The sequence below is a fragment of the Anabrus simplex genome, chromosome 9 (genome assembly GCF_040414725.1).
Source record: "Anabrus simplex isolate iqAnaSimp1 chromosome 9, ASM4041472v1, whole genome shotgun sequence".
Lineage (NCBI taxonomy): Eukaryota > Metazoa > Arthropoda > Insecta > Orthoptera > Tettigoniidae > Anabrus > Anabrus simplex.
In genome coordinates, this window is record NC_090273.1 from 28,741,713 (window position 1) to 28,813,801 (window position 72,089).

A 72,089-nucleotide genomic window follows, 5' to 3' on the forward strand; every position below is an offset into this window, starting at 1 on the left:
CGAGTCTCTCCGATCCCATTATTATTATTATTATTATTATTATTATTATTATTATTATTATTATTATTATTATTATTATTATGGAAACTACCGCACCATTAGTTTAGTGTCTCACACTTGCAAACATTTTAACACGTACTATGTAGCGAAGAATGGAAAAACAAGTTATGGCTTCAAAAGAACTGTGAGGACATGTGAAGCAATCCTGGCTTAATGTCTGATCTTAGAGGATCGAGTTGAGAAGGACACGTCCAAGTACATGGCATTCGTAGATCAAGAAAAGGTATTCGGTAATGTTGATTGAATCAAGGTGTTTAAGAGTGTGATGGTGAACAGCATCAGGTACTGAGAAAGAAGAATTATCTACAATCTGTACAAAAATGAGTCTGCAGTTATAAGAATCGAGGTACATGAAAACTAATCAACAATACAGGTAGGAGCCAGGGAAAGCTGCAATTTCTTCCTTTCTTTTTCAGTGCTTACATAGAACAGGTGGTAAAGAAAGACAAAGAGGAATTGTACAAGGTAATCGAAATCCAAGGAAAGAAAATCATGCCTCTGCCGATGATATTGTAATTTCATATGAGTCTGCAGAACTATAGAAATGACTGAATGTTATGGGCACAGCGGAGGAGGAGTACGAGATGAAAATAAATAAATCCAAAACAAAACTAACGGTTGTGCAGACGCACGAAGTCGGATAATACATGAAATATCAGATGGAAATGAAGTTTTAAAGGAAGTAGATCAATATTGTTACTTGGGAGCTAGAATAATTAATGATGGCACAAGTGAGGAGGACATTAGATGCAGACTAGCACAAGCACGGAAGACCTCTCTTAAGAAAATAAATTTGCTTACTCCGAACATTGATATCGGAATTAGAGAGATGTTTTCCGAGACTTTCATCTGGAACATGGCATTGCAGGGATATGAAACACAGACTATATACAGAATGTTAGGGGTATACGTGCATATATTAAGCTAGTCGGCAAAGAAAAATACATCTCACAATATATGCTATGTACTTCGTACCTTGTAGTATTAGTTTGACCATAACTGAGCCAAATATTTCAGGACCTAATGTGTTTTGAACGGCTGTAGCAGGATATGCCAGCTACGTCATCTGTCCACGCGTAGTGGAAGTACAGTAGCAGAGTATAGGGATTGTTGAACCTCTTTCTTATCGCAGGCCAACACATGTTGTTGTGCACTTCCCCTAAAAGCTTGGCAAGTAGGAGAGGATGACTCACGTGCCAGGCCACTTGCTGTACTCGAAAACCGGTCTAGGGTACTCTGTGTGAAATGTGCACAGAATTCTTACAGTAACCTCGAAGATACATACCAGCACATGCATGCGAATCAAGTATTGTGCAGTTGGGTGTTATTTATGAGACGTCAATGGCATTACTCAGTGATCCACGCTGGCAAAATGAAAGGAAATAGTTAATAAATGAGAAATGAGCGCAACATTTCTGTGCTGTTATTGCGACAGTCTACGATGAATTTCTGACAATAGACAATGCGAGTTGTCTATGCTTATTCATAAACTTTTCAGGTCAATGAAAGGACGGTGGACACTGAAAGAATAGGCTGTAAGTATTCAGTCATATTGTTATTAATGAGACAGATTTCAAAAACCGTAGCTGCAACCATGCGTGAACATTGCTCGAAGGAAAAATAGCTACTGTGGATTTTTTGCTAGTTGCTTTACGTCGCACCGAAACAGATAGGTCTTATGGCGCCGATGGGACAGTAAAGGGCTAGGAGTGGGAAGGAAGCGGCCGTGGCCTTAATTAAGGTACAGCCCCAGCATCTGCCTGGTGTGAAAATGGGAAACCACGGAAAACCAACTTCAGGGCCACTGACAGTGGGGTTCGAACCTGCTATCTCCCGAATACTGGATACTGGCAGCACTTAAGCGACTGCAGCTATCGAGCTCGGTCTACTGTGGAATTGCCGCCAGGCATTTCTAATAGAAGGCTCGTTCTTATTTTTCCTAATCTGTTTACCCTGCAGGGTTGGTTTTCCATCGGACTCAGCGAGGGATCCCACCTCTACCGCCTCAAGGGCAGTGTCCTGGAGCGTGAGACATTGGGTCGGGGGATATTACTGGGGAGAATGACCAGTACCTCGCCCAGGCGGCCTCACCTTCTATGCTGAACAGGGGCCTTGCGGGGGAATGGGGAGATTGGAAGGGATAGACAAGGAAGAGGGAAGGAAGCGGCCGTGGCCTTAAGTTAGGTACCATCCCGGCATTTGCCTGGAGAAGTGGGAAACTACGGGAAACCACTTTCAGGATGGCTGAGGTGGGAATTGAACCACTTCTACTTATTTGACCTCCCGAGGCTTAGTGGACCCCGTTCCAGCCCTTGTACCACTTTTCAAATTTCGTGGTGGAGCTGGGAATGGAACACGGGCCCCCCGGGGGTGGCAGCTAGTCACACTAACCACTATACCACTGAGGTGGACAGAAGGCTAATTACTGGACAGTAAGTGCCGATACGTAATGTAACGCACCCGTTTAATTAAAACTCCCGTAATAATAATCTTGCTACTACTACTACTACTACTACTACTACTAATATCTTTACGTTCCACTAACTAATTTTCACGGTTTTCGGAGACGCTGAAGTGCCAGAATTTTGTACCGCAGTACTTTTTTAAAATGCAAGTAAATCTACAGACAAGACTGGCGTATTTCAGCACCTTCAAATACCACCGAACTGTGCCGCCATCGAACCTGCCGAAGTGGGATCAGAAGACCAGCGCTCTATCGTCCGAGCTACGCAGACCGGCATTGGGGCTTATTGTAAGTTGATCGTGCGGTTAGGGGCGCGCAGCTGTGAGCTTGTATTCTGGTGATAGTGGGTTCGAACTCCACTGTCGGCAGCCGGGAAGATGGTTTTCCGTTGTTTCCCATTTTCACATCAGGGAAATGCTGGCACTGTACCTTTATTAGATTTCGAACGTTTCCATCCCACTTGTATCCCTTTTCTCTCCCATCGTCGCCGTAAGACCTATTTGTGTCGGTGCGATGTAAAACAATTTGTAAGTACATGTTTCGGTAATTTCGGAGACATGTCTGCAATTATAATATTAATAATAATTCGGACCTGTTAAAAGTTCACTATTTTCTTTAGTGTTTTCTGACAGATTACGAGCTACGAAGTTTGAGTGGGGCGATAAACTTTTATTTTCATAATAGTTAGTAATAGTAGACTAACACAGTTTTGAGAATAATATTGTTAGTGGCTTTTCGACGGATGCAAGCTGACAGCTGTGCGCTCCTAATCGCACGGCCAACTCGCCCAATAGTAATAATAATAATAATAATAATAATAATAGTAATAATAATAATAATAAATCTTTACGTGCCAATGGAGACGCGTGGTGTCGGGATTTTGCCCACAGGTATTCTTTACGTGCCTGTAAATCTACCGATCAGAAGCGGTTGTATTTGAGCACCTTCAAATACCAGCGGACTGAGCCAGGATCGAGCCTGCTGAGTTCATGAAACCAGTGCTCGAACCGTCTGAGATACTCAGCCTGGCAACGTTTATTTTGATAGGCACTGAAAAATGAGCAGTAAGCTAGAAGGCTTTCATTTACATTTAAACATGTTCTCTTTGATTGGAACCACGAAAAGAAGGTGCGTTTTATTAATTTATGTTTATAACATGTCCCTTACTGGTATGAAGTAAAACGTTCGATGTGTTTTGATATTTCAATTCCGATACTACTCACTTGGAAATCCTATCCCATGTATTCCTTCGTTGACGTAATCAATTTTATTTACGTACCCGCCAACACGGGATGTTTCTGCATGCGGCGATGTGGACTCCCAAAAGACCATGATATTGAAATCGCACTGTGGGAGAATATTCCACGTAAGCAGTTCGTCAAAAGCACTAGACCTGTCACGTGCCGGTTCGGTCTTCTGCTGTTCCTAGCGACGGGGATGTGGCTGGACGGGTTCCCCACCCCTACATGAAACCGGTCTGTCTGACCTTTTACCTGAATAACAGCTGTCAGTGATGCGAATCATTGTCCGTACTATTACGCGAGTTACTTCGTAGTAGTAGCATCAGTAGTAGTATTTGAATAATGCCAGTGTATGAATACCACGAATACCATGATATGCTACTAGTGTATCGTGTGACAGAGCAGACCAAGGGTCACCTTTCATGAATATATCGGGAAAGGCTTCGAGCAATTTATATTTTGTTTCTTATTCACTACAAGTTAAAACAGAGGACAATTTGCGTTCATATGGGCCGATGACTTTAAGACAGCAATCATCATCATCATCATCATCATCATCATCATCATCATCACGTATAAATATTCAATAAAATATTTGTTTTATATTCATCATTACTGAAATAGGAACTATAAGTTAACATTTAATTAAGTAGGTTTCCTAGAGTGTTTTGTTAATTTACAAAAGAAAGTTTAAAATTTCTTTTAGTGCAAGGCAATCTGTATGTTTTTGTTTTCGAAACTGTTGTACTGTAATGTTTAACATAGGTAGATGTTTTGTTCACAGGCGTTTTCGTGTACGTTCGTAAATCCGTACTGTTCTATTCGAGATAGTCTTGTTACCGTCCACCTGGAATTACGGAGCCGGTACTGTATGTTAGTTCATTATTTTTCTACAACAGAGTGTTACTAATGCGACTGTAGTTCCTACGACCACGCCACTCTTATGTCTGTGTCACTAATGTGCGCTTTGTTCGGCTGTCCTGATTGACTATGTGGCTCTCGTTACCTTCTTCTTCCTCTTCTTCTACTGCAGCCTTATGTCTTAACAGGTATACTGTATTCTACCGACATCATCTTAACACGCAGTAGCTTAATCTGCTGCGATTTACCGAGCTCGATAGTTGCAGTTGCTTAAGTCCGTCTCCATGGCTAAATGGTTAGCGTGCTGACCTTTGGTCACAGGGGTCCCGGGTTCGATTCCCGGCAGGGTCGGGAATTTAACCTTAATTGGTTAATTTTGCTGGCACGGGAACTGGGTGTATGTGCCATCTTCATCATCATTTCATCCTCATCACGACGCGCAGGTCGCCTACGAGAGTCAAATCAAAAGAGCTGCATCTGGCGAGCCGAACTTGTACTCGGACACTCCCGGCACTAAAAGCCATACGACATTTCATTTCAGTGTGGCCAGTATCCATTATTTGGGAGATAGTGGGTTCGAACCCCACTCTCGGCAGCCCAGAAGATGGTTTTCCGTGGTTTCCCGTTTTCACAGCAGGCAAATGCTGGGGCTGTACCTAGATTAAGGCCACGGCCGCTTCCTTCCCTGTCCTAGCCCTTTCCAGTCCCATCGTCGCCATAAGGCCTATCTGTGTCGGTGCGACGTAAAGCCAATAGCCGCTGCGATTTGTTATTACCCATTAGCACCATCATAGTAAAATTTAATATAGTTGTGGCGGATACGTTCGACATTTGTGGATTGTGTATAATTTGATAACTCATCTGTACTCATGAAAGCGACCGTCGGCCTGGCGTTCAGGTTAATAGCTACATGTCGTCGCCGTAAGACCTATCCGTGTCGGTGCGACGTAAAACAACTAGCAAAAAAATAGCTACATGTCTCTAACGTGTAACCTTGTTTGTGTTTCTTAGATTTGTTGATGTGTATGTTTGATGTTTATACACAATACGAGATTACAGCTGACTCATCCCCACGAGCTTGACCTGGTTCTCGTCTTACGCATAGTAATCTGTAGGTAACTACTGCGACCGATGCCAACTCACGTGACATACATTTCATCTTGTTTCCTCTTAAAACACGCATATTTTACTTTTTTCCACGTATTTCAGCTTTTAGTGACCTAATAATAATAATAATAATAATAACGTTAAGTGCTTAACGTCCCACTAACTACTTCTATGGTTTTCTGAGACGCTGAGGTGCCCGAATTTAGTCCCGCACGAGTTCTTTCTATGTACCAGCAAATCTGCCGACACGAGGCTGACGTACAATATTTGAGCACCTTCAAATACCACCGGACTGGGCCAGGTTCGAACCTGTGAAGTTGGAGTCAAAAGGCCTGCACCTCAACTGTCTGAGCCACTCAGCCCGGAAGGGGGCACGAAATTTAGGTACGTTTAATTTATTTAGTTGTATAACATGTCCATTATTTCTTTGAAACTAAACGTTCGATGTGTTTCGATTATTCAATTACGATGCTACTCATTTGGGCATCACAGGACTGCTTTCGTTGGCGTAAGGAATTGCCATCTTTCTTCTACCTTTACGCATTGCACAACGGGGATCGTACTGTATTTCACGTCCCGGCGCGCCTATGCCAACCAATAATTATATCACAGGCTCGTACAGGTCCCGCACCGATACAGGTCTTCAGGTCATTTCCATACTCACTAGACCACGGGGCTGATGACCACAGGTATCCCAATCCCCTGAAGGACGTAACAGGGAATGAACCAGTATTAACGCTGAGAATTCGGTACATCTCCAGGGTCCGAAACCGATGACTAGGGTTGTCTGAAGCCCCCTAAGACGGAAACTAAATACTGACAACAACGAAACCAGTCTGGCGAAAATGTAACGTAACATGGCATACACTACTGCAGTAGCCACCTTCAGCTGTTATCGTAGCTCAGTTATCTTAAACATAAAACCAGTTTGACAAGTATGTTACGTAACATCTCGTGCATTGCATAGGTAGCGTTCAGCTGTTACGGTAGTATATTTGCACGTAAACATAAACAGAAACCAGTTTGGCACATATGGCCCCTGACTCGCCTGTTCTCAAAGGGAAGCTATTCATTCACAAGAACAAGGCATACTACCTATTCTAAAAACACCGTATCTCTTTGCTCTCGAAAATAACTTCCGAGGATTACTAAAAGTTTGATATATAGTGGTTCGTCACATCGTTCTCTATTGCTAGAAGAAATATCTGCAGGTATACACGTAACACTCTGTATAGCTAGTTCAGAAAAAAAGGTAAGAGTGTAAGAGTATTCGAAATTACAGAAGAATGCTGAAGTTGATATGGGTGGATCAAATCATAAAAAAGCAGATACTGAATCGAATGGGTGAGAGGGGAAAAATTTGACTAAATTTGATAAGAAGAAGAGATGAAATGAAATGGTGTAGTACCGGGATGTGTCCGAGGACTTCGGATCGCCAGATGCAAGTCTTTTGATTTGACGCCCGTAAGCCACCTGCGCGTCATGATGAGAATGAAATGATGATGATGACGACACACACACCAGTCCCCGCGCCGGGGAAATTAACCAATAATGGTTAAAATTCCCCACCTTACCGGGAATCGAAACCAGGACCCCTGTGAACAGAGGCCAGCAAGAAAAGATACAACGATACGGGACATCGTAAGACACCCAGGACTTGTTCAGTTAGTTTTTAAGGCAGTGTAGGTGGTAAGAACGGTAGGGGTAGAGTTACGATAGAATACTACAAAAATATTGAAGTAGATGTAGTAGTAACTAGAAAAGAATAGGTTAGTACAGGATAAGGTGGCGTGGACAGCTGCACCAAACCATTCTCTGATGAATTGTTATGATTATTATTACTATTATTATAAGTTATTTATATTACGAAGTAGGTTTAACAGTATATTGTTATATAAATGACCGGGCGAGTTGGCCGTGCGGTTAGGGCCACGCAGCTGTGAGCTCGACTCCGGGAGATAGTGTGTTCGAGCCGCACTGTCGGCAGCCCTGAAAATGGTTTTCCGTGGTTTCCCACTTTCACACCAGGCAAATGCTGGGACTGTACCTTAATTAAGGTCGCGGCCGCTTCCTTCCCACTCGTAGGCCTTTCCTATCCCATCGTCGCCATGAAACCTATCTGTGTCGGTGCGACGAAAAACAATAGCGATTGGACGTCATTGGTAATGTTATTGTAACTGTTACCATTTGTAACTTTACTGATTCTACTTGACTTGAAATAAATACCATAATAATAATAATAATAATAATAATAATAATAATAATTTGAAATGTACAAAATGTAGGTGCCGGAGTTCACGAAAATTCATGTATGCCTTAACCATTTCCTCTTCTCTCCCAGGACGCGTACATGAAGCTGTGAATTGATCCACCTGCTATAGGCCGTACTTAACTCTCTGAAAATGATTCTACGGGTGGGAATTAGATCAAGATTGTGCAATCCAAATAAAACCTCGGCAATAACTTCGAATAAACTAGCTATATTTTAATTTACCATGACATATTCTACGGAGATTCACTTCATCAGACTCTAGAAACAATAAGGCACGTCCAGAATTTCATGACACGTTCCCCACGCTTAGAAGAAGAAAACACGACGTGTGTCCGAAAACGTTTTATTTCCATGTTATAACTAATTTTATACAACTCTATATACAATATTGATATTGGGATGAAATGTTCAAAATGCCCTTGTACTGGTACCAAATATATTGATTGAGTAGATCAATAATAATAATAATAATAATAATAATAATAATAATAATAATAATAAAGACCATGGATTAGGGAAGCAACATCTTGGAGATATTTTGTGGGATTATTACCCCCTCCGTTAACGCTGGCAAATGCATCAACCCACCGTCGCATTCAATGACTTGAGATGTGTCGTAATCCTCTGGCCGTACCTGTAAACAGGTACAGAAATCACACCAAGGGTGAAAAGAAATAATGATTTAATAGGGTAAATAACGATATGTATTTCTGAACCAACAAATATATATAATTAGGAAAGGGAACCAAATGTTTTAAAAATTACATTATAAGGACAACAACGTTAAAATCAACTGCAAGTGATGTAACGTTAATTTGATTCAGCCATATACAGTCATAATGAGAGAACAATCTGGACACTTAATTTAATTGCCCTTACAATAGTCTAGCTACCAAGGGCTAACGGGCAGTAAACAATTTAAGGGAGAACAGAACCCTAATAATTAAAAGGGAAGGGGACACAAGCCCTGTGCGAGATCGGAGGGAAGTGACTTGCAAAGTAAACTCTCAATTATGGAGCGAATAACCACAAAGTACCGGAATTATCATATACGTTTAGATGAAGAAAGTGATTCTCGAATTTTTCAAGCACATGTCATCGCCAGCCTCCAGTATTATAGTTCATGATCATAAAAGAAAAGATATCCCACTCGTAGTGTGTCCATTACTGCTCGATGACTTAAAGAGTTCGAAACCTGGCAAGGTTTCAGCAGACATCATATAGAGGAGATCTAACGACACATCTCTCACATGGACACATCTCTACGTCTCCAAAACTTCTCTTCTTTTTTCGGCCGGGTGACGACACATCTTTAGTCCGCACTCCACCGGCCGTAAAAAGAAAAACATATCGGCTGGCACCAAGTAGGAAGTCGGCCTCCCCAGACCGATCTTCACACGCTCGGCGTTCATAGTACCGCACGACTCTACGACGGACCCTCTCACCATCACCCGATGTACTTTTTTTATATCGCCTCTGTAGATGCCTACTCCAACATCAAGGATAATGGTGCGCTCATCCAACATCGCCTTCATCATGTGGAATCTACTCCTCCCAACGTCTTAGCGCAGCTCATGGACAACGCACCTGCTACAGCCGCTTCGCCCATCGCCACCCCTCCACCTCCATCCCCGTCACCACCCCCACCTTCGTCCTCTAGTTACACCACCCCTGTTACTACAATTACAACAACGACCACCACCACTATCACCTCTGCGCACAACTCCTCTAACACTCCTATTACCGCCACAATGATGTCCCATCTTTTCCCCCTTGTGATGTCTTCTCTCCCCATGCCTCTTAGCCCTGATAAACCACGTCCTCAGAGCACATCTCATCAGCCACCTGCCGAGGGAACTGCTACTCCTGATACTCCTAGAAGCATGTTTTGTCCACTATCGGCGCCACCGCCTTCTGACCGTAATATCCTGTATAGCTGCGTCGTTCGCAGTGTGGAAGTATACCACCTGACGTCATCGCCCAGGAACTCCGCCAGGCAGGACTGCCCGTGCGACGAGCGTTTCGCATCCACAACGTCGACGATCCGACCTTCTTAGTCAGACTCCATCTTCCCAACGCCTCCCCAAACCTCGCCCCGACATACCACACCTCGTCGCCGTCCCCGAGCTGCCCCTCCTCCTCAACCACCTAGTCCACATATCCTACCTTATCCACACCCACCCCGTTACTTTTCGCCACCGTCGCCAACCTCTCACCTCCTCAGCCTCATACTCACTTCTCTTGTTAACTTGCACTGCATCTTATCCCTTCCAACTTTGCTTAACCTTTCCCTTCTTTGCATCTCTACTATACATGTATTTGTAAATCTGTCCATAACGCACTAGATAACCTACACATCCTTCATTCTCATCTCCTTACCTCATTCATACCGCCTTTTACCCATCTCCCTCTTCTCTCAATTCTTCCCAACCCCGTCTAATCTCCTGGCCAGATAGAGTGCGTTACCCTTTAGGTTGTCCGCCCCACCCCTTCAGGGTGGGGAATGAAAACATAAAAAATAACATTAAAAAGGCAAGGTTATAAGGCCTAAAGGCAGAGGGGTTTAAGTCCCGACACAAAATCACAAGCGTAAATGCCCTTGCTCATCCATTTGACTCGACGTGCAGACCAGGCGGAGAAGATGGAAATAAACTAGTATTATGTATTGCAATATTTTCTTTCTGTGGAATTGCTTGTTGTACTCTTGTTTGTATGTTTGTTTGTTGTTTTTTGGTAATTATGTTAACTTTATCATTATACTAATGTAAGTGACCATCGCCAATGGGATATTTCCCGTTTGTGATTTATTCGATAATAATAATAATAATAATAATAATAATAATAATAATAATAATAATAATAATAATAATAATAATAATATAGTAAATGGCCTGTAAACATACGCAAGGTGCCCTCCACACCACATGGCAGTCGAAACTGGATTAATTTGCGGATGGAGTGGCCTGAGTTTATATAGTGCGAGCATGAAATACTCTAGAAGAATGTAAACACTATTTCAAGAATGTGACGTAGTGAGCAGAAGTACAGAGAGTTAAGGCGTTTAGTTGAACGATGGCAGGCGATGATTGCGGTGGTGCGACGAGTAATTGAGCAGAATCTTGTAGATATTTTGGGGAAATATTTCCCCCTCCGTTAACACTGATCATACATCAACTCGCCGTCACATTGAATGCCATGGGATGTGTCGTAATACTTTGGCCGTACCTTATTTTTATCCACTACAGCCCTTCAAATAAAATTAAGGAAACCTGGCAAGTTTTCTCCTAATAAATTAATATAAAAACTCAAATCTAAAGCTGAAATAAGTTAATAGTAAATCGGTCACTACGATTAGCTACCATTTATAGTAATCGTACAAGCAGCTTTGACCACTGATAGCGCCAACTCACTGTAATATCTTCTGCAGGGTTTCTTCCACCGGCACATGATTCAGATCACCTTTGGCATACATACACTCACTGATTTTAACAAAAGTGTTATCGTACTGTTCACTTATCAAACATACACGCGTATCCTTCATGAGACTCATCTATGCTATGAAACCAGGCCGTTGACTCTAGCAGTTGAATAATCCATACAAGCCAACATACGGTAGCCTATAGATACTGGACCGTAGACAGCCCATGAACACCGGACATCAGACAACAAATATAGATAACGGACGATTCACTAACTGACCCTTGATTAATAACACTGAGCGGCGCCAAGCACAAGCCTTCTATACATCTGAAGCCAATTGACATAGAGCACATCTCAATTTCCCAGTGTTGTCACTGTTGATTCATCCCGAGTATAGACTTTCCGTGAAATGCTCTAGCCAGCAAGTTCAACAGACCTGTTCTGCTATAAACATGTCAGGTACTTGATTGGATGACGAACAGAACTCCATTCTGCAGGATGATGTTCACCATCGTGACGGTTTCACGTGTTAGAGCGAAGCAGCCTTGACAGCACCTATTACAGAATTCGTGGAGTACTAAAGCAGTCTTCCGGTACGGTTTGTAGGCTCTATACACACGAACGTGCCACAGTTCTCATTAGCATGTAAGGTTTACCTTCTGTATAAAATGTTACGGGGATACCCGTGGAATACAGACGTGAAAGAAGGTGCGGGCTGGAATGGGTCTAACTACCAAGCTGAGATATTGATTAAAATTGCATTAAAGGTTATACTTTCGAAAATATTAAAACTTAACAATTTTCACATAAAACTTCAGAATTTAACAAATAACAACAAGTCAGATCAGGTGCAAGACCAGGAAAGCCAAGATTTAGAGACAATTTAACAAGCTGGGCCACAAGCCCTAATTTTTACAATTTCAGAGCTCTCAGCTCACAAACACCTATTACCAAAGGGCAGAAATCCCCTAATTACGTGGAGCACTTGCTCCCACCTAGCAATGTCAAGCCTCCTAGAGGCACATTTACCACAAATAAAAGAGCTGACCCGCTCTTGATATTCTGAGCCTACCAAACGCTACAAAGGACTTTACCATTAACAGCCCTCAAGGCACGCTTACAAAGAAACAGGGCTATCTTGTACCCAACCTAATGGGCCTTAGTAGAAAAATAATAGGTTAAGTCAATGGCCCAAAATGTAAAATTGAATGGAGGCGTGAATCTACACTCCTACATGAAATTTCTTAAAACCTAACAGGCACCAGGCCGATGAAACAGGGGCTATTCCCAAACTATGGAGGTGACTCGTATACAGAATAAATTTAACACATTAAGGAAGAGTAGAAAAACGGTTACGAAAACGTAGTCACCTCAAATGAGTATGAAGGGGAGTTCGAGAGGGTAAAGCACTCTCTATCCCCGAATTACAGTTAAAGATATTTGAAGTTTTACAAAAACGATGGGAGATTACATGTTTATTACATAGCAAATGTTTCGGACCTTTCCCGCGGATTATACTGCTGCGCTAGCAAGAAATAAAGATGTTAAGTGGCCATTACCTTGTTGAAGAGCTGCTGTCGGATGAAAGAGGCGCTTCCCGCCTCCTGCTACACTTCCATACACTATGCTAGATGTTGTTCGAGTCGCCGAGAGACAGGAAAATCAGCAGTTTACATACCCTCGGGGAACATTCGAGACCGTTCATGAATAATTACGACACACCCACAGGCGTTTATTGGGTAGCTTACAGTTACACATCAAAATCGAAGAAGAAAGACACGATTGACCAAAAATTAATTACAGAAATTCTGGATTGGCTAAGTTCAAAACTGGCGGAAAGAAAAGTTTAATATTGCCAACCCACAAATGAAAGAACGAAATTTAGTAAAGTACAAACTTATGAATACAAAATTTCTTCAAATAAAGTTCTTCCACTTCGCACCAGGGTGCATGGTCATAGATTTTTAGTAGAGACATCTATAAGAGAATGTCCACACTTCTTGATCAATGGAAAACAAAACAAGTTGAAATTCACACAGTACTGACAACTTCGTAATCACAAAATTTACGGTAGTGACATCTTCTGAGAAACTTATGAGTTGATCCAGTTTTTAAAGTTCAGAGTTTCTCCTGCAGAGGAGTACTTTAAGGCGGAAAATTCAAATGTGCGGCTTAGAGGTGTACCAGCCGGTGCATAAAAAATCCCTTTGGACCGACAGCTTTATGGTTTCCTGTTATCATATTTTATTTCGTACTCATTTACGTTGTTTGAAACGCGTAAATCTAATATATTGTTAGAGACGAAATTTATAAACCTCTTTGAAAATGAAAACCTCCTTTCTTATTTGCAAAGCAGTAAAATAATTCAGTAAAATAAGTCAGTAGTTTGACGAACTGTCAGAACTGTCTATACTGGGGATAGAATCGATGAACTCCTGCCATTTTGCTAATAAGTACATGTCAAATTAAAATAATCTACTCCCTTAATAATTCTTCTTTCATTTTCTAATGTAATCCCTGATCAGCATGAGAACGCCGTGACTTAATATTAAAATGCTTGAATAAATGCACCTGTAATCTACTGACTTCAGTTTGCCTTATCTTTCCTAAAAATTCATCCTTCAACCTGCTAGCAATTCTAATGGACCGGATTACATTCCCTTGGGCAATCAAGTGTGTGCACAGTGACAAGTAGAATATTTCCCACATCCAAACACCTAGAAATGTACCTCAGTCTATTTTCTCTTCTTTCTATATACCGTATTACAAAACTTAATTTTTCATCTAGGTGGTAATCATAACATTACTGAAGTATTTATTTTATTTTCAGCTCTCATTGTGTTTCAAATTCTTTGCGTTCACCAAGTAATACCAAGGAAGACATGGAGAGTAGCAAGCGATGGAGTAATTTAATTTGAGCGCCTCACAGGCTTGTTGGCGGCGATGTCAACCGTCACTTGAAGTCCACAAACCACGAGCGTACACGGCGACGAGACGTGTAATAAGCACATGGGCTTTATAAAAGGCTCTTTGACAGGAAAAAACTGTAACAGAAAACCTTCAAAGATAATGAAAGAAAGAAAGAAAGTGACAATCAGTCTTCAGCATGTTTATGACGATGTAAATATTTGTTTGTATTCAACTGTCCCCTCAGTGCCCTTGTGAATGTGCTTTTTATTTAAGATTAGATTGAAAAAAGAAATAATACTAATTATTTAGTGAATACTGTTATATTAGATAACCATCTCCAGTGTATCATCATAATACACAATGTTGCAGCAATAATTCATTTTCTTATGTTGAAAACACTTCTTAGCAAACAAAGTCGGGGTCCCCTTACTATGAAAAACGTAAAATTAAGCAATTTCCTCAATTGAATGGCTAAGGGGCCCGGAAAGGTTTCCAATTGTGAGTCTTGCATATCTCTGCCAAACTAAATAACAATTTTTGAAAATCACGTCCGGCCTAAATATCGTTCCAGAATAACAGCTTGTTACTTTACTCGCTTTATTTAACTCAAACCCTAGCCAAATCAACTTATTTTCATACTTATTTCTGCAATGTGTTCCTTGGTTCAATACCCTCAGGCGGTTTTTTTTTGGAAAAATGTCCACACCGCATGCAGTTATAAGGGCTTAAGTGAAACTATGCAGTGTCTCACAATAGCGCTCGTAGTGGTGCTTGAGTGAAATAATGCATTGACTCACATTAGCGCTCGCAGTGGTGCTTGAGTTAAACAATGCATTGACTCACATTAGCGCTCATAGTGGTGCTTGAGTTAAACAATGCATTGACTCACATTAGCGCTCATAGTGGTGCTTGAGTGAAACAATGCATTGACTCACATTGGCGCTCGCAGTGGTGCTTGAGTGAAACAATGCATTGACTCACATTAGCGCTCATAGTGGTGCTTGAGTGAAACAATGCATTGACTCACATTAGCGCTTGTAGTGCTTTTTCATACGAGCCGGAAATTCAATAAAACATCTCTTTTAAATTCGTTGAAATCGGAAAAATGGACAAAGTTTGTCCGCACTGCACAGCATTTATATTTAAATTATAAGGCCCAGGAATGTGCAGAAAAGTGCACCTACCTGAACTTCAGCAACCACAAGAACCACTAGAACCACCGCAAAAGTTTGTTAAAAGAAACAATGAAATGGCGAATGGCTTTCAGTGCCGGGAGTGTCCGAGGAAATGTTCGGCTCGCCAGATGCAGGTCTTTTGATTTGACTCCCATCGGCGACCTGCGCGTCGTTATGAGAATGAAATGATGATGAAGACGACACATACACCCAGCCCCGTGCCAGCTAAATTAACCAATTATGGTTAAAATTCCTGACCCCGCCGGGAATCGAACCCGGGACTCCTGTGGCCAAAGGCCATCACGCTTACTATTTAGCAATGGAGCTGGACTGTTAAATATATTACTGATGATTCAAAACTACTCTTGAAAAAAATCTCATGGTGACGATTGTATAGGAAAGCGCTGGGAGTGAAAAGGAAGAGGGCGTGGTCTTAACAAGGCATTTGCCTGGTGTGAAAATGGGAATCCACGGGAAAACATCTTCAGGGCTGCCGACAGTGGGATTTGAACCCACTATCTACCGGTTGCAAGCTAAATGCTGCGTGCCCCTAACCGCACGCCCAACCGGAGGTCTTACTAGTAGCTAACATTGTTAATACATCATCATATACAAATTCACGCACAACTTAAATATTTTCAATGTCTTAACACTTCAATGAGTAAACTGAGCTTAACACTGAAACAGGATACCCTCACATTGAAATTTACACAAAATTTAGAAAAATACTGGAGTCTATTCTTTAAATATCTTACATTTTTTTAGAAAACTCTCTAAGAGTACGTTCTAATAATAAATTCCCCTATTTTCAAACTCATATTTACCATAGTTTCCTGTGACCTGCTATTCCCACGACCTGAGTAATGCTCCTGCTCGTGTAACGCGGCTTTTGTAGTCATCATCATCATCATCATCATCATCTGTTTACCCTCCAGGTTCGGTTTTTCCCTCGGACTTAGCGAGGGATCCCACCTCTACCGCCTCAAGGGCAGTGTCCTGGAACTTCAGACTCTTGGTCGGGGGATACAACTGGGGAGTATGACCAGTACCTCGCCCAGGCGGCCTCACCTGCTATGCTGAACAGGAGCCTTGTGGAGGGATGGGAAGATTGGAAGGGATAGGCAAGGAAGAGGGAAGGAAGCGGCCGTGGCCTTAAGTTAGGTACCATCCCGGCATTCGCCTGGAGGAGATGTGGGAACAATAGAGGAAGTTGACCTCTACTCAGTTGACCTCCCGAGGCTGAGTGGACCCCGTTCCAGCCCTCGTACCACTTTTCAAATTTCGTGGCAGAGCCTGGAATCGAACCCGGGCCTCTGGGGGTGGCAGCTAATCACGCTAACCACTACACCACAGAGGCGGGCGGCTTTTGTAGTCGACTGTTCTAATCTCCCCAACCTGGCTTAGTCATATAGGCATTGTACATGTCACATAATCGTACCTTTTCTCTTCCAGCCTCCAGAGTGTCCCATCGAAGTGTTTCTACCATACTTCTCACACTACTTCTGAGACTGACATTTTTACCGTTGTTCTTAAATATGATTTCGATTTTCCATACCACTAACTACTTCGTCCGCCTCCGTAGCGTAACGGTTAGTGTTATTAGCTGCCGTCCTCGGGGGCCCGGGTTCGATTCCCGGTACTGCCAGAAATTTAAGAATGGCAGGAGGGCTGGTATGTGGTTGAAATAGTACATGCAGCTCACCTCCAATGGGGGTGTGCCTGAAAAGAGCTGCACTACCTCGGGATGAGGACACGAGTTTACTTTACTAACTACTTCCATCGATTTTTCTAACAACGAGATGAATCAATTTGATCCTGTAATTCCTTCATGTGCTAGTAACTCTGTCAAATAGATGCTGGCGTATTTGGACACTTTCAAAGACACTTAAACTTAACCTGTTCGAAAACGTCAACTTCCCCTTAGAAAGCCAGCACTCTACCGCTTGAATCACTCAGACCAACTTATTATTATTCGAAATAATTTTATGGTGTTCCTGAAATCATATTCTCTCATTTTGGAATTTTTTTCACGCATTGCAACCAGATGTTCTTCCTAATCTACTATGGTGGTCTGACAAGAGGTCGCGAGCTTGCAGGGTAAGGGTAAGCGTGGTTCCTGCGCATGTGCCAATCTCAAGTCTGAAGACCTGACATTAAACATCGGTTCCGTCCGCGGTGATTCTTGTGAACTAAGGTGCTGCTGCGCATGCGCCAATCTCGTCTTAAGACCTGACAACAAACATCGGTTCCGTCCGCGGTGATTCTTGTGAAGTAACGTGTTGCTGTGAAGTTTCAAATTGGCAGTAAAATTGCGGTTTAGTTGCACATTTACTGTAAGTTCTGCATAATGAAGTGTTTAATGACGAACAGGCATCTCGTTCAGAGAGTTCGCACTGTTTATCACGACTGATGTTTGTAGCTAAGAGTGTAGTATCTGTTACTTGTGCCGTCCCTACAAGCAGCCGGCCGACTTGTCGGAAGACGCTGACAGTAACATTAATTTGCAGGTAAAAATTTCATTTTAGAGTAAACCTATATTCGAATATCGCCTGCGGGGGTGAAATTTCTTCAGTAAAGCACACATGCTAACCGTGCCTTCCATGCATAACGTTTGCGTAATATTTGCTGAGTAATACATGGTATAACCACGATTATGCGAACAATTATATCACCGAGTTTATACACTGCCTATTTGAAACAAGAGGGTGGAGGATTTTGTAGTGAAAACGTGTTACTTATGAAGACAGGGATCCTCTTTGAAATCTTTTAGTGGCTAGGTATGATTACACTTGCAATTTCATTTAGATGATTGCACGAGTAATTCTCAGAGTGAGTTTATTTCTTTGAGCTCTTTATGAATTCCTTGGCTGTGTCCTAATTACGATCACAAGAGCCAGTTGCAGATGACGATCATTTGGATAGTGTGACCCACCGGAATGGTTATTACATCTCAGCCTTTGGCCCTACGCTTGAAATGGCACAGCAATCTTCCTGGTTAATTAGAAGTCGGCTCTGCGTGCGTGAGTGAGAAGAAACATATCGCTCTAGACACTTGTCTGGCCAACCTCCAAGCCGGTATTAGCAACGCCGTGTGCATATAGAACTCATGACTGGTTTATCTCCTCAGAGACACAAGCTTGACTCTACGACCCTCTTCTGGATGAAATGACTCAAACTAGAACGAAATGATGTTTCTAATAGTGGAATATAATTTCTTTGCGTAACTTTGTTTATAAATACATTTCTTTCATTCTGAAAGCAAAATTTGATATACGTGAGTATAATACTTCAAATTCACTGAAGAATCACAATCTTAAAAACATTCCGTTGTACTTTTCTACTAAATAATAATAAAGAAAATTGAATTTATAATGTTTCCATTACGGGTTCCAAACTCCTTGAAATTCACACCGTCAAGCATGAGTCGATTTCCGGAACCATACGTATGAAGACCAGCTGGAAGCAAATAAATAACATACGCTAATTGTATGAACCGTGGTACTTGCTGAAAAATTATAAGAAATTTAATTCCGTCCGAAATCCAGAAACGAGGGGGAAAATAGCATCTAAAGCCCTCATCGATAACTAAGACTTTCCATTAGGAATTGGTAGTTGGGCAATAATTTCATCTTGGAGATTTATCTCGCATATGCAGTTTATCAGACTGTGCCTCTACTAATGGGCTTCCGATAATTTGAGCTGCATATAGCCCATCGCCAGTGAGTAGGGCTTGACACATACCACTCTGATCAGTATGCTGTCAGGCCTAACACGAAATTCTGGTTTATAAAGCAAACGCATGAAAAGCCTGGCATCTAAGTAATGAAGTAAACAAACCCTTTGGGGCCCAGTTCATTTCCCGGCTGCATTTTGCACATGTTCCGTTTAACATTAGGCAAGTATGGGAAGGAAATTCTCCCAAAAGTAAAATGTTAATTTTTTGCACTATCATTACGAACTGCACATCTCTTTATAATTCATCCTGATAATAAAAGTTATCAGCAATATTTTGAGAAAGTATAGTTCTTCTGGAGGCATTTGGAGGCCCTGGACAGGAATCACAATAAAATATCTCATTTCTGCCTCTTTTCAGTTTCACTTACCAAGGGATGAACAGTGAAATTAAGACCGAGAAATATTATTATTATTATTATTATTATTATTATTATTATTATTATTATTATTATTATTATTATTATTATTATTATTGTACCGGGTGGTATACCTCTACGCCACACCTGCGAATTTTCCGCCTTAAAGTACTCCTCTACAGGAGAAACAGTGAACTTAAAACTGGATCTACTTAAACCTTTCCTCTGAAGATGTCACTGTGTGAATTTCGACGTGTTTTGTTTACTATTTATTAAGAAGTTTGGACATTCTGTCATAGATGTCACTGCCTAAAAACTGTGATCATGCACCCTGGTGCGAAGTGAAGGAACTTTCTTGAAGGAATTTTGTACTCATAAGTTTTTGTCCTTACTAAATTTCGTTCTTTCATTTGTGGGTTGGCAATATTAATATTTCTTTCCGCCAGTTTTGAACTTAGCCAATCCAGAATTTCTGTAATTAATTTTTGACCAATCGTGTCTTTCCTCTCCGATTTTGATGTGTAACTTTAAGCTACCCAATAAAAGCTTGTGGGTGTGTCTTAATTATTCATGAAGGGTCTCGAACCTTCCCCGGGGGTATAAAAACTGCTGATTTTCTTGTCTCTCGGCCACTTCATCAACATCTAACCTAGAGTATGGACGTGTAGCAGGAGGCGGGAAAAGCCTCTTCCATAAGGCAACAGTTCTTCAGTAAGGTAATGGCCGCTTAACATCTTTATTTCTTGCTAGCGCAGCAGTTTAACCCGCGGGAAAGGTCCGAAACCTTTGCCATGAAACCCATCTTTACAAATATGTAAATTTATACCAGTTTATGCAAAAACTTAAGTAAATTTGTGACTGTAATTCGGGGATAGGGAGTGATTTACCCTCTCGAGCTCCCCTTCTTATTGGTCTGAGGTGACTACGTTTTGGTAACTGATTTCTTTTCCTTAATGTTCCAAATTTTTTCCTTATACGAGTCACATCCATAGTTTGGGAATAGCCCTGTTTCATCGGTCTTAGTGCCTTTTAGGTTTTAAAATGTGTATTTAGGAGTGCAAGTATACGCCTCCATTCTTTTTGGTATTCCGGGCCATTTACTTAACCTGTTCTTTTCCTGCTAAGGCCCAGTAGATTGGGTACAAGATACCCCCGTGTCATTGTTGTAAGTCGTGCCTTGATGGCAATCAATGGTAAAGTTTGATATTGCCTTGAATAGGCGTGAAAAACTGAGAGCGTGTTAGCTCTTTTCCAGTGTGTAAAGGTGCCTGTGGGAGGCTTGAGGTTAAAAGTTGAAAGCAAGTGCTCCAGGTATTAGGGGTTTTCTGCCCTTTGGTAAATATGCGTTTGTGAGCGAGCTCAGAAAATGTAAAGGGAGGGCTTGAAGCCCAAGTTCTGTTTATACCACCAATCTTATCATTCCTAGAGTTAATTTTTGCTACCTGTACCTATTGCATTTTTTTTTGTTGTTAAAAAGGAAGAAGAAATATATAACCTTGTTACAGTTTTAAATTAACTTTGATTTTGGTAGTTAGACCCATTCACTCCGGCACCTTCTTTGACCTCTGCTGATCCACCAAACCACGGTAACAAATTATTATTATTATTATTATTATTATTATTATTATTATTATTATTATTATTATTATTATTATTATTATTATTAACTGCACACAAAACTGTCACTCCATGTTTGACAAGGTACCTTCCCACGTCATCTGATATCCAACTATCCAACACTATATATGGGGAAGTAATTCGTGACGCTGTAAATCTCATAAGTCTAATGTTTTCTCAGCTTTTATTTTAAAGGTGGACTGTTAAATTTGAAGATAAATTAATAGTGAAGTATAACTAATAAGAGAATGTTTGCTGTCAATGAAAAAAATTCATAAGAGGTATCATTGACAGGCGTTGAATCAGAGAAAGGTATGAACATCATTTCATCATCCGTGTAGTAATCTCTAATATAACCTCCAAAAGTTTCGTATGTGTGAGAAATGTTTCTCTTTCCTGAAATTATGTCAATTCCGTGATAATTTCAAGGGTGGAACATAAATTAATAAAATGTATGTGGCATATCGGGGAACTGATGAAGAAGTCGGGCGGGCCAAGTAACACGGTCAATAGAGTGCTGATTTTCTGAGCTTAACCTGATGGATTGTATCCTAGATCACTTTGGTGGTATTTGAAGATATATGGAAACACCGTGTCGGAATAATTATTGGCAAGGTAATTAATTCCTACACCTCACAGGGTTTCCTAAATTCGAGTATGTTTTCCTATTAGGAGATGTCACTTATTTGATATACCAACTTCTGACCACTGTTCATAAAAAATCGACCCAAGAAGAAGAAAGCAAATTCAAATTAGAAAATATTTTCCCAGTCAAACTGGCATTCAGTATGTGACAAAGTGAAATACATCAATCACTCATCATCCAGTTACTGTAAATAAGTGATGAAACGATCGATAGATTGTTTAATTGATATTAACACCTACTTTTGTAATGTATTAATGATTGTTGTTCAGTATATTGAAGTCTCCAGATATCGACCAGTAGTCAAGTTCTTTGTGGAAGATATTGGAATGAGATACTTCTACAGTTCGGATTCAGTTTCAGATATCCGCTTGCATTAATATTTAGCATGCTACAGTTCGTATGGCTGTCTGCCGCATTCCACTGGTCGATGGAATCCAACCACACCTGTCAGGAGCACTCTAATTGTCGGGATCTGGTTTAATCACGTCGCACTGAGGATGTGACGTTAGAACCAGATCGATATTATCTGGCTGTCGCTACAAGCAGCATCCCACAAATCCTCGTCTAACTTTCTATTTCATTTGTGCCTCTCGTGATATTGTGGTCAGTCGAGGCAGGACTGGACAGTGATTGTCACCACTCTTCGGAAGGGTGAGCATTTTTAAACTGGCCAAGCAACCCTTGTGATATTCGTGCTCAATTCTAACTCATCGTGGGATATTTTACTGAAGGTCATTCAATTACGTTACTCGTTGTCTAAGAGACAAACAGTGAAATTAATGAATATTGAGCTAAATAATAGTAACAATAATAATAGGGCCTAATAATAATAATAATAATAATAATAATAATAATAATAATAATAATAATAATAATAATAATAATAAAAAACCAACCAAAGGATGAAGGTTCGATTCACCGACAGAGAATATATCGTCGCTGTTCGGGCAAAAGATAATATCTCTCAATTCTCTTCCTATCCATTATTTTACTTAAGACTGGTCACGCCTCCAAGCCGAATATGAATATTTAGTCCTTCAGAACAATATTAGTTCTGTTCATTTTCCTGTGCTTTCGTGTAAAGGAAAATGAACCTTGGCGTGCCGCACTCTATGAATGTATGTATGTTTGCACGACTTACTTACGAACTCTTACAGTGTAATGTACTGCCCCAGGGGCTCTGAACTTTGGAGAGTGGGGTGGCGACCACGGGGACCGTAGCTGAGTCGTGACATTTCTTACACTTACTTGTGCCCGGCTGCTCACTTTCATCTATCCTATCCGACATCTGTTGGTCAACTCTTGTTCCTTTCCGACCCCGACGCTCTTAGGTTTGCGAGGGATAGGGATTCTATTATTATCACGCCCTTCGTGGACCTTGTCTTCCTTTGGCCGATATCTTCATTTTACGAAGTGTCGGATCCCTTCCAGTTGTTCCCCTTGGATTAGTGTTAGGCCCTATATAGAGAATGGTTTCCTAGTTGTACTTAATCTTAAAACAATAATCACCACCATCAGTGTAATGTACTTAATGTTCATGTTGCTTTATGCGTCAGGGTACGAAAATGAACACAACGAGAATTGTTCTGATGGACTGCATATCCATATCTGGCTGGGAGGCGTGACCAGTCTTAAGGAAAATAATGGATAGGAAGAACATTGTGAGATATGACATTTGCCCGAATAGCGACGATACGTTCCAACTTTTACTTCAAATGTAGCATCGTTAGATTTAGTACTATTAACAAATGCATCATTACCTTCACTTCCATACAGCTCTGGTTCATTCAATATCATATGACACCTCACATGAATTTAGATTAACCCTGGGCGTGCATTCATACCAGAAAGTACATCCTCATTACTGAAGCGTGTGTATCTTAATTGGCTTCGAATCTGTTGTTCCAGTGAGTTACGCTCATCTTCTGCTCTTTTGCATGCAGTCCCTTTGACAACTATTATTTTTCAACGAACGAGATTCTATTGTACCCGTATGAACAAAATGTTCCTTTATCAGTCGCTTGATGCAACAGTTCATGCACATTCACCTCTTTCGCTTCTAGCGAGGGAATAATTTAGACATTACTTCCACATAGAAGGGAGTTTAAGAAATAAAGTTTACTGCCATTGCCTGTGTACTGTTCTATACTGAGACTCAGGTCGGTAGCGAATTATTTCAGTAAATGTATTTCATGGATGAAGGCGAAACAGATTTATGGGCAAGTTTATACTATTACTTTCTGTAGTGTCAGCAGCGATCAATTTGCAATTAATGGGAACAAATAAAAGCATAATAGTTAATGTACGTTATAAGGCTCACGGGAAATATTCTCGAACTAAATTGTGGGATTCAGTATAGAACATGCTTTGCTCTCACAACTGGAGTTTACATAATCACCCGTGAATGTCTAAATTAGCACATAAGTTTTTCACAGAAAGCCCTCTGAAACTAATTTCTGTTAAAGAACGAGAACTTTGTTAAAAAATTAATGCACAAATTTGGAGTCTAAATTACTACCAGAGTACATGCATGAAGTTCAGTAATGAGTTAGAAATTGAGCGTATGAATGTATTTTCCAAGAAGGGTGTTATGTTGTCAGTAATTTCTTACCACTGTACGGTCCCTTTATTTAACTTTTTCTTCACGTCGCACCCACACAGATAAGTCTTACGGTGACCATGGGACAGGAAAGGGCTATGAGTGGGAAGGAAATGACCGCGGCTTTAATTCAGGTACAGCCCCAGCATTTGTCTGGTGAGGAAATGGGAAACCACGAAAACCATCTTCAGGGCTGCCGACAGTGGGGTTTGAACCCACTATTTCCCCAATGCAAGCTCACAGCTGTATTTGTGATTGTTGTATCTTCGCCTAAAAGGTTCATTCTATCACCAACACGTTTGCTATCAACTGTGATAGATAATCTAGGCGTTACGAAGGAGGAGCATAACTGAAATGATTGCTGAAATTTACGGTTGCTTTCTTCATCGAGCTAAATAATGTAATATTTCCTTTTCAGTCTGCCAAACATACTCGGTGACGTCCCTCGCGAATGAAACTAGGCTAACATGATGCTACCAAAGCCGCACATTAAAATGATGCTGAAAGACACTTTATTATTACTGTTGTATTAACATCTCGGAGCTTGAAAAGAGGTGGAACGAGTATGATACGATTATTACTTGGGCTACTCTACAGTAGTCGGGCATAATCGTAAGCGATTTCAGTGTCAACAGTGAATTACAAAACGGGAGAAGTTGGATAATTTCGTGTACTTAGGATGTATATTCTCCCACGATGGTCGTGCAGTAAAACTAATCCTAGAGCTCGTAGTTGTGATCGACGGTATTCTGCAGGAAACAAGGGAGCTCCTGAAATAAATTATCTTTAGATCGTTCTTTTCTAGGACTAACTGTGGTCAGGTTAGTTCAATACTCTGGTCAGGTATTGTGTCGATAGCGCACTAAGTCTTATTTTATGGGCTTGGAAATGTTTCATTTTGTAGAAACAGGCATGTATGTAGCTTGAAGTGTTACTGGTACGAATAGGTGAAGACAATCGCATAAATAAATAAGTAAGATTATTTATTTCTCTCTCTTTGCGTTTAGGCCATCTGTGGACCACGGTGCTTGTGTTCTAGCTGTGTTTTTGTCTTCATCTGCCCCTTTTAGCATACTGGATTGTGTTCTTAGTGGCCTCTTGAGCCTTCCTGTTGGCCCAGTATTCCTTCATTTTCTCGCTGAATTCTTTCCTGCGCTCCTCTGACCAATTCCCGGCTCCTTTGTGGCTAGCTGATGTAAGGGATGTTAGGAAAGGTTTAGTTTTGACCATTAAACGGTATGCATTTCTGTCAGTAATGGCGGCTTGATTAATATTAAGCTCTGCAAGATCTTTGTCCACTTGTTTGGTCCAGAGGAATCCTGTAGCTTTGCCTTTGTTAGCAACCTTGAAGATCTTATGGGATAATCTATTAGGATCCATTCTGTATAGGTGTCCATAGAAAGTCAGACGTTTTCTCCTGATGGCATCTATGAGGTTTTCTTGATGCTGGTAGAGCTCATTGTTGGGTTTGTACCATCGCCTTCCATCTGGTAGGATCCTTGGCCCTATTATTCTTCTCAGGAATTTCCGTTCTTGCACTTCCAGGGCTCTCAGTGGGTTTTTTAAGTTAGGGATAGGCATTCTGCTGCATAGAGGACTGATGGTCTGACTACTGCATTATAGTGTCTCAGTTTTACATTCTTTGATAAATGCTTTGAGGCATACAGTTTTCTGCAGGCATGGTAGGCCTTGTCTAATTTGATTCTTCTTTGTCCAAGAGCCATCGTTTCACTTAGGTCCTCCGATACCCACTCTCCGAGGTACTTCACATTTTTAGCTCTCTTGATGTGTTTTGTATCACTGGCTCCCATTGTTGTAGGGGCATCTTTGATGTTGGTCATAAACTCGGTCTTTCCAATGTTGATCATGAGGCCCGCTTTAGCTGCAATAGAGTGCAGTGTTTGAAGCTGCATAGTGGCCTCATGCATGTCGTTTGCTAATAAAGTAAGGTCATCAGCAAAGGCCAGGCATGGAATCCTCAGGTTGTCTGATTTAAACCCCATTCTTAATCCTGTGTTCTCAGGTAATGACCTGGTCCATTCTCTTATGATTTTTCCAGGACACAGTTAAATAATATGCATGAGATACCATCTCCTTGCCTCACCCCTGTTTTGATTGTGAAGCTCTCTGATAATTGACCTCTAAACTTATCTTTGGAAGTGGTGTTGTGCAGGGTGGCTTGCACCAACCTATTAATTTTTTCGTTTAGTCCCAGTTCTCTTAAGGTGTTGAAGAGTGTAATCCTATCCACGGAGTCGTATGCCTTCTGGAAGTCGACAAAGATAGCTACCCACTGTCGGCATCTTTTCTTGCTATATTGAAGGATGGTCTTCAGATTTTGTATCTGTTCAGCACAAGACCTTGCAGTTCTGAACCCTGCTTGATATTCTCCTAATTCTTTATCCATTATTATTTATTTATTTATTTATTTATTTATTTATTTATTTATCTTATGGCTATTACACATACGTATACAAATACAAAACAGTAATAACGATGTGTCTGAAAATAGAAGGAGAAAACAAATACATTATATAATGTATACTCATGGAGAGTTCATAAACTTAAATCTGAATTGTCCAACCACTGAATAGTCTCATTTGTAGCTCATATAAAATCTTCCTGCCTCAAGTTTGATCCCTTGGGGACTCAATGGTGTATGCCGAATGGTCTGCTTTTCCCCACCGCAGTCGGACACAAGTGAGGGTCACGTACCCCATTTATGCAGTTACCAGCCACACCATTCATGACTGGTGTGAACTCTCTTGAGAGCAACCCAGGTTTTTCTTGCGAGGTTATAGCCATCTGGTGGATACTGAACACTGCCACTTAATTGGAACTGTGTTGTTCCACTCCAGTTTACACCCAAGAAATCCATATAGGACCTATTAATGGACCCTCAGGCAGTTTGAACGGAAGGAAATATTCATGGATGGGTTGGGGGGGGGGGCTGGATTCGTTAATATTTTCCTAAACTCACAGACCAGATTATTTAGTCTTCTTACTCTTGGAGGTGGTAAGTCCAAAACTTTGGCTGAATCGTAAAAGGGTCTTGCGTTCGATTCGCTGCCGGGTCGAATATTTTAATCGCATCTGATTAATTCTTCTGGCTCGGTTCTGAATGTTTGTCAAAACAAATTTTCCCCTTCTTATTCAGATAACACAGTACACTACCACGGACCACAGAAACAAGCAATAACGACTACATTCTTCCATATAGGGTTTGCGTCAGGAATGGCATCCACATGTTCAACGCAGTTCGCATCCACGATCCAACATGTGTGAGGATAAAGGGGTAGAAGAAAAATATTCTTCGACGAAGTATGTAACACTGGCAACCAAAAAATGTGGATTAGATTTGACTGCACCGCTGACAGTGGGCATTGTCTGGTTCAGCACAGCGTCAATCTTCTTAACATGGGGCCATTCAGCCACACAGAAGGGCAATATTAAGCCAATTGCTTACGATCGAAGATTTCATTCCAAGGCTCCCAATGAAGGACCCTCAAGTTTCTTCCCATGTCTTGAGTTTAGCGGCGCTATTCAGTAAATGTTTCTTGAATGATAGTGTCGGAACATGAGTTACTCGAAGATAATTGAGATTGGAATTATGCGGTAGAGGAGAATTATTATGTGGTACTTTCAAGTTAATGTTTGCTTTATATGTTATTTGGAAGGAAGGAATATGTTTCTGTTTTACTGGTGCTTGAAATTAGACACCACATATTAAAATACTCACGCAAAATGCCAGTCTCTATCATTCATTCTTTCTATCTACAGTGTCCGACTCATTGGCTGAACGGTCAGCGTACTGGCCTTCGGTTCAGAGGGTCCCGGGTTCAATTCCCGGCCGAGTCGGGGATTTTAACCTTAATTGGTTAATTCCAATGGCACGGGAGCCGGGTGTATGTGTTGTCTTCGTCATCATTTCATCCTCATCACGACGCGCAGGTCACCTACGGGTGTCAAATAGAAAGACCTGCACCTGGCGAGCCGAACCCGTCCTGGGATATCCCGGCACTAAAAGCCGTACGACATTTCATTTCTATCTACAGTGAGGTTAGGATATAGTGGGCTGGAATCCCACTGTCGGCGGCCCTGAATATGGTTTTCTGTGGTTTCCCATTTTCACACCAGGCAAATACTGGGGCTGTACCTTAATTAAGGCCACGGCCGCTTCCTTCTCACTCCCAGCCCTTTCTTCTCCCATCGTCGCCATAAGACCTAGGTGTGTCGTCGCGATGTAAAGCAAATTATAAAATGATATCACCTACAGTGGATTTGGACCATAATTATATTGGCGTGATTTAGTGTAAGGTATACGTGTGATATACAAGATAAACAACAATGGGTGGAGTACAGATCCTTGACGGATCATAGACCTTACAGCCGCTTATGATACGGGTGTAGACATGGGGGTCTGTGTGTAATTTGTTCAAACTTGTGGGATGCAAGGTAATGTCGCAACTCATAAACAATATGTTATCAAAAGATTGATCCAGGTAGTTACGTACAATGAGCAAAGCAAAGTTTAAAATTCAGTAATATAAACTTACTTCGGTTGTGAACTTCTGTGAGGCCAACATATAATGGTAGATTACCTAAAATAATAGTAGTCCCGACCATGGAGTGTAGGAGAAGTAGATGGAGAAAAAGATGACAATGCTGAGATTCATTTTTAAGTGTTTTGAATATAATTGACGGGGAACCCAAGGGGACCATGGTCTGGCTGCAAATGTTGGTTTGCCGGGCTGAATGGCTCAGACGGTTGAGGCGCTGGCCTTCTGACCCCAACATGGCAGGTTGGATCCTGGCTCAGTCCGGTAGTATTTGAAGGAGCTCAAATACGTCTGCCTCATGTCGGTAGATGTACCGGCACGTAAAAGAACTCCTGCGGGACTAAATTCCGGCACCTCGACGTATCCGAAAACCGAAAAAGTAGTTAGTGGGACGTAAAACAAGTAACATTATTATTATTATTATTATTATTATTATTATTATTATTATTATTATTATTATTATTATTATTATTATTATTATTCAAATGTTGGTTTTTTCGGGGTGTTAGTTAATTCATGGAAGTTTTAAGCGGAAGTGAAAAAGAAAAAGCATTCTCTCTTAACCGTAATCCAAAGAGAAAAATCTTCGAGAATAAACGATCTGCAAAGGATAAGGAAGAGCCAGAAATGGTGTGAAAAAGAAAGACCTCCTAGGCCTCGCGTACCTAATACCATCGATGTTCGACGAGATCAAGAGTATATCAAGGAAGGTCGAATAGAAAAATTGACTGCGAGTAGCCTAACATAAGTAAGCGTAAGCCATGACGGATGCTCCATCCTAAGTCTAAAACACCTAGTGTCACCTTTCAACCACTTCTGTAACGAACATGAGGTACCGTTGATATATTCTTCCTTCTTCACCGACAGAGGAATCGAAGTAGTTTAGTGTTACCTGAAATACCAAAGAGCGTAAGTATGTAAACTATAAGAAAACATCGCCGGTGGGCGTCAAATGCGGATAAGTCCAAAATTGTGGAACATTTCTTAACTGCTCGTCTTGGAGCAAAGGCGATATATTTTCTTCCATTTCCTACCACACACATATTATGTAATTTGGCAAATGACGTTTACAAGAAAATGAAATTCTGTAATCTGGGATGTTCATCAATCACTACTGATCTGCAATTAGGACAGTCGCCCAGGTGACATATTACCTATCTCTTGTTAACCTAGTCTCTTCTTAAATAACTGCAATGAATTTGTAAATTAATTGAACATCTCAATTGGTAAATTACACCAATCCCTAACTCCTCTTCCTTTAAAGGAATATTTGCTCCAATTTGTCCTCTGGTATTACAACTATTTTTTCACATTGTAATTTTTCCTACCTTTAAAAAACACCACTCAAATGTATTCGCCTACGAATGTGATTTCACGCCATCTCTCCAATGACAGCTCGGACCATACCACTTACTCGAGCAGCTCGTCTCCTTTCTCACAAGTCTAACCAGCCTAAACTTTGGAATATTTTCGTAACGCTACTCCTTTGTCGGAAATCACCCAGAAGAATTTCTTTGGAACTTGTCCAGCTCTTGAATCAAATAATCCTGTTGGGGGTTTCATACACTTTATTAACACTTTGTTTTACATCACACCGACACAGATAGGTCTTATTGTGACGATGGGATGGGAAAGGCTTAGGAATGGGAAGGAAGCGGCCGTGGTCTTAATTAATGTAGTCCCAGCATTTGTCTGGTGTGAAAAAGGGAAACAACTGGAAACATACTCTAATTGGGGTCTTACCAGAGACTTATAAGCCTTCCCTTTTACATCGTTACTATTACCCCTAAATACCATCATGACCATGTGCAGGGATTTGTACCCTTTATTTACAATCCCGTTTATATGATTGCCCCAATGGAGAACATTCCCTATGTTTACATCCAAGTACTTAAAGTATTCCCCATATTTTCAATGCTATCTTTGTTTTAATTTTGAAAGCATTTCTTAGTATACATATTAGGAGTCTCCATACTGTGAAAAACGTAAAATTAAGATATTTTCTCAATTGCGCAGAAAGTTCAAGGACTGAGGAGCTCAGAAATGTTTCATATATTGTGATTATTGTGTAGTTATATCAAACTAAAAAACAAATTTTGAAAATCACTTCCGGCCTGAATGCAGTTCCGAAAAACCAGGTTGAAATCGCCTGTTTTCTGTTTGATTCTAATCTTAGCCAAATTAACTTATTTACGTAATTCTTTCTGTCATGTGTTCCTAGGTTCAATACCCTCAGGCTTCATTTCCTTTCTTGAAAAATGTCCACACCCGAATATAGTTACAAGGGCTAAAGTGAAACTGTGCATTGACTCACATTAGCGCTCGTAGTGGTGCTTAAGCGAAACAATGCATTGACTCACATTAGCGCTCGTAGTGGTGTTTAAGTGAAACTCTGCATTGACTCACATTAGCGCTCGTAGTGGTGCTTAAGCGAAACAATGCATTGACTCACATTAGCACTCGTAGTGGTGCTTAAGCGAAACAATGCATTGACTCACATTAGCGCTCGTAGTGGTGCTTAAGTGAAAATCTGCATTGATTCACATTAGTGGTCGTACTGGTGCTTAAGCGAAACAATGCATTGACTCACATTAGCGCTCGTAGTGGTGCTTAAGTGAAACTCTGCATTGACTCACATTAGCGCTCGTAGTGGTGCTTAAGCGAAACAATGCATTGACTCACATTAGCGCTCGTAGTGGTGCTTAAGTGAAACTCTGCATTGACTCACATTAGCGCTCGTAGTGGTGCTTAAGTGAAAATCTGCATTGATTCACATTAGTGGTCGTAGAGGTGCTTAAGCGAAACAATGCACTGACTCACATTAGCGCTCGTAGTGGTGCTTAAGTGAAACTCTGCATTGACTCACATTAGCGCTCGTAGTGGTGCTTAAGCGAAACAATGCATTGACTCACATTAGCGCTCGTAGTTGTGCTTAAGGGAAACAATGCATTGACTCACATTAGCGCTCGTAGTGGTGCATAAGTGAAAATCTGCATTGATTCACATTAGCGGTCTTAGTGGTGCTTAAGCGAAACAATGCATTGACTCACATTAGCGCTCGTAGTGGTGCTTAAGTGAAAATCTGCATTGACTCACATTAGCGGTCGTAGTGGTGATTAAGCAAAACAATGCATTGACTAACATTAGCGCTCGTTGTAGTATAAAAAGCCGAACCGCTAATCTAATAGACCGCATAACGATGATTAAGAAACAGGTTGTAATTTTAAGGAATAAATAAAGAATATATTCTCATATTTTATTATATTTTATTTACCTAAAATTCGTAGCTCATATCCTCAGGATGTTTTCAACGTTGAGTTGCTAGTCTGAATGGCTAGAACTATGGATTTTTGGTCTCAGAAATATACACACCATCTTCTGGATCATTTTCATCCACCGCGTTATCTTTTGGCATTTTCGTGTGGTACATTCTAGCCATTTTCACATATTAACTTCTAACTAGAACAGAAAACTATTACATTTCAAACAAACAATCAAAAAATCATTTGTTTCAAATCTTCGTTCATCCACGATTACTAACATGTAAATAATGTATACATAAAAATACTGTATTGTTGAAGGTTAAAGTTCATAGTGTTGGCAATTTACATTAATTAATAATGAATGTTTTTGGACATGAAATTATTCACTATTTTCGTTCGGAGTTGGGAATTTGAGAGAAAAGTACTTGCCAGTTGAATAAAGAAGACTTCAAATATTTTTAAAATATCCATAGAAACGAAAATAACAGAAAGCAAACAGAATTAATGTGAATTTACAACGTCATTAAAGTTAGAGGAAGACATACGTAGGTTAACCCCTCCACACTTTACACGTCCTAGGATTAATAGGGCTATACTTTATTTTTACGTTAACATATAGTTCACAGGAGAATTCCGTAGACATGAACATTCACAACTGCAATTTACTGTAGTTGAGTGTCAGTGCTAAATACAGAGCTGTATCTCGAGATCACCCCATGTTATATGGACTTGTCCAGTACATATCAGTAAATTACTTGTCTTACCCTTTACAGGTGACACCTAGGCTACAACCCTGTGGTTTGTCACACTACATCACCAGCCTCAGGACACGGGGCGATTTGTTTGCGCCGAGAGTGCATCTCCATGGCCACAACGGGATGCATTCAAACATTGCCAGGTACGGCAATAATTGAGTTTATAAGTAGGAATTGTATAATAATCATGAGTCATAAATGATATGAATTTAGTTTTTCTTTTCAGAAATGTTTACAAGGAACTGGGAAATTTAACGGACATTTCGCTATGGGAGGGGGGGTCATGACTGAAATTTTGAACTTCTAGAATTTACCACCTACCAAAAGCAAATTTAAAACACAAGCACATATTTATAAGATACAGCTACACACAAAGGTTTGGGTTGATCAGTTAATTGGTTGCCAGGTTATTGACAAATGATTATTATTTTATATGTTGCATGGAAAATGCTCCTTGTGGCACAGTTTTCGTTTTCATTTATGCTATTATTTGACAGAATTGTCAAACAATAGTCATATATTTACCAAGAAATCCGGGTTTTGCAGTTAGGTGTAAACTACTGGAGTAAATTTTTGGTTTTACTAGTTGCTTTAGTCGCACCGGCACGGAGAGGTCTTATTACGACCATGAGACAGTAAAGGGCTAGGAGTAGGAAGGTATCGCCCGTGGCCTTAATTAAGGTACAGCGTTGGCACTTGCCTGGTATGAAAATGGGAAACCTCGGAAAACCATCTTCAGGGCTGCAGACAGTGGGTTGTGCGGTTCAAACCCACTATTTTCCGGATACTAGATACTGGCCGCACTTAAGCGACCGTAGCTATCGAGCTCGGTGTTTCGTTATTCAGTCAATAGGCACATATCTAGTTTCGTGCTGTTTCAGGAGCAAAATTATGAAGGAAATATTCAACTGAGAATAAAATGTACAACTACTTTTAATTCCTGTACACATTGAAACATTCGCTGAAAATTCCAGGTGAATCCGATGAGAAGTCTGTCGCAAGGAGCATTCTGTACGTGGCAAACATTTGAAAAAGGTTTTAAGGTACATGAAAGCAATTGAAAATTTAAAACTGCCATGGACTGTAAAATACTCCCGTAGATGTTTATCTCGTCTTACGCACAGCGCAGGCCTACTGAAGGGTAAATGTATCTAGCGGTGTTCTTGAATTGAGTGTCCGAAAACATTTTAAAGCTAATATTTTCTGACATTACGACAGAAAGGGGCGTATGCTTGCTCTATGTACACCGTGGCGCTACCATTTAAATCCGGCATTTAGAGCTTTAAAGATGGCGTTAGGGAAAAATTGGTAACGGCATTTGAAAGAGAAACGCAATGAAACAAAAGCTTTGTAATTCCGAAATGTTGTAGCCCTACATCAAACCGGGTTTTTTCTTCTCTGGCCCCCGTCGAGATGTGTGTGTCTATCAACAATGTGCGAGTCATGCACGAGAACTACGCACCCGACATCAAGGCGAGTGGCGCATCTTTTTCTGTCTAATGCCTACACATTTGAAACCCTTTAATACCTCCAAAAGTACTCGTCTGATTTGCAAAATAAACACATCACTGAATTTATCGCTCGATTCGTAATTGTTCTGTTCGGTGAATCTAGTATAGTCCCATTTATAAAACAAAGTTGGTACCGGTTTTTCGGTAATTACATGCTGTATGTGATCGAGAGGAATAGGATAGTATTTTATGAGCCCTTTAATACAATTTAAGAATTTTGAAAAAGAATGTCTATATATTTAATTAATCAAAATATATTTGCGGTAGTTAACATAGCTGAATCACACCCTTTATTGATGTACTTTAATCCTAAATATGGAATTCTAACGTTAATAAATAACATAAGTCTTGCCTACAAAGAGAGTTTTACAATAATTTGGCTTTCAAACATTTCAGAACTACATACTGTCATTTGATAAAATACAGTAATAGATGTTATTGGCTTAACAAAAAATCTTTATCCGAAACAGCAACACCTTTCGTTCAGTTAACCGGAGTTCGTCTTCTTCTTCTTCTTCTTCTTGTTAAGGTGATTTCCGCGGAGCAGAGAGGGAAAGAAGCGGAAGGGGTGAATGGTTGGACAAAGCATGAACCAAAGTTTTAATTTGCTCAACAAAATGTTACTTTTATTATATTTTCAAGCAAGAACAACAAAAGTTGGACAATAGGGAAACCTTGAAAATAAATACAGGAGAGCTTATGAGCTCGGGAAAATTACAAACACGGAGAGAAGAACTTCCGTCTGGTTCACGTCAGTCAGAGAACTCAGACCACCGGGTGAATTGGCCTTGTGTTTAGGGGGGCGCAGCTGTGAGCTCGCATCCGGGAGACAGTGGTTCGAAACTCATCATCTGCAACCTTGAAGATGGTTTCCAGTGGTTTCCCATTATTAAACGAGGCAAATACTGGGGCTTTACCTTAATTAAGGCCACGGCCGCTTCCTTCCCACTACTATGCCTTTCCTGTCCCATCATCGTAAGACCTATCTGTGTCGGTATGGCGTAAAGCCAACTGTAAACAAAAAGAACTCAGACGAATAGGTCTTATAAATTTACAAATTTGCAGAGAGAAAGCAGAGTTAATTCAGTTCAGAGAAAGAAGCCGTAGCTTCCGGAACAAAGTTATATAGGTCGGATTTCTAACCCTGAAGCTCAGTTTACAATAAATATCTTACAAACGCCCTGTATGGGGTCAGAAGATTATATTAATGTTTATAATCAAACACCAGAGATACTTGGAGTATAACATAATTCTGCTTTATGAACTTAACAAGCAAATACCTTCGCTACCCTTATCTGATCGGGAAGCTACTCTTTTGAGGCGTGAATCGAATGATCCACAGAGTATTACAGGAGCCTAAGCTCATACTACACGTCCATAAACAGGAAGAAAGAACGGATAACAACGAAGTCCGAAAACAAGAAATGAATAATATAGGCTGAAAATACTCAAGCACTGCAACGTTTAAGACCAAAGAAATACCTAACAGGACGGTTACGCAGTGGTTAAGCCTCCCTAGTCGGTGACTAAGGTAAACACAATTGAAGTCGGAAAGGAAGACAGATGAATGTCGAAAATTGGAAAACTCACCCAGAGACAAATTGAATAAGGGAGAAGAGGGTACACAATCGTTCGTCATAAAATTTTACAAAATACTCATTAGCCGTGATTGCTTTTAAGTCCTAAAGACTGATTAGACAAACCTCCCTTTTAAGTTTAAATCAAAAAAGGAAGCCCTACATTTAATTTAAAGTAAACGAAGGTCGACCTAATCGTTACATGCTAAAGGGGACGCTGGAATCTTTCCATTGTTAACACGTAGATAATGTTCGCATAGTTAGATGAAAATTCTCCCTTTCCTTTGTGATTCCACCTTCTCACGTCAGCCCCATCCTCGGAATATCCCAAGAGAGACTTCCTCAATTGCGCAAAACACTCAAAGATTAAATGCAAATAGTCACCTTAGCTGAAAAAATTCGCACTATTTATAAAGGGGCTGTCTGATATTTCTAGAACAATGATAAGGTGGATGATAATTGGTTAATAAACCTATAACAGTGTTAATAACTCCAAAATAACAAAAACATATAAAGAAATGAAGATAAATCTGGTTTATAAACCTCCATTATTATTTATAAGCTTCATTTTCGGTATTGATGTATTGATTGGATTCAATGTATAGACAAGAAAAGAGCTCCACCGATCAATACTTATTTATTGTGAATGGATTATTACACTAGTACCGGTTTCGGCCTTTCATGGCCATCATCAGCTAGTACATAACATTTATGGTCATTAGACAAAGTTACAAAGATGTTACGTTAGATCATCAATTTTGTCTAGTGACCATAAATGTTATGTAACAGCTGATGATGGCCATGAAAGGCCGAAACCGGTACTAATGTAATAATCCATTCACAATAAATAAGTATTAATCTGTGGAAAACTTTTCTTGTCTATACATTATAAACCTCCAAACATAAGCATTCTCGATAGTAAGGTAGCACTGCATCCGGGAGATAGTAGGTTCGAATCCCACTATCGGCAGCCCTGAAAATGGTTTTCCGTGGTTTCCCATTTTCACACCAGGCAAATGCTGGGGCTGTACCTTAATTAAGGCCACGGCCGCTTCCTTCCAACTCCTAGGCCTTTCCTATCCCATCGTCGCCATAAGACCTATCTGTGTCGGTGCGACGTAAAGCCCCTAGCAAAAAAAAAAAAGTAAGGTAGCACTAGAAAATTGCTGCTAGAAAACTCTGGTCCAAACGCGTAGAACTTCTTGGCTTCAGAACAGTTACAAAACTTCTTAATAACTAACACCATTATTGTTATTATTATTAGTATTATTATTATTATTATTATTATTATTATTATTATTATTATTATTATTATTATTATTATTATTAGTATTATTAATGCTTGTATATTCACGGTAACTAACGTAGCTCTGAGCCGCTTCTCTGCAATAGAGAGCTGCCTGTCCATTATCAACGTTAGTGAGAAAAGGGTGTGTAAGTTCAGAGAAGCGAGCCGTGATATCTGACAGGCAAAGAGAAGTAATCAGCAGTTTGTAACTCTACCTAAACCGGTCTAATAAATTGGAGAGCGCTTTGCGCATCACCGGGCAGCCAAGCATCACTCGATTCGTCGTACTCTTCTACAATGGTTACACATGGCTTTGTGAACTCATTAAACTTTACAGGGTAAAGATACATTTTTTTACTCTTAAACATATAATATCTATTTATTCATTTTTCACCTTCTATTAACCACTTAACACATATTGGGCTGTTGTTTCATATGCAAAGTGTGAAACTTCGTCGATACCAGCCCAATGTACCTTCACAGGGAACTATTTTACGTTATACCAGACAGACATCAATGGAAACTGACCGAATGTTGACTTAAAAAACCGAAATGTCTTGGTAATTACTGTAGAGTTGTTAATTTTTGAATAATAGGTGGGCAGCTGGGTGCCATTTAGTTGCAAATCCAAATACATCACGAGAAGGAAATTTTTTCAGGTTTAACTAAAAGCCCGTCTGCCTCTGCCGTGTAGTGGTTAGTGTCATGAACTGCCACCCTCGGAGGACCGGATTCGATTCCAGGATCCGCCACTAAATTTAGAAAGTGGTAGGAGGGCTGGAACGGGACCAATCAACCTCGGGAGGTCAACTGAGTAGAGGGGGTTCGATTCCCACCTCAGTCATCCTCGAAGTGGTTGTCCGTGGTATCCCACTTCTTCTCCAGGAAAATTCCGGGATAGTACCTAACTTACGGCTACAGACACTTCCTTGCCCTCTTTCTTGTCTATCCTTTCCAATCTTCCCATCCCCCACAAGCCTCCTGTTCAGCATAATAAGTGAGGCCACCTGGGCGAAGCATTGGTCCTCGTTCCTAGTTGAATCGCCGAACGAATGTCTTATGCTCCAGGACACTGTCCTTGAGGCTGTATAGGTGGGATCCTTCGCTGAGTCTGAGGCAAAAACCAACCCTGGTCGGTAAACTGATTAAATAATAATAATAAAAAGAAGAAGAAGGAGAAAAAGAAGAAGAAGTAGAACGTTTCATTCCAATCTGTGAAAAGAAACAAGTTTGATAGTTAGATAAAAATGACTTTATAGGGTGTAGTTGTTCTCCTGTGAACAGTTTAGGAAGGTGAGTACTCTATTATGACGTAATAGAGATATATCTGTAATGTATGTGGATATGGACATTAGTATTAGGACTTATCTAGTTTTGAAGATACTCTTTATTCTGTATAAAAACATTTTATTTTACAATACCATTTTTACAGTATTATAATTGTAATAAAGTGGTTGCCGGGTCAGTAATTTATAAAATACCAGTGACATTTTAAACAAAACTTTCTGGATTTACGAAACACTGAAATATTTGAGAATTCACCTTTTCCGAACTTAAATAACAAGGTCATTTATTCAGTAGCACTCTAAAATGCACAATCTTTAGCAATAGCACGACGATTTTCAATTTCATTTAAATCCTTGAAGGAGTCCGCAATGTTGACGTAATATGACAATGAGTTAAGAGATTTCCAGTTGTAGCCAAAATGTTTAGTGAGCAAACCTTTCACACCCCTATTGTCAATGGTGAGAATGAACTCTTGAATATATTATGGATGGTGATTTAATATCCACCACCTTCTCAGTGCGATGAAAACCATCAGTGCTTCTAAGCGAAAAAATTCCTTGTGCGTGGAACGTCTGCGTTTCACTTTCTCATGTATCTGATTTTGATTCTGAAGTGCCGGAACTTATGTGATTTTAAAACCAAAGAGTATTTCTTGTTCAATGGAAAAATTGAGAATTGTTCTCATTTTGAATCCCAATAAGATATTCTATATTTAAGAACAGCAAACTCTCAGGTCCGAAAAAATGGAGGTATCAGGTTTTGCAACTAAACGACCTACGTGTAGAAATATGCGGATAGTTCTAATCTTAAGCTATGTAAAATGCTTAGTACTGAAAGTGAAATTGTAATGACACGCAGAGAATTTCTTTCTCTACAAATCGATTTTGCTAACATGTACTGCATTTGAAAATATCAAAATGTTAGCCTATCAGTTCTTCGTATCGTTTATAATGGAAGCTAAAATATTGTATATGTTACCATGAGATCTTCATCGTTTATGCGGGGTTATCAATCTAAGTCAGGTAGCCTCAAATCAATCCCTTACGATACTCTGGAGTGGGCAGTGGGCTGAAAATAACGTTAGCAGTGCAGGACCGTTGCATTTGTAAAAAGTCTGCCTTCACTTGAACAAATTAATCTGACACTAATCATAGTGTTGGTCAACGAACATACTTGTGTCTGTCTGTTCGGTCATCAGCCCAGAGGCTGGTCGGATCCTCAAATAGCACCACCAAAGGTTATGCGGTTATAAGGAAACCCCAAAAACCAATGGCAGCACGAAAATGAGGCCCACTAGGCAAGACGAGGAGTGAGGTAGTTTGCCATTACTTTCCTCACTGGGTCAGAAAGTACTATTGCAGCACGACTGACCCTATGAGCAGCACCTTTCATAACACTCAGATGCACTAGTCATGCTCCGAATGTCATTTCTCAGCACTACCCATACCCCAGCAACTTCCACATTGCCACAGCCATGGATGTTGACTGGGACTTCGGTGGAAGCTACACTTTACTCTAGCCTGTGCCAAAAGATGGATGCAAAAGTACTGTATCCACCAAGAAATGACAGCAGGCAGCAAAACATACTTACTACTAACATTTTCACTTGACCGGTCGAAAATGGCTAAGAAAATCGCCAGGAGCTGAATCCGGGCATCTTAGACTTATAAACAGAGTGAAAGAGGCACGTCCCTAAAATAACAAAATAACGCAGATAGAGGTTTAATTTAAACGAAACACATTTATTAATATAAGCAGGGAAGAAATCAGCCCAAGACTGGTGTAAAAGAACAAATAAATACAGATGTGGGAAGTCAGTTACTCATGTGCATGATGTTCAACAACGATCCATTCAAAGGGAGTGTTACGCAATCTCATATTTCTTTAGTATACTTCTAGAAAACACGATAGAGGAAACTGTTTTGTAATACAGTATTTCTCTCACCACACAATGAGCACAGCACTTAAGATCAGATTCCAAAATATTTATTTCTCGAAATAGAAAAATAATCATCCCTAGGTACATCATCAGAATCTATACTCTCACCTTTTTGTATAAAAATACCCACGGAGATTAAATCCCCAATAAAGTAGAAAGATGCCAGCGAAATCAAGACCAGCTGAAACGAAACAGTCATGGAACGCACAAGAGTAAGGAAGGGGATTGCCATTGTAAATAAATAAACACGCGGCAGAAAGGCGTAAAAATGAGGTTAAAATCCAAAGCAAACAGATAAATCGGCTAAGAAGGCCAGAAATGAAAGTAAGACAAAATGAGAACAATGATAATAACATATAATAGCTAGATACTGAAAATGAACTTCGGCCCGGTAATCACACTACACTTACGCACACACATAGAGACCAGCATACGAAATATAAAGTACATTAGTACAGCGGCACGACACACGACGACAAGAATCCTGCAGCATAAAATGCTTCTGTCAACGGCTCATGAGTTCGGTCTGAAAGCACAGATCAGAAACCTGGATTGCCGCATAAGGGGCATGGCACACTCAATCCAAACACACACTTAAAACCACTAACTCGTTGCATAACACGTATACATGTCGTGCAGGAAAAGGAACGTGAATTGTACAGTATCAGCGACAAAACACAATGTAGAGCAGGAACTGGAGCCAAGACATCGAAGATAAAGAAAGTTAAAGGTCTCCAATCACAGACAGCATGCAAACGCACCATGCACATGAACAATCGGGCCGATGCCACCTTTCGCTCTTAGCCGAAATGAGTACCCATAAGCAGACATGTAAAAGGAGGGAGGTAACGGAAATGAAGTCTGCAACAAGATATAAAAGAAAAAAGGAGAGAGCTCCTTATAAACAGGCTTACTACCTATGGCAAGCCAGGAGTGATAAGAACAAACATTTCAAACCGTGAATGATATGAACGAACATTACCTCGATACGAATTAGTCATAGTTACGACTCCAAACTCGGAGAGTCGTAGAGAATAACGTTTTAAAACATGTATAATACCTTCTGTAAGAGACTAAAGCCACGTCACAAAACACAGTCTCCATTTCATTATACTTTCTCAACGTCAGACTCTCAAAGATCATACAACCAGTAGCAAAGAAGAATTCCTCATTGATTCTAGTTTCCTCACTCATGCGTTTTACATACCTTTTCATCCGCTTATTAGTCTTATATTTGGATATTTTTATGGAGTATGCCAGTTAATTTCAAACAGGAAACCTTCAATAGTTCTGTTATTTAGAGGCATATCTTAATTTCTCTATGTTCTTCTGATACATCTGGTCGAGACAAATTAAATAACAGCCTAATCATCTCTGTACGAATATATATTAGCCAAGCTACACTGCGCTGCACGAGACACCTAACTGCCACATACACTTTTCGGCCATCTTGTGATGACGTCATGCGCGTTAGGTCAGCTGCCGTGAATACAATTTATGCATTCATCTTATTACTCTATGTAGTATTTTTTGATGTACAATAATTTGAAATGTTTCGTGAAAAGCGTTGAATCGAATATTCACTTGAGATCCCCAAATTTAAGAGAGATTTCACATCGAAACTATCTCTCTGAACCTGCTCTCTCCGCACTGAGCTATTTTAAACACCTTAAACGCTGTGGCTTCAACTCATCCTCTGCAGAAATAAATGTGCTTGCAGTATTTAAAAAACTCTTGGTTCGCGAGGTTTAAAAATCTGGTTTTCTCGCCGAGTTGTTTTACGTTTGACTCGTTGATCCGGCGGTCTATCATCTTCACAGTCAACTTTTCTGTGATGTTGCGATGGGAAGATAAGAATTCACACAAATATAGGAAAAGCTCTTAAAATACCATGTGAACAAATGGAATGGTTTCAAATATGATATTAACAAAGTTCTGTGCAAAGGTATACACAAAATACGGAAAGTGACAGGCGATTTGTATCAATGTTATCGTGTGTTAACTTGAAGTATATAATAAAAATAATGGAATGGTAAGAAGTGGTGTTTGGAGAATGGTAACGCCTATTATTTCCGTGAATGTTTTAACTTTTTTCAAAGCGCATGCATTTCTGATATTACTCTCCTAAAGCTTTCTATTTCCCTTAGCATGCAGTAAACGGCTCGCACGTACTGTATTGCGTGCTTCCTCCACGTCTACAATATCACGTGCTTGGTTCGATCGCCTTATTTTTGTCGTTTCAAACATAAGTCTCTTTATGAATGCAGCTTTATTTCTATGTGACTTTCACATGTTATCCTACAGGTGAAACATTTTCCCATTTCCTTCCTTTTAACTGAAACTATTATGTTACATCAAGTACTATACATTTAGGAAGGGAAAATTTAAGATCATTTTCATATTATCCTCTTGTTGGGTCGTAGATTCCATCATACCGTAAATTTATTTTAAAGCACGCAACACACTCTGGAATGCTCCAGAATCCAAAATATATTTTCATTCGTAGCGTCTTCACTTAGGATTAACATGCCAACATCATTGTCAAAAATTCAGAAAGTTAAAGCTTTAAGGGGTGACGTACACCTTTCAACATTCAGTGGAAGAATGGGGGGTACTAAACTGTTTTTCCACGGCAATGGAAATGAAAACTAAAATGTAACTTAGTATCACAAACACATTAATCCAAAAGTAACAATTACTTTTTAATTGGAAAAATATTTACAAACATATTATATGCATAAAACATTTGTATACGGTCTTGGAGTGCATGGGTCAGAAATCTAGGCTCTTTTGGACAGGGATAAAATTAAAATCCAGATCTTTCAGATGTTGTGCTGACGCCGCACTCTAAAAATACCCTGGACCATTAGGGGAAGCAGTGAGTGAGGGATGAAAAGTTTGAATTAAAAAATGCTGGTGAAAATTAGAAAGTATAAGGAATATATTCATAGGTCACCGGCTAAACTGCTGCGCCAGTCTGATGGAGGGAAGGATGGAGGCCAAAAGGAGAAGAGGAGAGCAAGAAAAGATTTTATGACGGAAGTAGTATAATAAGCGGGTTCGGGCGCCACCTCCACCTCGGGCTCCCAGAGGCCACCTCCACCTCCTCCTCCGCCGCCGCCTCCTCCGCCGCCGCCTCCTCCGCCGCCGCCGCCCGCGGGAAATTTGAATTTTGGCGGGAAATTTGAATTTTGGCGCGAGATTTGAATTTGTAAACAAAGCCACGTGCTTTTTGACAGCTGTCATCGACAACAACGCAACGCTAACCTCACTGCTGCCATCTTGACGGGCCTAAACCTCACTAGTGCCAACTTAACCTAACTAGCATGAGGTAAACAAAGCCACGTGTTTTTTGACAGCCACGTGCTTTTTGACAGACAACAACGCTCGCTAACCTCAGTACTGCCATCTTGACGGGCATAAACCTCAGTAGTACCAACTTAACCTAACTAGCGTGAGGTAAACAAAGCCACGTGTTTTTTGACAGCTGTCATCCACCATCTTTAATCTATAGAGCACAGTGCTGCCCTCTTTAGCTACTTACCTTTGAAATGTGGTGGCGGATAATTTGAAAAATGCTTTTTGACAGCAGCCATCTTGCATCGCAAACCTCAGTGCTGCCCTCTTTAGCTAGATACCTGTGGTGGCAGACAATTCCACGTGACAGCAGCCATCTTTAATCAAGAGAGCACCGTGCTGCCCTCTATGTGGTGGCGGTAAATTGAAAAATTCCACGTGCTCTTGTTTGGAAACAAACTCACGTGCTTTTTTTTGACAGCTACCATCCACCATCTTTAATCAACAGAGCACAGTGCTGTACTCTTTAGCTAGATACCTTTGAAATGTGGTGGCGGCAATTTGAAAAATTCTATGTGCTCTTGTTGGGAAACAAAGCCACGTGCTTTTTTGACAGCTGTCATCCGCCATCTTTAATCAATAGAGCACTGTGCTGCGGGCAATTTCGTCAGCTGTCATCCGCCATCTTTGAGAACAGTGCTGCACTCTATGTGGTGGCGGTAAATTCCACGTGCTTTACAAACCTATGCGCTTTTCTGTCATCCGCCATCTTTAATCCAGAGAGAACAGTGCTGCCCTCTATGTAGCGGTGGCAAATTCCAAGTGCTTTACAAACCTATGCGCTTTTCTGACAGCCGTCATCCGCCATCTTTGAGAACAGTGCTGCCCTCTATGTAGCGGTGGCAAATTCCAAGTGCTTTACAAACCTATGCGCTTTTCTGACAGCCGTCATCCGCCATCTTTGAGAACAGTGCTGCCCTCTATGTGGTGGTTGTAAATTCCACGTGCTTTACAAACCTATGCGCTTTTCTGACAGCTGTCATCCGCCATCTTTGAGAACAGTGCTGAACTCTATGTAGCGGTGGCAAATTCCAAGTGCTTTACAAACCTATGTGCTTTTCTGACAGCTGTCATCCGCCATCTTTAATCACCGTGCTGCCCCGGTGATGGCAAATTCCACGTGCTCTTGTTTGGAAACTAAGCTTTTAATCCAGAGAGAACAGTGCTGCCCCGGTGGTAGCAAATTCTACGTGCTTTACAAAGCTATGTGCTTTTTTGACAAAAAAAAAAAATTCTGCTCTCGAGATACTTACCGAACTATACTTACGAAACTGCTCATCACCTTCTTTCTTCCATGAGTAATAAACAAAAACTCTATCCTGCAAATAAGGAGCGGGAGGAAGGTGATACCTAACCTAAAATAAAAGAATATGCCAATTCTACATTATTTATTTACATCTTGTATGTACAAGTTTTATCTCGAATCATTTCACCCTAGCGTACTTCTCGATGCAATTCTTGAATGTACAAGTTTAGACTTGCCGTACCAGCGTTCCTCTCCCGAATTGTGATGTAAGACAGCGTAACGTAAGTACACACACACCTCTAGCATAATGTTTATGTAAAGTAGTACTTATCAATACTACTATGCCCCCAGGCTAGCGTGTTGGTAGAATTTGGGATGACAAACCGTTTACAATCATCGCTATTAAGGGCTACCTTACTAATTAAATGTGTGTACAACTGGTGCTTCTTGCTTCTAATGACAGACATTTGCTTATGCAAAACAGGTGGATTACTTTTAATGCAATTGTTATAGTTTTCAAAACTTAGCTGATTCTGAACGACATTCTTTTTAACCCCCTTCAATCTCTTTATTTGTAATTCATTTAAGAGTCTTATGCAATATGACTTGGATTTAGTACCTACAAATGAATCGATAATATTCCCAGCACATTCATCTTTCATTTTACCTAGAACCTTTTTGTTCACTAGCGGCAGATGATATTGATTATCTGCACGATAGTTACTCGTATCAAACCTACCCAAGTCAGGCTTTATATCATTGTAATAGTCATCAGTTTTGATTTGATAAATAAACGAATCGGTATCTGTGTAGAGCAATTGCGCAATATGCGCGTACTTCTTCATCATATAATCGTAATGGAATTCATACATGGGTGTTTTAGCCAATTCAAGTACTGTGAAGCCGACGTAGGTAGGTTTGTCATACTTAACCTTGACACGATTCATCTGTATAATAACTAAATTCTCATGTATGATGGTGCAGCTGTGGAAATTTGGTTTACTTATTAAATAGTTAGCACCATACCTTTTCTTAATATTATCCCAGTTTGTAATCAATTTTACATCAACGCGTTTGTCAACATTCTCCATAGTCTTACCAAACACACTGTTATTCATGAGCTTGTAGAAATCTTTTTCAAACTCGTTAACCGCAATCGTTCTTAAATTATTGTTCAGATCGATATATGGCTTTAGCCACGGTGACTGATTAAATTCTAGTACGCGATGAATTTTGGATAACTTCAAACCATGCTGCAAACACTGTTTTAAATTTCGGTAATGAATGATATACTTAGATTTATCGCATAAATTAGTAATGAGCATTTTCGTCGTTGATGCAATGTACGGGGACTTCATATTTTCAGGGCAGAACGGTAGGTCATTATGAGAAGTGTGTAACTCTTTAGGATACTGTAAGTCAACTTCGAGGAAATAACCTTTATCAGCTTCATCGCCTAGGGCGTGTAGCTGTAAAGCATCAATTTCGCACTGCGTCAGCCAGCGGAAACCACTCACCGGTAGATGCTGACTCATCGCCCACCCATACTGATTATTAGCATCGAGGTAAACGATATACCGAGATTCCTGACTGGAATCGAAACTCGGCATGTACTTATTATTAGCACTCGAATACCGGCCGCTGCACTGACTCAGACCGCCTCGAATGGATGCTTTTATAAAGTGCACCATATCGATATCGGACAGCAGTTCCAAATTCACACGCGTGTATTTTAACATCGCGTCCCAACTTAACCCAGGTGCAGTAAAATACTGACATGGGTCAAGGCTGTAGGTGTTCATGCAAACACAGCGAAAATTTTCAAAAACATCAGCTAACAAAAGTACATCTGTCTTTAAATATAAATCAGAGTATTCACCCAGCGTTTGAATGTGGAACTGCTCCCAGATATGTTGCGCGTGTAAATAGTCATCATCACTAATATCTGCTGAATTCAGCGAGCTGTAAAATGATTGTTTCGATGGTAAGGCACGTTCTTCGAGGCGGTCTAAGCAGTCGAGATATTCATAACAAAAAACACCCTTACGCCGAAGTAAATTAAACTGCGCTTCTTCAGGGAAAACGCGTCGAATTTCTGTAAATTGTTCAGGCTGTAAATGACTAGAAAGTTTATCGAGGCTACTCGCCATAAAGCGAAACGAGTCAAGGAATCTCAGTTTTATAGAATGCTCAGCATCTACTTTTACAGACTTTGCAAACGCAATGTACCGCTCTTTATTCTGAGGGATTATATCTACTTTTTCATCTGAAGATCCAAATTGTGAAATGATGAAATGAGAGTCGTAACCAGATAAGTTATGAAAAATTACAGGGATGAATTTAGGAACTCTATACTTAAGATTACAGCTATAATGAGCGGCACATCTGTAGAAACCAGTTAAATGATCATGATCAAAAACTTTAGGGTCATTTTCGGAAAATTCCCCATCACAAATGCTACACTTTGTAGCACGTTCATGATCATTTAACTGAATTTCGGTGAGTGGCTTCATAGGAATATTACTATTCAGAATACGACCGAGACGAACTGCATCACTTTCAAGTCTTTCTAAAAATACTTTAGCAGCATCATGTCCTCGATACAGCTCTAACTTGTTAAGCGTACTATCGTAACTACACTTGATGTAATACGCGAAGCTATACGGGACATGCATGTGCGTAGTATTAGTGAAAGAGTTGTCAGGATTAGGTGAGCATGTGTTGCATGGCGTGAGGATGGCTTCAAAGTCTGCATAAATCGCGAACGGTACCCACATCTGCTTATGAAAATTTGTAAATTTTAAAACATTATTGCCTGTAGTAGGTATTTCTGTACGTACATGATTGGAGTCATTCTTGGAATGCTTCGTTAACTGATCTTCATTTCTGAAATACTGCAAGCATCCATCACATAGCCACTTTTTACACTTATCTTCTGACAATTGACTGCCAACAAGTCTACTCAGATTTTTAATCCAGCAAAAGTGGCTATTCTCACTGTTTTCAATATAGAGTAAATTAACGTGAGTACTCTTCTTATGACATGTATAATACAGAGGACCTACTACAGACTTTTTCTCTACACAATACACATTAATACTAATGATATTTAGTTCCTCAAAGCGCTTAATATCTTTTAACTGTACGGGAAATTCTATACTATCGAAATTTAGCTGCGTTGAATAGTGTGGATACGATGATGTTCTATTCGCTACATTCCGTTTCACAGGATTTAAAGCTGACATCACCGCCCAAGCAAAACATGCTTCGTCATTGTTTTGGATGTTTACAACAGCTTCTTTTCGCTGAATCTATGTCGGCAGCTCAATGTGCGAAGATCCACGCATAGGATTGTACTTATTGATGTTAACTTCTAGATACATTATCTCAACTAAAGCCCACCCTGATTCCTTTTCCTGAAATTCCTCGCTCTTAGTTGAAATAATGTTAGAGACATCCCTAAGTACATCACCAAAATTAGTCGACTCACTTATGACAAAATTCTTCGTATTAAATGATTTAATGTCCGTTATTTCGGATACATCCGTGCTTTTAATGTACAAGGCGAAAAGTTCAAAATTAACTTTAAATAAACTATGATTGGACAAAGATTTAGCAAGAAGCTGTTGTACATCCGGTTGAACGCAATTTAAAAAGTTTGAAGTGCTCTGAAACTTTTGACTGGTGCGAATTCGGTAACTAGCAATCCTACTTTTAAATGCTGTATTAATTTCCTCGATGTTTGCGTTACTACCACTTCTACACGCATTATTTTTATGCGCATTACTCCGTAAGTGCCCCTGAAAATGCGAAGATGGAACATCAGTGTTACAGTGCTCGCAGTGAATAGTTTGAAGTTCATGATTTTTTCTAGGTTTTTTACTACTAGTACTTTCTACAGCTACATCAGTAGCTGCACGCTTTTTCCCTACTACTACCTGAGGGCAAGTAGATATTTGATGTACCTCTGCTAAGTGAGCCTGGTATTGCTCTACATTAGCGAAGTACAGCCCGCAAACATCACATAAAGCAGATGTTATGCTAGGGTGTTTTGATTTCATATGGCGCATGAAGTTATCTCGCCTTGTAAACGATGTCTCACACTGCTCGCAGGTGAACGTAGACGCTTCTCCATGTTTGATTTTTAAATGCCGTGTAAGGGCATCTCTTCTTGTGAACGTTATATCACACTGCGAGCAGGGAAACATCTGAAAAGAGAACAACCAATAGAGATTAGCCTAAAGTTGCGATGTTCAACCTATAGAGGTCGGACATGACTGTGAGTTTGAAATTATACGATTAACCTCTCCTATGGCATGCGGATTAAAGAAAATAACTATTTATCAATATACTAAAGTTACGATGTTTTAGAAGAAACCAAGTTTCAGCCTGTTGAGGGCAGACATAGCTATGTACGCACCTCGTCTATAGCGTTAGGATTAAAGAGAACAACTATTTATCAATAGACTAAAGTTACGATGTTTTAGAAGAAACCAAGTTTCAGCCTGCTGAGGTCAGACATAGCTATGCGTGCGTGTTTGAAATTATAAGATTAACCTCTTCTATGACATGCAGATTAAAGAAAATAACTATTTATCAATAGACTAAAGTTATGATGTTCAGAAGAAACCAAGTTTAAGCCTGTTGAGGACGGACATAGCTATGTGTGCGTGTTTGAAATTATACCACGTCTATAGTATGTAGATTAAAGAGAACAACTATTTATGATTAGCTTAAAGTTACAGAAGAAACCAAGTTTCAGCCCGTTGAGGGCAGACATAGCTATGTACGCACCTCGTCTATAGCGTGAGGATTAAAGAGAACAACTATTTATCAATAGACTAAAGTTACGATGTTTTAGAAGAAACCAATTTTCAGCCTGCTGAGGTCAGACATAGCTATGCGTGCGTGTTTGAAATTATAAGATTAACCTCTTCTATGACACGCAGATTAAAGAAAATAACTATTTGTCAATAGACTAAAGTTACGATGTTTTAGAAGAAACCAAGTTTCAGCCCGTTGAGGGCAGACATAGCTATGTGTACGTGTTTGAAATTATATCACGTCTATAGTATGTTGATTAAAGAGAACAACTATTTATGATTAGCTTAAAGTTACGATGTTCGGAAGAAACCAAGTTTCAGTCTGCTGAGGTCAGACATAGCTATGCGTGCATGTTTGAAATTATAAGATTAACCTCTTCTATGACATGCAGATTAAAGAAAATAACTATTTGTCAATAGACTAAAGTTACGATGTTTTAGAAGAAACCAAGTTTCAGCCCGTTGAGGGCAGACATAGCTATGTGCACGTGTTTGAAATTATACCACGTCTATAGTATGTTGATTAAAGAGAACAACTATTTATGATTAGCTTAAAGTTACGATGTTCGGAAGAAACCAAGTTTCAGCCTGCTGAGGTCAGACATAGCTATGCGTGCATGTTTGAAATTATAAGATTAACCTCTTCTATGACATGCAGATTAAAGAAAATAACTATTTGTCAATAGACTAAAGTTACAGAAGAAACCAAGTTTCAACCCGTTGAGGTCAGACATAGCTATGTGTGCGTGTTTGAAATAATACCACGTCTATAGCGTGAGGATTAAAGAGAACAACTATTTATGATTAGCTTAAAGTTACGATGTTCGGAAGAAACCAACTTTCAACCTGTTGAGGGCAGACATAGCTATGTGTGCGTGTTTGAAATTATACCACGTCTATAGTATGTAGATTAAAGAGAACAACTATTTATGATTAGCTTAAAGTTACAGAAGAAACCAAGTTTCAGCCCGTTGAGGGCAGACATAGCTATGTGTGCGTGTTTGAAATCATACCACGTCTATAGTATGTAGATTAAAGAGAACAACTATTTATGATTAGCTTAAAGTTACAGAAGAAACCAAGTTTGAGCCTGTTGAGGACGGAGATAGCTATGTGTACGTGTTTGAAATTATACCACGTCTATAGTATGTAGATTAAAGAGAACAACTATTTATGATTAGCTTAAAGTTACAGAAGAAACCAACTTTCAGCCCGTTGAGGGCAGACATAGCTATGTGTACGTGTTTGAAATCATACCACGTCTATAGTATGTTGATTAAAGAGAACAACTATTTATGATTAGCTTAAAGTTACAGAAGAAACCAAGTTTCAGCCTGTTGAGGGTAGACATAGCTATGTGTGCGCGTGTTTGAAATTATACCACGTCTATAGCGTGAGGATTAAAGAGAACAACTATTTATGATTAGCTTAAAGTTACAGAAGAAACCAACTTTCAACCCGTTGAGGGCCGACATAGCTATGTGTACGTGTTTGAAATTATACCACGTCTATAGTATGTTGATTAAAGAGAACAACTATTTATCAATAGACTAAAGTTACGATGTTCGGAAGAAACCAACTTTCAACCTGTTGAGGACGGACATAGCTATGCGTGCGTGTTTGAAATTATAAGATTAACCTCTTCTATGACATGCAGATTAAAGAAAATAACTATTTATAAATAGACTAAAGTTACGATGTTCAGAAGAAACCAAGTTTAAGCCTGTTGAGGACGGACATAGCTATGTGTGCGTGTTTGAAATTATACCACGTCTATAGTATGTAGATTAAAGAGAACAACTATTTATGATTAGCTTAAAGTTACAGAAGAAACCAAGTTTCAGCCCGTTGAGGGCAGACATAGCTATGTACGTACCCCGCGTAAGGATTAAAGAGAACAACTATTTATCAATAGACTAAAGTTACGATGTTTTAGAAGAAACCAAGTTTCAACGAATAGAGGTCAGACATACCTTAACATCTTCGCGCTGCAAACTGTTACTCGGATGAATAAAATGCGTGCGTTCAAGCCTGAAACTTGAATGATAATATTCTGGTCGAATCTAAAAAGAAAAGAACAAACATATATGAATGCAGTGTAGGGTGTATCAGCTAGCCTAGTTATCTTTACAACTCAAAGTTCGAAAACATACCTTAAAAAAAATGAATGTGCTGCAGACTGTTACTCGGATGAATAAAATGCGTACTTTCAAGCCTGTAACTCGAACGGTACCTAAAAAAGAAAAGAACAAACATATATGAATGTAGTGTAGGGTGTATCAGCTAGCCTAGTTATCTTTACAACTCAAAGTTCGAAAACATACCTTAAAAATGCATGTGCTGCAGACTGTTACTCGGATGAATAAAATGCGTACTTTCAAGCCTGTAACTCGAACGGTACCTAAAAAGAAAAGAACAAACATATATGAATGTAGATGTCTATTACCTAGCGTAGAAGTTGCTTTGCAGACAGTAACTAACAGTTCTAGCTTACCTTAAGATAAAGGCTGAAGAATAATATTCACAGCAGACAGTACTTAGACGGGAGATGTGTACGTGATAAACGCATACAGAGAACTGTGAGCACTTCACGCAGACTGCGGTGAGTAAATATGCTGCTTGTTACCAAGCGGATGTGAAAATCGCTGACAACTGCAGTACAGTCGGAACGAATGCAACAAGAGCACTCCTGTAGTCCCGCAGGCTGACGTATTTAAGCCGGAGTCGAACCTCCTGTTGACGCCGAGGTGTCAGAATTTAAGAGTTCTGCAGTGGATCGAGCCTTGGAAAGTTAGCGCGCGATCCTCGACTTCTGGACTTAAACGGGAGGGTACTAAGCTACATCCGCGGTATTCCTTACCTGTAGGCACTTAAAGGTATTGGGCTAAAACTACATTTAGCTAGATCATGTAATGACGATCGCGCAGGCCCCTCGCCTAGCATTTACGGCTTCTAGTTCGAACCCGCTATCTTCCGAAGTAGCGAGAATGATTGAAGAGTGTTTGAGGGTGATTCATTCGTCGGATGGAGGCGTTAAGCTATGTGCAGGCTTCTTCTAGTCGGGGTACGCGATTCAAATCCTGGCAACTTATACCGTCGGGAAGGGCATCCGGCTAGATCATGCAATGACGATCGCGCAGGTCCCTCGCCTAACATTTACGGCTTCCAGTTCGAACCCGCTATCTTCCGAAGTAGCGAGAATGATTGAAGAGTGTTTGAGGGTGATTCATTTGTTGGATGGAGGTGTTAAGCTGGCTTCTTCGGTAGGAGTAGGCTATGTCGGGATATCGATTTAAAATCCTAGTCAGGAAGGGCAACCGGCCGTATAAAGCTACTGTATGGTGTGAGGCGGGGTGTGCAAAAAAGCTAGCTATAAGTAAGGGCTGTTGATGGGGACGTTAAACCTTGTGCAGACTCCTTCGAAAATGATTTTTTGAGTACAAGACTTGACGGTGATTCATTTGTCGGATGGAGGCAATAAGCCTTGTGCAGGCTTCTTCAGCGGGAGTAGGCTATGTGTCGGTACCGGGATATCTAGTTATAAAACCCGCTACAACAAATTTATCACGTATACTGCGATTTAAAATCCTAGTCAGGAAGGGCAGCCGGTCGTATAAAACTATGGTGTGAGGCGGGGTGTGCAAGAAAGCCAGCATTAAGTAAGGGCTGTTGATGGGGACGTTAAACCTTGTGCAGACTCCTTCGAAAATGATTGTTTGAGTACAAGACTTGACGGTGATTCATTTGTCGGATGGAGGCAATAAGCCTTGTGCAGGCTTCTTCAGCGGGAGTAGGCTATGTGTCGGTACCGGGATATCTAGTTATAAAACCCGCTACAACAAATTTATCACGTATACTGCGATTTAAAATCCTAGTCAGGAAGGGCAGCCGGTCGTATATAACTATGGTGTGAGGCGGGGTGTGCAAGAAAGCCAGCATTAAGTAAGGGCTGTTGATGGGGGTGTTAAACCTTGTGCAGACTCCTTCGAAAATGATTTTTTGAGTACAAGACTTGACGGTGATTCATTTGTCGGATGGAGGCAATAAGCCTTGTGCAGGCTTCTTCAGCGTCAAAGAACTCGGATTAAGAATCTGTTTTACAACTTCTAACACGAAAATCGGGGATTTACAGCTTAAAGATGGCGGATGACAGCTGTCAGAAAAGCATATAGGTTTGTAAAGCACATAGAATTTACCACCACCACATGGAGTGTAGCACGGTGATTAAAGATGGTGGATGGCAGCTGTCAAAAAAGCACATGGCTTTGTTTCCAAACAAGAGCACGTGGAATTTGCCGCCACCGGGCAGCACGGTGATTAAAGATGGCGGATGACAGCTGTCAAAAAAGCACATGGCTTTGTTTCTACGTGGAATTTGCCGCCACCGGGCAGCACGGTGATTAAAGATGGCGGATGATAGCTGTCAAAGGTAAGTAGCTAAAGAGGGGACAGCACGGTGATTAAAGATGGCGGATGACAGCTGCACATGGCTTTGTTTCCAAACAAGAGCACATGGAATTTGCCGCCACCGGGCAGCACGGTGATTAAAGATAGCGGATGACGGCTGTCAGAAAAGCGCATAGGTTTGTAAAGCACTTGGAATTTGCCACCGCTACATAGAGGGCAGCACTGTTCTCTCTGGATTAAAGATGGCGGATGACAGAAAAGCGCATAGGTTTGTAAAGCACGTGGAATTTACCGCCACCACATAGAGTGCAGCACTGTTCTCAAAGATGGCGGATGACAGCTGACGAAATTGCCCGCAGCACAGTGCTCTATTGATTAAAGATGGCGGATGACAGCTGTCAAAAAAGCACGTGGCTTTGTTTCCCAACAAGAGCACATAGAATTTTTCAAATTGCCGCCACCACATTTCAAAGGTATCTAGCTAAAGAGTACAGCACTGTGCTCTGTTGATTAAAGATGGTGGATGGTAGCTGTCAAAAAAAAGCACGTGAGTTTGTTTCCAAACAAGAGCACGTGGAATTTTTCAATTTACCGCCACCACATAGAGGGCAGCACGGTGCTCTCTTGATTAAAGATGGCTGCTGTCACGTGGAATTGTCTGCCACCACAGGTATCTAGCTAAAGAGGGCAGCACTGAGGTTTGCGATGCAAGATGGCTGCTGTCAAAAAGCATTTTTCAAATTATCCGCCACCACATTTCAAAGGTAAGTAGCTAAAGAGGGCAGCACTGTGCTCTATAGATTAAAGATGGTGGATGACAGCTGTCAAAAAACACGTGGCTTTGTTTACCTCACGCTAGTTAGGTTAAGTTGGTACTACTGAGGTTTAGGCCCGTCAAGATGGCAGTACTGAGGTTAGCGATGCGTTGTTGTCTGTCAAAAAGCACGTGGCTGTCAAAAAACACGTGGCTTTGTTTACCTCATGCTAGTTAGGTTAAGTTGGCACTAGTGAGGTTTAGGACCGTCAAGATGGCAGCAGTGAGGTTAGCGTTGCGTTGTCGTCGATGACAGCTGTCAAAAAGCACGTGGCTTTGTTTACAAATTCAAATCTCGCGCCAAAATTCAAATTTCCCGCCAAAATTCAAATTTCCCGCGGGCGGCGGCGGCGGAGGAGGCGGCGGCGGAGGAGGCGGCGGCGGAGGAGGAGGTGGAGGTGGCCTCTGGGAGCCCGAGGTGGAGGTGGCGCCCGAACCCGCTTATTATACTACTGACGGACATCAAGAAAGGACGACCGTACACAGGTGTAGTTAGCGCTAGAGAGAAAACTCCTATCATGAGGATGAGAATGTTGGCCGCCAAACATGTGAGGTTGAGGAGTTGAGAGGAAGTGCAACTGTCCTGTCAATAGACAAACGAAGAATCACATCACCTAGGTTTGTTGCCACTAGGGCCTACAGACGAAACAAGGAAGATCTTATCGTTCCGAATTTTCATTTGCGGACTACACAGTATATCTAACTTACTAAAAGAGATTGTAAATATATACGAGTATTACCGTTAAATTAACAACAATACTAGAATCTACAGCCACAATCATATGACGCTAAATTGAAACAATTACTTAATATTCGGGAGGGATTGTATTTTCTCTCATAATGTCAAAGAAAGAGTTACTACGTAATCATTGCAACTAATATAGAACAGTGTGAGGCTCATTTGAATAGACATAACCATACTTAAGGCACAACTATGTTACAAACCCCGCATGAGTTCTGGCGTAATCCAAGCGTGCTTTACGATAACGCAGCTCTCGGGTTACCCAAGTTAACTTCACCACGCACATCTTTGAAGTTAAAAAGGCTCATTATGGGGGGTGCGCAGGAACAATAGCCTCTTCCTTCCCTTTTCATTTGCCCTGATGTGCTAGTTGTTGCTCTGGAAATGTAACTGACTCACCTACATTGTGAGTAAAAACTGGCTCATAATTGTGTTTTGCACTGCCTTGTTTTGTAACGAGACAAACTGTGATCAGAAATGTGTTCATGGATATTATGAAAAATGGGAACCACATAACATATGCGTCTTGAGTGAGAAGAAGAGTGTTGGACATTGTCCTGAGCTACTACCACTGATCTCTGAACAATACATATTTTCATGATATAACATTTTTAAAATGTATAAATAATAATAATAATAATAATAATAATAATAATAATAATAATAATAATAATAATAATAATAATAATAATAATAATAATAATAATAATAATAATAATCTTTTCTTTCTTTCTTCCTTTCTTAATCTGTTTATCACCCAGGGAGGGTATCTCCCTCAGAGTCAGCGAGGGATCACACCTCTACCGCCTCAAGGGCAGTGTCCTGGAGCGTGAGACTTTGGGTCATGGGAATACAACTGGTGAACAGTGGCCTTGCCGGGGGATGGGAAGATTGGAAGGGATAGACAAGGAAGAGGGAACGAAGCGGTCGTGGCCTTGTTAGGTACCAACCAGGCATATGCATGAGGAGAAGTGGGAAACCACGCAAAACAACTTGGAGGATGGCTGAGGTGCAAATCGAAACCCCTGTACACAATAGACTTCCCGAGATTGAGTGGACCCCTTTCCAGCGCTCGTACCGCTTTTCAAATTTCCTGACACAGCAGGGAATCGAACACGGGATTCAGGGTGTGGCAGCTAATCACAGTAATCACTACACCACAGAGACGGATAATAATAATAATAATAATAATAATAATAATAATCATCATCATCTTATGGTCTCTGCTATTGTGCTCAGGTACTGTAATACGACGCCCTCTAGAATGCCTGGGTGTCAAATTATACGTCTCTATTGGGCACTACATGGCCGAAGTTTAATTTTAATTATTTTTTCGTGTTAACACAACATAATATATATTAAATCAGATACATTTTTCATGTCGGCTTCGTGTGCAGTGTGGTGTCGAGTGGACTTTCTACCATCCTTCAAAAAGCCAAATTGAACTGCTCATCTCTGGATACAGAGTCCGATACTCCACCACTAATTCACAAATGAATTATTAGGGCTGCCTGTATGTATATTAATTTTTGGGAATCTGATGTGGGATGCACCATAAGGAATTTAAACCAAATAATATTGATAATCACTTTCCGAATTTGAAGGTAAGGGGTAAGGCTTTCTCTGCCGTTTGCTCTATGAAACCAGATCAGAGACGGATGAGTCAGGCACTACGCACTGACGTATATCCCTAATATTAAGAGAAGCCTATTGACAGATAGGACTGGATGGAGGAGCATTTCACGGTGTTGCCACATTCCTTTCTCCTTCCCCTCGCTTCTGATCAGTTGTTCGTTCGTTCAGACCGCTGTGTACTGTTGTACATAACTCAGAAGTGAGAGGTTTTGTAACTCCAAGCTACGCGAGCCGGCCAGCAGACTTATCTCCATGGCAACCGAGTGGGTCCGCCCACGTTTCCATGACAGCCATACCCCTTACTCCCTTCTCCTTACCCTGCAAGCAGTAAACGGACCTCCTTCTAAGGAATGTCATAACTCATCTTTCAATACTTGGACTATAGATATTTCAATATGCGAACTAACAGGACCTTTCATATTTTTGCTGATTTCTGCTTCATTCCATTCACCTACAAAGGGAGAGTAGGTGCACGAATGGTTTCTCAGATGGCCATAAAATCAGAATACTTATTTGTCACATTGTTGCAGCAGTGGTAAGATGACGCTGGAATAGTTAGATTGCTGCAAGAAGGTTGGCGACGAGTGGATTCTGCGGTTGTGATGGAGAGGGTCAGTGTAATGTCTCCAAGATTTGGAATGAAAATCGGACGGCGTGGGGAACATTGGCGCAGGTTTTGGCATATAATAATAATAATAATAATAATAAAAATCGACTTTAAACATATTAGGTCGTGCTTGTTACTGTGCATATACAAAGTGTTGAAGGAATGTTAAGTACATAAGGAAAATGAACAATCGGACAACAGTGGTATCCGAGCCCATAACCTCCCAGTTTTGCGTCGTGTACTCTGCCGATTGAGCACTGTTGGCCTAGGTCGTTTTTGTTCTTTTGGAAAGCATCTTTGCTACAGGTGGTGAAAATTCAATATTCATTGACTTGGCCCACAACGGGCGACTTGAACGCACTCTACAGTGTGATGACAGTAGTGCCAGACCTGTAACGTAGATTCTTTCCAACAGAAAAAATGTGGCCTAGGCCACCATAGTTCAATTGGTAGAACAACCGACGCGAAATCCGGAAGTTGTGGGTTCGGATCCCATTGGTGTCCGTTTGGCCATTATTGTTCTGTACTTAAAATCCCTTCAACACGTACTGTATGTACGTAACACGACGTAACAGGTTGAAAGTCGATTTCGATTACAATGCAGTCGTGAATATTCAATAATAATAATAATATAAAAATAACAATAATGTGTGGCCTTCGGAGAAGCTTAGTACAGGTCTCTCGATTTGACGCCCTATGATGTTCTTGCAAGAATGAAATATGTCATTCTAGCGTAATTTTTTTAGGTTGAATTCTGTTACCATGGGTATTGTTCTTCAGGTAGTTTAAAAATGTATTTATTCGAAACTAGTTACAGCGGGCAGAAGAACCTAACGGGCATACATTTTCTAGGTATTGTGATAGATTATGATTTTTGCTTCATTGCTGTACCAAACATGGCAGAAATTAAAATTATTCTGGTAAAAGTCAATACGTTTCTATGTTTTAATTCATGCATGTAATTCCCAAATATTTTAATACACTAATGGCTGTACATGAGATTCCCAATAAGGCTGGTATTTCTGCCACTGGCTGTACCGTGTTTGCTCATGCCACGATCTATACACGCACGCCCGCTCGAATTTGATTTGTGTTTGGCTTGGCTGCGAAAGCTTTGGCTCGTTCATCAGCCGAACATCTGGCTCTCAGCGTTCGCGGTCACAGCACCAGTCCTGTAATACACGTGCTCCGATGAACACGGCTAAAGCCCTTACCTTCGTGTATCAACATGTGTTTTGCTGGCTGCAGCGTACAGGAGAAAACGTATGTCGTTAAGTAATTACTTGCATAACACATTAATGAGAACATTAAAGGATAATGGTACACAAACATTATAACATATGTATATATATGTCTCAATACATTTTATAAAGTAATATATGTTCGAACTATGAGCATAAGAAGAAGAAGAAGAAGAAGAAGAGGAAGAGGAAGAATCATAATAAGGAAAGAAAGATTTTGAGAAAAATCTTAGGTCCAGTCAAAGACAACGGTGAGCTTAGGAGACGGCACAACCAGGAGTTGTACTCCATGTGAAGAAAATAACTGATGTGATGCGAAAAAAGGAGGATTACTTTTTATGGACAAATGGCCCGAATGAATTCAACACGGTTACCCAACCGCATTTTCACTTTCCTCCAAGAGAAAAAGGCAAAGGGGGCATGGTCCAGTGAGGTACAGAAAGATCTGCAGGAGATTGGGATCTCATTTGAAGATATCCAGGAGCGTGTCCCACTTAAGATAAAACTCCAAGAACATCAGAGTTTTCTACCAAAGCCGAAGATGAAAACTGGAAAGGCATGGACGGAAGAGCGAAAGGAGCAACAACGTATACGAATGAAGGAATACTGGACCAACATTAAAACTCAAGGGAAACAGTTGAAATGACATGGTCCTTAGTTGGCCGAAACGAAACAATAATAATAATAATAATAATAATAATAATAATAATAATAATAATAATAATAATAATAATAATAATAATAATAATAATAATAATAATAATAATAATCTAAACTAAGACAGTACGACACAGTGACTAATACACACCGTCTGTATGATAATGACAGGAATATCAGATGTAAGGGAAGCTGAGAAATTTGAGGGAGAGGTTTTATACCAGATAATATTTGTCCAAACATCGTGCTTGACCGGTATAGGGTGCGAGGAAGTGGAGCAACATACAATGAAAGTGGAAGATTGTTTTATTCAATGAGGAAAAGAAGGCTTAAATTTCATGGACATATGTTTAGAATGGATGTAAAGAGGCTGACAAGACAGATTTAAGAAAGAAACTGGGCGGTAGAACTGAAGCTTCGGACAAACGGTTCAGGGAGGTAAGAAAGGATCTAGAACAGACTGGATTAAATAGGGTTGACATCTTAAACCGAACCAAATATTTATCAGTGGTCAATTACTTCCATGAGGAAAAGAAACACTAGGAGGTGGACAGAGGAAGGAAGAGAGGTTGGCAGGGATAGAATACAAAGAATAATAATAATAATAATAATAATAATAATAATAATAATAATAATAATAATAATAATAATAATAATAATAATAATAATAATAATAATAATAACAATAATAATAATAATAATAATTGTACCGCGCATTTAAATCTAGCGCCTAAAATAACTCCTTTACTGGTGAAACAGTGAAATTGAAACTACACATACTTAGAACTTTACTCAGAAGATGTCACCAGAGAAGTTGATGTAATTTTGATATTGTGAAGTTTCCTGTACTGTGTGAATTTCTACTTGTTTTGTTTGCCATTCATCAAGAAGTTTGGACATTCTCCCATAGATGAAACCACCAAAAAACTATGATCATGCACCCTGGTGCGAAGTGAGAGAACTTTTGATTTAAAGAAGTTTTGTATTCATAAGCTTTTTTTTTTTTTTACTAAATGATGTTCATTTATTTTCGGGTTAGCAATATTTATCTTTTCTTTACGCCAGTTTTGAATCCAACCAAACAATAATTTCTGTAATTAATTTTCTAGCAATCACAGTCTTATTCTTCGATTTTGAGTGTAACTTTTAAATTAAACCAATAAATAAGAGAGGGTATGGCTAGTTTAATCTTGAATGGTCTCGAAATTTCCCCGAGGGTTTATGAACTGCGGATTTTCACGTTTCTTGGCCAATTGATCGTCAGCTTACTAAGTGTGCGTGTCAATGCAGGAGGCGGGAGGCCTCTTTTATCAGGCAGCAGTACATCGACAAGGTAATGGCCACATAACATCTGTCTTTCTTGGTAACTCCGCAGTTTAACCCGAGGGAAAGGTCCGAAACTTAACTATGTAACCAACTTTCTAAAATGTAAATCTTCTTTCGGCTAATGTAAAAATGTCGTAAAAACTTTAACTGTAAATCGGGGATAGAGAGTGATTTACACTCTCGAGCTCCCCTTCATCTTGGTTTGAGGTGCCACGTTTTTGTAACCTTTCGTTTCTGCTATGTATTAAAGTTATTTCCCTGCGTGCTAACTCAGTAGTTTTGGAATAGCCCCTGTTTCGTCGGCCAAGCGCCGTATAGGTTTTAATTTTTTTTTGGACCGCAGTCTTTGACTCCATTCAAATTCTACTCGGGCCGTTTATTTAACCTGTTCTTTTTCACTAAGGCCCTGTAGGTTGGGTACTAGATACCTCTGTGTAATTAGACTTCCTTGTAAGGCCAGAGATTATTAGAGTTTAATGCTATGTTGCCTTGAGTAGGCTGAGAGCACGCTAGCTCTTTTTCAAGTGTTGTAAGAGTGCCTCTGGGAGGCCGGATATTGTAATTTAGGGAACAAGTGCTCCATGTATTAGGGGATTTCTGCCCTTGTACTAATTTGTGCTCTTTTGTAAATTTGTGCTAGGAGCTCAGAAAAATTAAAGTGAGGGCTTGAAGCCCACGATCTGTTTATACCACCAATCTTGTCTATCCTAGACTTGTTTAATGATTGCTACTTGTACCTGTAAAAATTGTTAAGCTTAAAATTTTTGAAAATATAACCTTCTGTTTAAGTTTTAAAATTCATTCTTGATATTGTAGTTAGACCCATTCATCCCGGCACCTTCTTTCACCTCTGCGATCCACGATAAACCACGGAACAACAACAACAATAATAATAATAGTAATAATAAGAATAATTTGCCAGTTTCAGAGACGAAGTTCCTTGCTTTAGAACACCATGGCCCGAACATACCAACAGCTAAAACTACGGAAATGTAATGATCAACAACGCATCGATATTTATTCGGCTTTAAAAGAATGGCATCATCTGCTGCTGATCCATTCTCTTTAGAGGTGGTAGATAAATGTGTAGCTGCAATAGCGTCCACGCAAGTAGCAACCCAACGTTAAGAAATTCCCGTACTTGATAGTCCATCAGAACGTTTACCATCGGAACATGTGTTTCTTGTAGGCTGCAAGTAGCTGGATGCCTGCGGATATCCAGGCTCATATATTAATGCGATTCAAGTGGAAATGTATGGAAAACTCTTGCCGAGATTTTATGCAGAATAACTCAATATTTAAAATAATACTTTTTCTACCACTACGAGCCCTAATGAGAGTCAATGCCCTGTTTCACTTAAGCACCACTACGAGCGCTAATCTGAGTCAATGCACTGTTTCACTTAAGCACCACCACGAGCACTAATGCGAGTCAATGCCCTGTTTCACTTAAGCACCACTACGAGCCCTAATGCGAGTCAATGCCCTGTTTCACTTAAGCACCACTACGAGCCCTAATGCGAGTCAATGCCCTGTTTCACGTAAGCACCACTACGAGACCTAATGCGAGTCAATGCCCTGTTTCACTTAAGCACCACTACGAGCCCTAATGCGAGTCAATGCCCTGTTTCACTTAAGCACCACCACGAGCACTAATCTGAGTCAGTGCCGTGTTTCACTTAAGCACCACTACGAGACCTAATGCGAGTCAATGCCCTGTTTCACTTAAGCACCACTACGAGCCCTAATGCGAGTCAATGCCCTGTTTCACTTAAGCACCGCCACGAGCACTAATCTGAGTCAGTGCCCTGTTTCACTTAAGCACCACTACGAGACCTAATGCGAGTCAATGCCCTGTTTCACTTAAGCACCACTACGAGCCCTAATGCGAGTCAATGCCCTGTTTCACTTAAGCACCACCACGAGCACTAATCTGAGTCAGTGCCGTGTTTCACCTAAGCACCACTACAAGCCCTAATGCGAGTCAATGCCCTGTTTCACTTAAGCACCACTACGAGCCCTAATGCGAGTGAATGCCCTGTTTCACTTAAGCACCACTACGAGCGCTAATGTGAGTCAATGCACAGTTTCACTTAAGTTTAAAAAAAGTCTGTGAGTATTGAAAGAAGAAACACACTACAGAAATAATATGTAAATAAGTTAATTTGGCTAGGATTTGAATCAAAGGAAAACAAATAAAGAAGGAAGTGATTTTAGGTTATTTTTCCGGAACTGTATGTAGACCGGATTAATTTTCGAAATTCATTCCCTTTTAGTTTGATAGAGCTATCCAAGAATCATAATTTGAAACCTTTTGGGGCTCTTTATCACTTCATCTTTCGTGTTTATCCTGTTTCTCGCCATCTTCACCATATAACACTTCATTCTAACATTACCTGTGTAGGTATTCTGTTAAGTTAATATTTGTAAGTAATTTGTATTTCTAATTGTTCTTGTACAGCATGATCTGATTAGATAGGGGAGAGGGCAAAATGGACCCAGTATTGCCAGAAAATAAAAATATAATCTTATTAGTAAAAGTATACCGACATATGGATACGCACATGTTTATGGTCCCTTGCTGACATGAAATCTGCTCTGAAACACGAAGAAAATCAAACACACAGCGGAGAATGTATGCATTAGGCCATTCAGGTGGTTGTATTGTGTGCAAGGTCCGTGTATCGAATCCTATAATTGTCTACTAGCATTTAAGAGATTTCAAGTGATAATGCACTGCACATTGGATACTGTGACACCCTGAGCATCACCTATTCATGGCAAAACGTCGGAATTTCGGTAGCTCTTAAATCAGTAACAGTTCGTGGTATTGCTTTTATTATGCGCAATTCCATCCGATACATAAGTGCCGATATAACAGTATGAACTCGAATCCACACTTTGTGGAACACCCTATGAGTTGGTTGCTCATTTTGGACCGCACAGATATTCACTTCTATTTGAGATATGGTAAATTTAAAACCCAATGTCTGCATCTCTTAAAATGGTTTTCATGGTTTCGCATTTTGCATCCTGGAAGGTGCAGGGCTCTACCTTAATTAAGATCACGGTCACTTCCTTCCCACTCCTAGAATTTTCTTATCCTACTGTCACCAAAAGTATCTGAATTTGTGCGACGAAAATCCTCTCTCAATGTAAAACTCTGTGCAAAGCAAGATCAGAATAAAAATAAAATTGTTATTGTACCATAAAGGAGAAATTGAACCAGTAATCTAATCCGTTTTCCATCAGAAGGAACAACTCGAAGTGCTCAAGCTTACGGACATTACTGTAGGAACTGTGGGCACGTCTTTAATGTATCGAACAAAGCAAATAGTAGCACTTATTGGGCATACATCTTTGCCATTCTAATAAAATTAGTTTTTTCCGTGATCATAAATCTTGATGTTCGTGTTGACTATTATTTTCTCGTCTACGGTCCGGTTACTGCACCCCACTTCCTAAAAGTGTAATGTCGTGATATGCAAACACTTTCGTGCACTTTCATCGTCCTGTTAAGAAACTGTGTCAGTACCAGGGGTATACAAATTATTGTCCCTTACATAAGTGTTATTTCTTTTCTAATGCCTTAATGTGGGAATTTGTAAGATATCTCACTTGCGAGTTTTGGTTTGTGCAAGTTCTCTCACTCTTCTTATTGATTAATAGTTCTTATCTTCAGGGAATTACGCTAGTCATATTAAACCCTCATCATGACAGACCTCGAAAGAATAACTGAGGTGCAGCCGTATGGCGACATCTAACATGTAGGTTCCAAATCTTTATGCTCTAACAGTAAATGTACACAGACATACAATATTAACCTCTCAGAATGGAACGACTTTCAGTACCTGGCTACCCTGTGCTGCGGGAGGAGTAAAGCACCAATCGTAATATGAGTGCAGGATCTTAGTTAATCGGGCATTAATGACAAGTGATTCAATTAATTTTACCAAAATGGTCAGTATGTTAATAGTGCATAAGCACACGAACAGCACAATTTACTGGAATTACCTAAGGACAGTGAGGTGTAGGAATCTTCTGAGCTTTTAAACGGACCCGAAATATGGCTGAACCAAATATAGAAGTAGCAACTACCCGGATTTTTTGAGAAATAAGATCTCAATACAGGTTTCTGTACTATGCTCATTAACATGCACAGTGCAAAAATCACGTACATTTCCTCCACAGTAACCGGTACACATTCATTTACCCTCGATCGGAACGGAAATATAACACCGTGTGACCGCAAGCGATGTTGAGCATAAATATCTGCTGGTTGTACTATCATATTTACGATATCGACAGTAGAAAACAAGAGAAAATTTTTCACACAGGACATAAGCATTTCTTTGCAGCATTCTGAGACCCATAATTTGCCGTAAACATTTCCCTTTGCCCTGTGTTATTATCCATGTCTTCTCACAGAAACCCACAATCAATAACATTACGGCCGATAGTTTCCCGTGTATCAAAAGCAACAACCTCACGATCACTACTTTCACTCTCAAATTCTATATCGTAGTCCTTGCTTAGCGAAACTAAATTTTCCGTATCATCATTCGCTAAAACATCGTTAATTTTCGAATTCGCGATCACAATAAACCGTTTATCTGCCATGATGTCAACAACAGAACTTGTTGTTTTTTCAGGCGCGATATATCGTACATAATCGATAAATACTCGCTAGATATGTGCATCAAATGAATGATCAATGCTTCGTCTATAGATATATCTTACTACATTTGTAATAGTTCAAGAAATATTCCCTAGATAGAAGCACAAATAAGAATCTACTACGTGCGTGAGATGATATCCGTACTCATCACATTCGGATTGAAAATTTACAACCACATAGCCAACTTACACGGTGATGAAATAACATCCATGGCACACTTTCTCAGCATATTTTCCCAGTTACCTGGACTTGGCACTTTGTGTGCCAATAGCACAGTTTTACCGCCCGATGCCTTCCAGACGACAACCCTATATGTAGGAATATACTTGTTATTGAATGTGGTGGTTTGAAGCGTGATGTAAATGATCATTAAGGAACTATCCCAAGGTGAAATATTGACACTGGTATATAAAGATGATAATAACGGTGGAGAGAACTCCTTACGTTGATCACGCATTGCCGCGTAATATGCAGACCATCTGGTTGAACAGCATCATTTACTTGGTAGGCCAAGGCTCTTCAAGGCTGTAGTGCCATTAACTGAGACACTTTTCTAATCTAAACTGAGTGAAATTCAGGACCATGTTTATATCTCATTTCCCGAATTTTGTCGATCCGCATTATTCTGGATTACCCATGTACTTCTATGCAATATCAGTCAAGGAAGTCGGAAAATGAATGAACATGTAATGAATAAATGTCAGAATTCATATGGTCATAGTTACGATCTATGTGTTTTGACTGGGAAATGACATACAGTAGGCTATTAATTATTAATTTGCTTTCAGTGATGTTATTTGTTGAAACATAATTTAGTAAGTGAAAACATTGATGAATAGGTTAAGTCTGCAATTTCTCGCGTAGGTATAAAGTCGAATTTGATCCGTTCGTAGTTGTTACAAAATGTACTTTTAGATAAGTAATTTGTAGCTTGTTGAGGCCGTGTCCATTTATCTGGGGAGTTCTGGCATACAACGAAAAGGCGTGTAAAGCATATATATATATATACGTAGTTACCGCGGACATACGGAAACAAATTCCTCACTCTCACTTAAATAATTCCCTTCCACCAGCTCTCTCTGATTATATTTTCCATCGCCCATTACAACGTCGGCGTTAATGAGCTTCATCACGTCATTGTAATACAAATTACAACTGCCCATTGATTTTGATTCAGAATAGTTTTATCCTCGGAGGAGCTTCTGAAAATATTCCATACGGGCATTTTTGATAATCATGCGATTAATGGTTAAATTTAATGTTGAATTCAAATACAAAGTGGTGTAGAAAAACTGAAAAATATTACTATATACCGAATTACGCAGTAATAGGTTAGAATGTATAATCATTTCGTTAGTAGGATGTGTCATCTAGCCCGCTCTCCCGTAATATGGTGAGAGTAACAGAAGTTCTAAGGTTTCTAGTAGTCCGAGTCCCTAATGTTTGTGCAAATCTCATAGCAGAAGTGTTGTCTACAGTAACCATCAGAGTGTTGGCTGTCAGGGTAGGAGAGTTGCGGGGATGCATTTTATAATCTGTGATCTCTAGTTTTCAAACCTCTCCTCAGTTTCCATATCAATTGAGGGTGTATGACGCTGTTGATCATGATTCGTTTGTCAGATGGGGCCATTAAGCCTTAAGCAGATCCCTTGGTGCTATTTGACGGAGTAGGCTATGCGCCGGGAGAGAGTTTCAGCCTCTCCCTTCCTAATAGCGTATATCACGTCTCACCGGGCGAGCTGGCCGTGCGGTTAGGGGTGCACAGCTGTAAGCATCCATTCGGGAGATAGTGGATTCGAACCCAACTGTCGGCAGCTCTGAAAATGGTTTTCTGTGGTTTACAAATTTCACACCAGGCAAACGCTGGGACTGTACCTTAATTAAGGCCACAGCCACTTCCTTCCACTCTCCTCTCCCATCATCGGCATAACACCTATCTCTGTCGGTACGACGTAAATCCAATTGTAAAAAATAAATAAATTATATCACGTCATTCATTTCATCTCATTATGTCCTCTGATGACGACGTGAGGATCGTAAAAATCTCGCTACGAAGATTTTTCTCATTTGATACTGGGCTACGTAGAGAAACGGGACAATGGTTGGCCATACACACAGTCATATTATCATGAGGTTTTCAAATATTTTTCGGCCTCGTAGTGTAGGGGTAGTGTGCCTGCCTCCTACCCAGAGGCCCCGGGTTATATTCCTAGCCAGGCCAGGGATTTTTACCTGGACCTGAGGGCTGATTCGCGGTCCACTCAGCCTGCGTGATTACATTTGAGGAGCTATCTGACGGTGAGGTAGCGGCCCCGGTCTAGAAAGCCACGAATAACGGCCGAGAGGATTCGTCGTGCTGACCACACGACACCCCTTAAACAGCAGGCCTTCGGGCTGAGCAGGGGTCGCTTGGTTGGCCAAGGCCCTTCAAGGACTCTAGTGCCATGAGGTTTCCAAATATTTTATAATTTCGAACAACGTTTAATAATAATTACCTCTCACAAGTTTCCCAAATGTATATTTTTTCGAGCCGGGCTGAGTGGCTCAGACGGTTGAGGCGCTGGCCTTCTGACCCCAACTTGGTAGGTTCGATCCTGGCTCAGTCCGGTGGTATTTGAAGGTGCTCAAATACGTCAGCCTCGTGTCGGTAGGTTTACTGGCACGTAAAAGAACTCCTGCGGGACAAAATTCCGGCACCTCGGCGTCTCCGAAAACCGTAAAAGAGTAGTTAGTGGGACGTAAAACAAATAACATAAAAAATAAAAAGTATTTTTTCGATGTTTCCCTGATCATTTACGATCTTATAATCATATTATGGATATAAATTTAGTAGTTTCAACATACGTTTTTGTATTTTAGTACGGTAATAAATTTACGGCCAATTAAACAGAGAAGTGAAATGTGAATTGGGCATTTCAGTGTGGTTTTACGTAGTATAAAAAATATTATTTTTACATGTATGTTGGGTATTCAACCCGAAGGGTAGTTTGATCCTCCAGAGTTCCGCCAACAGCTGTCATGGATAACCTAGGCGTCACTGAAGAAGCATACTAGGGAAAAGAGGAGTGAGGTAGTTTCTAGTTGCTTTTTACATGATGTATTAAAATCTTACGTTTAGCAATTCTTTATCCTGATTATGTAAATCAACAATTAAACAACCATAATCCCAAATTGTTTTTCGCAGGCTTCACTTGTAATACATGAGGAGGAAGCGCCAAAATGGGCTGCGCTCAGGGAGTAAAGTGCCCTGGGTTTGGACCTAATATTAACACAATAATTAATTACGAGCAGTTACAATTAGAGTATGTGTCCTCATAAGAGACAACTCTCTCTATTCAAGTTTGACATGCAATGCACATAACCGACACTTTATGTTGTATTCATGCATGCGTTAGCTTGGCTCTCAACTTTGTACACGCTTGAGAGGGTATATCTCACACGTAGATCGCCCAAGGGGCAGTACGCTGGCTATAACTTGCTATAGGCTCGTCGTGTGTGAGGTAATGCCATGTAAGCCTCGTATTATAGATGACCATCTAAAGTTTCACCTTTGATCGCCTGCACGCAACATTCTGGGTCAGTCTCGCACTCGCCTCGCTGGCTGTTCGGCTACATACATGCCTCTAGGAACCACACCCATGCTCGAGACGAGTATCAGATTTTCACAATGCTTTTTCAGATGATGAGAACATTTACCACGGAAGCCAATACAATTGAATATTTCTGACTTAGAAATAGTGCCTCCCTTAAAATATGTGAAAGGAATACTCCGCATCACTGGCTCAGTATCTGCTTACTAATTAAATACCATTTCATAGACGTTTGCTTTGGCGAATTGGTAGAATAATTTATTCGTACTCACGGAAATATGTTTCGGTTTGAGGATATCATCCACGGTTTTTCGCTACCGCTCTTCTCTCTTTTACGTGGAAGAATGGTAAGGCTGGAGAACCGTGAAAGAAATTCTAGACCTCGTAAATATTATTCTGCTTACTACTATTAATGGTTCGAAAGGGCCTACTTAGTAACACGCTTGTTGGTCTTTGATTTTTGTTTACCAATTTTTGTCGCATATTCTGCCGGTGAAACTAATTTCTTTCATCTGTCCAGCGGGATCTTCCTTTCGGGTTTCTTCCTGAAATCCGTGGACCTCCTTCAGCGTAAAGCGTATAAACCGTCTATCTTGAAGATCTCATATTTCCAGCTGTTTAATGTCATTCTCGGTTTCTGTCAGCCAAGAGGTACGAATCCTTTTGTTCTGCAAGAAGATGAACAGGCAATTAGTCAGTGTTTTGGGGAGGCAGTCTTACTATATGGCTGTAGAAAGATATTCTCCTTTTCCTAGGAAAATCAGAGAACCTCTCTATTATTATTATTTTTAGTATTATTATTATTATTATTATTCATTCGTTATGCCCTTTTACAGAGTGCGTTAGCTTGATGACTCTTTTCCTTTGTTCTTCTCCTCCCAAAATCTCTTCATGAACTCGCTATGCAATTTCTTGCGTTCTTCCATCCATTGTTTCCCTATGGTTCTTTTAGCGTTTTCCGTGAACGTGTGCTTTGCAACTAGATTCCCAAACGCATTGCGATCCCTGATGATGTCTTCTGTGATGTTCATTTCTTTTAAGTCCTGCTTTATTTCCTCTAACCATCTTCTGTTGACCTTCTTTGAATTAATTGTACCGAATAGTTTTTTGCGTATTATTATTATTATTATTATTATTACTATTATTATTATTATTATTATTATTATTATTATTATTATTATTATTATTATTATTATTATTATTATTATTATTATTATTATTATTATTATGCTGTGCTGTACACGTGGCGTGGCCTTCCCTTATTCCTATACCACAGGTTAGTTTTCCGGCCAGTTCAAAGATTTTAACTCTGGACTGAGGAGTAGAACGGGGTTCACTTGATAACAGATTTTCACAAGTTCCTAGTTACAGGAAGCGCACAGTGAGAAGATGACGCCACTGACCTAGTGTACGTAGGCGAACACTGGTTGTCATGGTTACGACGGTGTCGGGAAATTTATGATGCTGATTCCAGCCCAGAAACTTATTCATTTTAAAAATTATAAATGAAATCGGACTTCACTTCCCACATTTGTTCACCACATTATGCGCAGAAGTTATGAGTAATTAGGGGAGTGCAGAAGGGTAATGTTGTACACGGGACGGTCTAATAAATTAGGAGTAACTAGAAATCTCACCTTAAATTGATGAATCTAAATACGCATACCACAGAATATACTCGCAATGTCCAGTAAATCCCATTGTATAAATTCTAGTCACTCCCAGTAAGGGAAGCTGGGCCACACATCAATTTCTAATTTGTAATGCAGGGAGTCTCCCAGTAAACGTGACCTGGAGACAGGCAGGCCCCGTGGCGATGATGAATAGGCCACCTGTATGTCAAGTAGACGTATTTGCTACGTCATAATAAATGAATTTTAGAGAGGGACCAGATGATTTTTATTTTCTTGAAGATGCCTTAAGTGGTGTATTAGAAGTTAATTCTTTGCCCTGTCAGACTTACACTATGGGTCCTTCTTTACCGGATCTAGATATTAAACAACTAGCAAAAATACTTTTGGCATGTCATAATTCTATCTATTATCTATTCTATCTATGATCTACTAATCAGAATGTTAACGATTTTTATTTTAAATGACTCGGTAATTGAAGTTTAATATTTGAGAATTGACTTTTAGATTATAGACGAGATACGTAGATTTTGCGCTATTGCCGTGTCAATAAAACATTTATTAACGTTTCGCAGAGAACTTTTGCTCTCTTCTGTGCACAAGGAAGACTTCCCTGATAATGCCGGGTTGAATATAACACGTTGGGCGCCAAAATTAATTTTGAAATTTTGATCTGTGGGTCGAAATTGTATT